At 35.7% G+C, this 72,089-nt stretch overlaps 2 protein-coding genes, 1 long non-coding RNA gene and 1 pseudogene across 6 annotated transcripts; 1 reads left to right on the top strand and 3 right to left on the bottom strand.

The window, feature by feature from the left end:
- Positions 1–31,619: 31,619 nt before the first annotated feature.
- LOC147569468 (uncharacterized) lies at positions 31,620–32,339 on the bottom strand. Its single transcript, XR_015238700.1, has 2 exons — positions 32,222–32,339; positions 31,620–31,995 (listed from the first exon to the last, which is right to left on the bottom strand). It is a non-coding gene; the product is annotated as an uncharacterized LOC147569468 (long non-coding RNA).
- A 12,619-nt stretch (positions 32,340–44,958) lies between these two features.
- Positions 44,959–45,801, top strand: LOC147569467 (uncharacterized). Its single transcript, XM_086662773.1, has one exon. It carries the CDS (start codon positions 44,959–44,961, stop codon positions 45,799–45,801), a length of 843 nt encoding a protein of 280 aa, XP_086518899.1.
- Positions 45,802–46,201: 400 nt separating this feature from the next.
- On the bottom strand, positions 46,202–58,414 carry LOC147569466 (phosphatidylinositol 4-kinase beta 1-like). Of its 3 annotated transcripts, none has more exons than XM_086655953.1 (17): positions 58,096–58,365; positions 56,427–57,943; positions 55,450–55,641; positions 55,301–55,349; positions 54,241–54,373; positions 53,618–54,143; positions 53,099–53,179; positions 52,885–53,007; positions 51,744–51,813; positions 50,635–50,732; positions 50,447–50,551; positions 49,640–49,693; positions 49,157–49,300; positions 48,936–48,989; positions 48,752–48,826; positions 47,199–47,282; positions 46,202–47,025 (listed from the first exon to the last, which is right to left on the bottom strand). In XM_086655953.1, exons 2-17 carry the CDS (start codon positions 57,672–57,674, stop codon positions 46,924–46,926), a joined length of 3,138 nt encoding a protein of 1,045 aa, XP_086512079.1. In that variant the 5' UTR covers positions 57,675–57,943; positions 58,096–58,365; the 3' UTR covers positions 46,202–46,923. The 3 variants fall into 3 exon arrangements, with proteins under 3 accessions (XP_086512079.1, XP_086512080.1, XP_086512078.1); XM_086655954.1 differs by having other exon boundaries at positions 56,427–57,940; XM_086655952.1 differs by having other exon boundaries at positions 56,427–58,414.
- A 3,138-nt stretch (positions 58,415–61,552) lies between these two features.
- On the bottom strand, positions 61,553–67,628 carry LOC147569465 (lysine--tRNA ligase-like; annotated as a pseudogene). The gene is made up of 14 exons (XR_015234842.1): positions 67,584–67,628; positions 67,338–67,422; positions 66,965–67,021; positions 65,886–66,011; positions 65,732–65,794; positions 65,466–65,591; positions 65,099–65,381; positions 64,905–65,001; positions 63,066–63,222; positions 62,623–62,766; positions 62,447–62,515; positions 62,186–62,329; positions 61,965–62,016; positions 61,553–61,791 (listed from the first exon to the last, which is right to left on the bottom strand). The product of XR_015234842.1 is annotated as a lysine--tRNA ligase-like (transcript).
- Positions 67,629–72,089: the final 4,461 nt, after the last annotated feature.

Here is a 72,089-nt window from a genome sequence, read left to right as displayed (position 1 = left end):
GGTATGGACGGATTGGGCCGGGCGGACTATATAAGCGAGCGGTCTCGGTCGGATGACTAGGTAAGGACCTATGCTCGCGTCCGTCCGCTTAAGCCCTTTCGGTCAGGCGGGTATATATCGATTCGGGCATCGGACAATCACATACCCTTCGGACTCGGACGGTCGTGGGTGGATTTCGAGTTTCCAGCCCAAAATCCTACTACTAGACTCTTGCAAGAGAAAAATGCTTAATTCTCCACAAAAAATCACGACTTTTCAAAAGAAAATTTTGGCCGAACACTATTAACCAAAATAAGTTAAAGATACAATTTTTTTTTCAAAATGATCCAAACCAATTATTTTTGTATACGCTATTTTTTGAGATTACTAAATAAATCATTTCTGCATGACATCGTTATTTTATTGCATTAAACAAAATGTAAATAACCTTATGCATTTTACTGTTGAACTTCATGCAATTTGGTTTGTGTTGCGTACAAAACAAACCTATTCATACACATTCACTAAACAATCAACACATTAGTGATACATTTGTGTATTTATACGAAGAAAATAAATATTAAAAAAAGAAGTTTTTTTTATATTAAGTTTGGGCCTTAAACCCAATATAATTTTATTTTGCCCACAAACCCTTTTTTTAATCGAGGACTGGTCATCTGCATCAAGACCATTGACCGTAGTTAAAGATGCTATCGTTTTCTGCCCAACACAGTTACACATATACAAACCTCAAAGAATTTCCTGTCGATAGTACGGCTCACATCGTTACGAGAGAGAGTAAAATTTTTGTAATATGTTGAGTCCCCCCTCCCCTCTGTCATCTCCAATATTAAAAGAAAAAGTGACCGAGCAACTGGATGTATCTTTTGGTTTGTCTCAGTCAGCAATCAAAATTAGATATCCAATGGAAAACATTTAATTTGTAACGGAAACTCTTATCTCTACATCAGATTTCTTACTCAAAATCTTTTGCTTTGGATCGATTGAATGACTCAGATTGGTCAATCTATTTGATTAATGACTTAGACCAATTGAATAATTATAACCAATTAAATATCCAATGTCATTAGCGATAAATTAAAATTACGTAAAGAAGGCCATGGTTTATCATGGTATAAACGAAAAGCCAAGATTTATCATGGATTTGTCCCAGTCAACACTCTTCAACCTGTTTTATTATAATATGGTATATAATAAAACAGGTCAGTCGGTTACGCAAGAGACAAATCTGACGGTCAATTTTTATTGAGAGTTTGACAGAGATCACATCCGACGACGGGTATAAAATCCACTTCATGTAAATTAAATCAAAATAGAAGAGTATTAGTACAAATCGACCAAAATCGGGTCGGATATCCCTACAACTTATTTATGAGTTTGTTAATATCCCTTCCGTATTTATTCTCTCTTATCTTCTTTATTTTCTTTCGAAAAACCGATGTCATTTTTACTACTAATTCCTCTCTGTTTTTCAGTTTTTACCATCTCTTTAGAGCGTTCTTCTTAGAGATTTTGATTTAAATGTCATCTCTGACGTTAGCCAGAGGGATTTGTCATGCCCGTAAAACACGGCGGAAACCTCGTGTGTGTGTGTGTATATAGCTGGCTGCAAGCAGGGGCGGCCCTGACTTTTCGGTGGCCCGAAGCGAGGTCTGAAAATGTGGCCTTTTCTACCAAATTGTAAAACGTCTAAATGTATTTACATGAAAACGATAAGTACCACAAAATATTTTCATCATATTTATATAACAAAATAATTTTTTTGATAATTACAATCACTGAAATTTTGTTCTTAAATTTTTCGATGCAAAGTCACTAATAATCGTCGAATAATCAAGACTGTCAGCTATATCCTTCTCAATAGATATAATAGCTAACCAGTTTAACCTTTCTTCTGACATAGTAGATCGAATATAAGACTTAATCAACTTCAACTTAGAAAAACTTCTTTCTGCAGAGGCAACAATAACTGGTATCGTTTACATAATTCTATAAGAAACTCATGTGTTCGGTTAACAACCTTTCATATCTTTCAAAAAATCTAGTACTTCAGTTGGTCTTTTGATCTCATTTGGTAAAAGACGCTTCAACATTTTCAGTTCAGAAACTAAGTCTAGTCCGTCTATGTTATATGACTCATTATGCTTGAAAAAGGTTTCAAAGCGAACACATTAATATCTCAAATTACCATCATCTTGGGAGTTTAACTTTTTTAACTCAAACAGAAAACTAAATATTTCTTTGTATTTCTAGTTTGCTCGAATATGCTCTAAGTGAAGAAAAAGTCTGATCTAATATGTATATGTAATAATTAACTCTAAATGCTTCTTCAAGTGACATTGATGGATCTTCACACGCATTCTCGTCAAACTGTGTCTTTCTTTGAATAATACGTTTTTCCCAAAATGTTGTTTCAACTCCCATTTTAATGGCAATCTCTTTAGCTTCAACCATGCCTTCTTCAAATCTCACTTCTCTATAATCTTCAAGAGAACGAATGGCTCCATTCAATTTCTCTAATGCAACATCAATATCCATATCTTCAGCTTGAAGTGTTTTGCTAATAGAGTTTACCGCAAACAATATATTATGCCAAATAACTATGTTCAAAAGGAAATTTTCAAAGTCTTATTTTAAAATATTTTTGGCATCATAAACTGTTTTTGAATCATCACTTGTGTCCACCAATTCTTCTAAAGCTTCTCGTAATTGTGGAACTTGAAACCTAATGTCTTGGTGACCCTTTTTACTTAACATTTTTTAAATTGGATAAGCTTCTCGTAATCATAACTTGTCTCTACCAGTTTTTGAATCAACACTTTCTACTCTACTTTCACATAAATCAATTAAACTATTGGGCCCACCATCTATTTAAAGATCATCAAATTTGGTGGCCCTTTTTACTTAACGTTTTTTAAATGGGGCCCATATAATTTTGTTAGAGAGTTAGACTTCTTATATATTTCTTACAGAAATTAATGTCTCGGTGGCCCCTAAAAGTCGGTGGCCCGAAGCGACGCTTTGTTCGCTTTGGCCCAGGGCCACCCCTGGCTGCAAGTTGAAATAATTCATGAATCCGTAAAAATAGGAAATACATGTTTGGAACGTTTGATGTTTTCATTTATTTATTATTATTATTATTATTATTATTATTATTATTTTATCATAACTATTATTATTATAATGTATATAGGACAGTATAAATAAAGGTATTTACTTGACAAATTAAAAGAAGAGTCTAATTAGTTCCACTCTAATTAATCTGCCTCAGAATAATATGGCTAAAGCTTCTTTATGTTTTCTCTTTGTTTTAGTATTTGTCTTTACTGCTTCGGGTAAGTAATATTTCTTGTCACTAAATCATTCATAAAATTTGAGAGAACCAGAGAAGAACTAGGGTTTTACATTTCGAAGAGTAAAGAAGAATTAGGGATTACAAAGTCTTATATGGTCAATCTCAGTCAATGGTCAAGATGGAGTCAACGAATGCAGCCCATTGCAGCCCAGCTCGGTCAAGTCTCAGTTGTGATAAGAGCACTCCCCAACTGTTCAAGAAAAGTTAGTTAAACAAACTAACTTTTCTGTTTTCTGTTTTTAGTAACAAACTCTTGTTTACTTTCCTTTCTCTCTATCTCTATAAATACAATGTTGTAAGACAATAAAAATATAATTGGAAATAAAATTCTAAGAGTTCATTGAAAACTTACATGGTATCAGGTTCAGCTAGATCCATCAAACTAGGGTTTTCATTGTGAACTCAACAGCCAATTGATCATTCTCGTAAAATCACCATCAAAATCAAGAGAAAGGTAGTAAATATTCAGAAAATTTCAATCATTTCAAGATGAAATGATTGTACCACGTATGATAAGAAAATTGGGTTTTCTTGCTCCGATTGCAAAGCTGACTGCAAGAAATCATCAAAGAGTTTTGTGGGAGAGATGTGTCCTCGCGCACTTGATACCCAATTTTGTGTTTGTTGCTTCAACTGATCAACTTCGTATACACCGTGTCCTGCCACCAGATCTCCACTTGACCACAGTCGAGCTACTACTATATATATGCCCACTTAATATTTCCTATTAAAATTTGTGATTTTGTTTTACATTCGTGGGTGTTTGCTGTACAAGTTTGTTTCTTGTTTCTTTTCGATAAATGAAGTGTTTATGTTTAGTTGGAAACTGTAATTTGTTTTGTTGTGTTTTTCGTTCGGATCTTCTAAATCTGACTCATCTTATTGTGTTGTTTATTTGAGTCGTCCTTATGTTCAAATAATTGATCAAGGGGTGCCTCTTTTCATCAGAATAGCCGGTATTTTATGCTGGATATATAGCTGATAATAGATGTATACAAGGGTTTAATTATGAATGCAAACTGAAATCAAGATAAAGATAGGTCTTTGGAATAAGGACCTTGTTTAGGAGTATTGGGACATGAATTGTAAAGGGACTTTGACACTTTTATAGACACTAACTTACAAACAAGGCCATCAAAATATTTCATATTTATTTACAAATTTTTTTTAAATAAAATAAGTCTTTTAGTTAAAAGATTTAGAACCAACAATATCTAAAACCCTAAATCCCTTTCTTCATCTTCTCTCAAACCGAGTTCCCTCTCTCCCCCTTCCCTCCAAATCAAGTGAGAAACCGAGTTCCTTAAAACGAGTTTCTCCTAGTCTTCTCTCACATTTCTTCACCATGGGTTAGTCACTTTAGTTTCAAGTGGACCATCTCCAACAAATATGCAAATCTAAATGAGAAGTTTTTCCCCAATAAATCTTTGCAAAAGAAAAAAAAATCGACCAACTAACAGAATTTCGACCATAGTGGTCGAAATTTGTTACACATTTCAGCACCGTAATTTTGACACTTTTTCGGTAACGAAAATTTTCATTAATTTCGACCATTATAGCCGAAATTTATCATCTTCACCAATTGAAAAAGTGTTTGAAATTATATAACGAAGAGATAACCTAAAAACTCAATCTTCTTCAATTAAATACAATAGGGCGTTTGATTTTTTAGCGCTTAAAAGTGCTAGCACTTACTAAGTGATTATCACTTAGTAAGTGATATCACTTGTAAGTGCTATGGCGTTTGTTTTCCATCATTTTTAAGTGCTTGATTTTTGTTTTTATGTTAATTCTAAATGTTATAAAAATGAGAAATTGTCTATTTTGACCTTAAAGTAGTTACATTTTAGCATTTCATGCTAATTCGTTATGCTCGCGAATTTGAATACAAGATAATTATGGTTTATAAATACTTTGTGTTGAAAATATTAACCTCAAATAATTAAGAATTATGAACGAGAAAAAACTTACGTTGCATCATGGAGTTTGGTGGTTCCGTGATTAATGAAGGAAGATATGCGGAAAAAATTAGGAAAAAAGCTTAGGTGAAGGATGAATGAAGAAGGAAAAGAGTCATCGCTAAAGTCATAAACAGTTTTTTTTACTTATCAATTGTTTAAGATTTTCTTTTTAATTATAATTATATTGGTAAATATTATATTCAGAAAAGGATAAAAATGTTTTTTTTTTAGCACTTAGAAAGTAAGTGCAAAAAAATAAGCTCCAAGTTGGAGCTTATTTTTTTGCACTTACTTTGACCCCACTTACAAGTGATATTCACTTATTAAGTGAAAAATCAAACAACCTAAAATTGCCGGCCCGCATTTATTAAGAGAAAATCACTTAATAAGTGCAAAAATCAAACACCCTCTGTATTTTTCTTACCTTTTGCGACAAGTGTTCACCAACATTGTCACTAATTGATTGTATTAATTTGCTAGATTGAGAAAAACCATCTTGCATTAAAGAAACATCATTCTCCATTAGTGAAGCATTATCTTCCATCCGTGAAACATCATATTTTCACATTTCATTAATAAAACATCATCTATGTCTGGAGACATATTAAACGCCTTAAATACGAATAAACAAAGTTACAGTGTTTATTAGTGGTGATTGTTTGTTGTAGAAAAGATGAAAATAGGATTTTATGGTGTAGTTTGTAGGGTTTAAGAAAGATGAATAGGGAGAATTTTTTTTTAAATATTTCTTATTGTTATATTTTTTAATTTAGTTTTGAATCTCTCTAAATGTATATTTGTTCATTTTAATATTTAAATGCAATGTCTTTTTACCAAATTGGAAAAGGAACAAAAAAAATATGAAAAGGTTGATTTTTGAGAAAGTCCCGGTACTATTTAACCATGTCCCTTTGCCAAAGCCCTAAAGGTAAAGGTTCAAAACCATGTAAACAGATAAAAAAGACATAACCTTGCCCATCTCACTAGTTCTGTTGCTCGCGACGGTCCAGGTTGTGACTTTTCGTCCGCTTCTCACTATTTTTTGAAACTTGTGCTTCTTTTAATGGTTCTTTTATGAGGGGCAATGTCTCGTCGTTTCCCTTGTCGAGATACATCTGTGTATAAAGCGTTCCGACCACGGGTCGGGGGAGGGGGTGTCCTGTATCACCCTTCCTCGTACCTCTTTCCTTATCATGCCGATCATGTCTTCCCTCATTACTCTAGCGATTCGGCCTTTTCTATGATCTTCAAGTTAGTTTTTATGCGACCTTCGTACGCGCGGGCGATTAGGTATTACATCGTTTGTGGGCCAATATGAAGGTGCAGGGGCAAAGCAAGGATTCAAACCTAGGCCTGGCTAGGCTAGAAAACATGGAATAGGTCAGATATCCAAAATGACACGTCCAATCTCTTCTTTCTAAAAGGGGATTAAATGAAACACTATTACTACTTTGTTTGAAGTTCTTGTTGATTTTAGGTTTATCTGTTGCTTCAAAGTAGATTCCATCTTCATTAGAGAGCGTAGAAGAGAGATTAGAATTGAGATCAGCTAAAGGCCTACAACATCAAGGATATGACCGACTTAGTGACACAAGCTTAAAGAGTAAAAGCAGGGAATGAAAAATTGATAAAGGAGGTTTAATTAGCTTTCTCTCTCTAAGATACTAGATGACTCTATGTTTTTTTTTTTAATATCTTCAATCATCCTACTAGTCTAATTGCTTACAGTATTACTACAAAAATGGAGAAAGAAAATAGAAAATGATAGAGAGAAAGTAGATAGAGAGAGAGAGAGAGAGAGTGAGAGAGAGAGAATAGAATTAAAGAGAAAAGGTTTCTATTTTATTGGATTTTTATTCTTTCTACCATTATTGTTTGTTTCTTGATCCTCCCTCTTACTTATTCTTAAATCAACATCAGTGAAAGACAAGATGAAGATGGTAGAGATGATGGTGGTAGTAATTGGTGAATGTGGTGGTCCGTGAAGGTGTTGATGATCAATGAAGGTGGAGTGGTGATGGTGGGGTTTTTGTTGGTGATGGTGATGTAGGTGATTGATGATGATAAGGAAGAAGATGAACTTGAGTTGAAATTTTCATTATAGACAAGGGTAATTTAGTCCAGATTCGCGTGTTCTATTCACACACTTTAAATATAACGGTGTTTTTACGTTTTCCGTCGTTGTGGGGTATAAATCAAAAGTTTTCAAATAACGGGGGTGTAGTTCAAATATCGACTTATTATTGGGGTGTATGTCAAAATCTCTCAAAAAAGAATTTAATGTTGAACTTCATTTCAGAGCAATATTAAGGGGAGGTCTTGGAGCTTGCAGGGGCATGTGCCCCCGCATGCCCTTACTGGCCTCGCCCTTGTGTACAATCTTATTTAATATTTATTCGTGTACAATCTTATATAATATTTATTCGATACTTTTTTATTGATTTATGCTTCTTCACCTCACTAATTAGGAGAAGGCTAAGTTCACCAAAAAAAAAAAAGTAGGAGAAGGCAATTGATATATTTTTTCTTAGACGCAGAATTGTAGTTAATTTCTGTTTCTTCTTTAGTTGTTATTCTTTAATTGTTTTAGTGTATTAATCTTTATTTTTTCGGCTTCTATCGTAGTTTTCATTCTTCAGTTAAATTGTTTCTCCTTTCTTCTATGAAATGTAAATGGTTCGCCATTACTTCGTTCATATGATTTTTCCTTTCTGTTTGAGAAAAAACAACAGATTACTTTCTAAGTTATTGGAAATCACGTGTTCCGTTATTAGTTGTTATGTGGTTCAGTATTTTTATACTGCCATATGTAAATATTTCTTTTGTTTCTACTTTCAGCTCCACTACAAGTTTTGTATGTATTTTTCTGAAACGAAATTATTACTCAACTAGGAGTCCACCGCGTCCTATGTGCGCGATAGATCCATTTAACTAACGCCATTGTAGTAGATTACGCCTGAGTCTTGCACAAGTTACATTTCATCAATCTCCAAATGTGTGCGCACCGCGTCGATATGTCTTGCACAAAGGTGGTACGTATCATCAATCTCCGAATGTGTGCATATCATGGTGTCTCACTCACGTCGTCTAGAGTCGCGTTGGAATGAGCTTACCACTAATTACATGGATTCTGGTGCTCATTTTCACATCAAATGCGGTCACGTGAGTACCTGACATTTGAAATCATGTACACAATCATGAGAGATAGTCACTTTTTGTCAAAAACAAAATACTTCAACTGATACAAACATACAATCTAACACTTCCAATAGCGCTTGCTAACGTGGAAAATTCTCTCTATTTTTGGATTTATTTTGTTACGCACCCTTTCATTAATAGATTATTACTGAGTAGCAATTAAGCAGAAACACTTCACCTCTATTACAAGAAAATTCCTAACAAGCAAACATATAAGAGCTAGTTATGTTTCTTTTTTAAATCTGTTTACATGGTTTATTTGAATCTTCATCATTTATACTATTAGAAGGAAAAAACAACCAAGCAAACTAAAACTTATAAAATTTGAAGAAAAGCAAAAACACTTAATTTAAAGCCACTCTATTGAAAGGAAACAGCCAAAATGGTGCCAATCTTGCAGAGAAAACATGCATAAAAATGAAAGAAAATTACAATAAAATATTAAACGTAACTGAAAAATTCAATCTTGAGAGAGTAGCTGCTGCTGCTTCGTTTTTATTTCATACTACTTTAAATGGTAGAAGCAACAAACACATTGGGAATCAATTGCACTGGGACATATCTGTCCAACATAATTTGGAGACGTCTTCGTCTTGCACTCAGCTATGCAATCTGAGCAAGAATCAATTTTCTTTTCAATGGACAGACATGCTACCTGGTGTGGCCGTGGCTGTGCCTCCGCCATGAATCCCATTTCTACATTTTTAAATTAAGGCTTTGAATCAATAAGTGAAATAATATCACTCAAAGAAAGATGAAAGAAAATACTAATAGTATTGCCAGTTCTCTAAGCTAGTTTTGTGTAAATAATAAATGTCAATATTTTCGGCCACGCAAAGGACCAAAGTGAAAATAAATTATAAGAAAGTACTAACTATAGAGTAACTTATATAAATGATTAATATTGTGAGATGAAATATTACTCACCGGAAACAGTAAAGAGAAACAAAACAAAGAGAATACACAAAGAAGCTTTAGCCATATTACTCTCGCAGATATTAGTGTTCGATTGATACGATTAGACTCTTCCTTTTAATTTGTAATGAAACAAAGTGAGTATTGCTCTCTATTTATAGTATCCTATATTCAATTATTTATAATAATAATTATTAATCATGTTGTAACGGTCACATTTATGAGAATGAAACCATTTTGTAACGGCCACATTCATGGCCACATTCATGGGAATGAAACGGTCGTAATTAACTCGCTATTTAGTATAGCGGTTACAATGGATCAATTGTTGGCTATTAATCTTTGTGATTAATTGTAGCTATGAGAAACTATATAAATAGGTCTCATTTGTGTTCTTGAGAGACACACAAAAACTACACTAATAATCTCATTCAACATACTCTAGTGTTACATGGTCTAACCATCGATAGACAAGGATTTAAGGGGTGGATATTCCGATTGCTCTAGTAGTGATTCGGACACATACATTGTAGCAAGTCGGCGACGATCGTGGGCAGATTAGCGGCAATTGGACGATCAACCGCTTCCGCACAAAGGTATGAATTAACCTATTATGACCAACAGTGGTATCCGAGCCGAAATTGTTCGCTCCTGCCTCTTGTTCGTCGATAATGGAGTTTCCAATTACAATTTCATTTTATTTATATAAAGAAAAATTGAAATTGGAAATCACTTGAAATGTGAATGTAAACTTATGATTAAATCTGTCGGGTAGTGTCATTAGCCAGATAATAATATGATTTGATTGGGACTCAAAGAAAAAAATTATTCGTAGAGTCCATAATCAACTATGTCTCTCTTATTTCCATCCCCATACATGAATACAAAAGATATTAAATTAAGGGTCTCTACTGTTAGGACCTATTATTGTGTATGGACACATTTGTTTTTTGGTTGACATATCAAATAATTCAATTTGGGTAACCAAATTAAATTTTGGCTACTGGGATTAGGTTACTATAGGCATTTTTTTTTAAGAGTAACCCAACCCAAATAATAACAAACGACCAAGATCTATGTGATCCTGTTGTAACTCGTTTCCGAATTTGTTTTGGATTGGATGGGATGTTATTATTTCAAATGAGTTAATACATGTGTGTATTTGTTTAATATGCATATGTAGCATATTTAATCATGATATAACTATGAGAGTTCATGTCTATATGATTTATATATGTCTGTGTGACCTATATAATTTATAAATTATTTTTTTACGAATATGATTTGTGAAATCAAAGGGTCCCATAGATGTGTTCTATGAAGTAATTAAATTATGGAATTTCTAGTTTAAATCATGAATGATGATAATGAGCTTAGCGAAATTTTCGAGTGATTGATACAAATGATGAAATCTCGATAATTTAGTTAGAAATAAAAATAGTGCCTAATTAATATCCATTACATTGTGCATAATTGTAGATGACAACTAAGAGTATGATTGGAGACTTGTCCACGAATGAAAAACTAGATGGTACTAACTATGACATCTGGCATAGGAAGATTCAATATCTCCTTAATGAACGCGAGGTTTTAGACAACTTATCCATTGTTATGGTTGAACCTAAGGATACCGAAAGTGATCGGTATAACCAAGAATTAACAGCATACCAAGAATGGTCCAAAAAGGATCGTTCGGCGCGCTATACTATGTTGTACTGCATGCACAACGATCTGATTGGGGAATTTGAGAATTGTCTCACGGCTAAGGACATGTGGGATAAGCTTAAGGTCAAGTTCGGTCAAACATCTACTACCAGGCTTCGTGCCTTGACTTTGAAATGGATGAGATACACTATGGATACAAGTCATAGTGTGGCTGAACATCTTCGAATCATGAGTGCTATGATTCGTGACCTGAAAGCTGCTGGGCGAGAAGTTGACGATGAGGAGCAGGTTCTCAATGTGATCCGTTCACTTCCTGATGAACCTGTTAGCTGGGCTAATTTTAAACTCCTCATGGCTCATAGTGAGCATGTCAAGACATTTTCTGAGATTGCTAGACACCTTGAGATGGAGGTGGAGCGTCAGAAGGCAATTGCGCCTTCACATGTTGCTTTTGTAGCTCATGGACGCGAGTCGAAAAAAACGAAACATCGATCTAAGCGATCTAAGAAGGCTCGTTTTTCTCAAAACCATGGACCTGAAGGTGGTGTGGCTAAGCAACCAAAGGCAAAAGGCCGTAAAGAGGTTAAAATTGCACTTGTGAAGTGCTTCAACTGTGGAAATAAAGGTCATTTCGCTCGAGACTGCTCGGAGCCGAAAAAGGTACCTTACCATATTGTTACTCATGAAACTTATGTTTGTTCCCACGCATTAGTTGCTAATCACCTTCCTAATTGGATTGTAGATACGGGAGCCAGCAAGCATGTAGTTCATGATCGAGCTGGGTTTGTGGAATACCACCGTGTGCCCGTGGGTTCACAGACTGTTATGTTGGGCAACGGAACCAAAGAAGATGTTCTTGGTATTGGTACATACAAGCTCAAGTTACGAGGAGGCAAAACGTTACTTCTTCATGATACCCTCTACGCACCTGGGGTGCAATGTTGCTTAGTTTCTGTTGTTGCTTTGTTAAAACTTGGTTTTTCTTTTTATTTTCAACTAAACATTTTGGATATTATGTATCATGGCGATTTGTTCGGCCGTGGGTGCATGAAAGACAGTTTCTTTGTACTTGATTTGGATTATGATTCTGATAATAATTCTATGCTTGCGGTTGCTTCTAACTTTGATATTCATTCTGAATCTGTACATGGCATGCTAGACTTGGTCATATTGGGCAAGATAGGATGAGTAGACTTGCAAAAGGTGGTCTCTTAGACCAGCTCACTAAGGTTGAGCTACCTAGGTGTGAGCCTTGCTTAGCTGGTAAAGCTACTAAGAAACCTTTTGGCAAGGCAATGAGGGTGTCGGTTCCTCTTGAGTTAATTCATTCCGATATTTGTGGGCCTGCTAATGTTAAGGCACGTCATGGCGCTGTTTATTTTCTCACTTTTATAGATGACTACTCACGATATGGGTATGTGTACCTATTATCGCATCGCCACGAAGCCCTTAATATGTTTAAGCGTTTTGTAGCGGAAGTAGAGACCAAATTAGATCGAAAAGTAAAGACACTTCGAACTGATCGTGGTCGTGAATACCTTTCTGATATGTTCAAAGGGTTTTGTGAGGAAAAAGGTATTCAAAGACAACTCACGATTCCTTATACTCCGCAACAAAACGGTGTAGTGGAGAGGAGAAATCGTACGTTACTGGATATGGTTAGGTCAATGATGGCGCAAGCCAATCTTCCTATCAGGTTTTGGGGAGATGCTTTGCTTACATCAACTTATATTCTTAACCGTGTGCCAAGTAAGAGTGTGTCTACCACTCCATATGAGTTATGGAATGGAAGAGTGCCTTCCTTGGATCATTTACGACATTGGGGTTCAGCTGGCTATGTGCACAACCAAAACCACAAGTTTGGTAAACTTGGTCCAAGAGCGACTAAGATGGTGTTCATAAGGTATCCTGAGCATTCTAAAGGTTATGTAATGTTCGTTGAACAACCAAACAGTGGCTTGACAGAAGTTGACACCCGCAACGTTGATTTTCTTGAGGATGAGTTCCCAAGTATTGGTGAAATTAAAAACGATCTTGAGTTGTATGAGTTACAAAATGACTTGGAACTATCTCTTGGTGAGTGGGAGAAATTAGGTTCTAACCAAGGCACCAAGGATAGTGATGTTCCACCAAATGACCGAAATATTAGGAGTAGTCCTATAATTTCGGATGAGGGACGTCTGTCTGCTTTAGGTGATCAACCAGAGATCGAGGTAGTCCCCGTATCTCAGGTAGAACAAGAGGTATGTCCTCAAGTTTCTGAACCTACTAATCTTAGTGATAGTGGGAGAGATCAGTCCAGCAGTCAGATAGTCAGTCAAGATCCTATAGTACGAAGAAGTGAGCGTGGAAAAGTACCTCGTCGATATTTTCAGATCGAAGAGGGAGCATTCGTTTGCACTCCGTTGGATGTTGAGGAGCCCACTTCTTTTACTAAGGCTTTAGATTCACCAAATCATAAAGAATGGATGGATGCCATGAGAGAAGAAATGACCTCGATGGAAAAGAACCATGTCTGGGAACTTCTTCAACTCCCTACTCATCGTAAATCTATTGGAAGCAAGTGGGTTTACAAGATCAAGAGAAAAGCTGATGGGTCAGTTGATAAGTTTAAGGCTCGATTAGTGGCGAAAGGTTTTACCCAGATTGCTGGTTTAGACTTTGATGAGACATTTTCTCCTGTGGTGAGATTTGCCTCTATTCGCCTGCTTCTAGCTTTGGTTGCTCACTTGGACTTAGAGTTGGTCCAAATGGACGTAAAAACTGCTTTCCTTAATGGTACACTTGAGGAAGAAATATATATGGATCAACCTATTGGGTTTGTCTCGAAAGGTCAGGAAGACAAAGTGTGTCGACTTAAACGATCTATATATGGTCTTAAGCAGTCATCCAGGCAATGGTACTTCAGATTCCATGAAGCCATTACTTCTTTTGGTTTCACGATGGTTGATGAAGATCATTGTGTGTATGTTCAGAAAACATCAGAAGGAATCACATTTCTTTCTTTGTATGTTGATGACATACTGTTGGCTGGAAATAACATGGAGATGATCAACACCACTAAAGAGTGGTTGTCCTCTGTCTTTGAGATGAAGGACTTGGGTGAAGCAAGATATGTCCTTGGCGTGGAAATTATAAGAAACCGTTCTAAGAGACTTCTTGGGTTATCTCAAAAGTCTTACATTGGGAATGTCTTGGAACGATTTCGAATGCATAACTCCAAACCTGTTGATACTCCTGTCGAGAAGGGTCTAATTTTGAGTCTTGATCAGTGTCCAAAAACAGATGAAGAAAGAAAAGAAATGAGCAAAGTTCCTTATGCTAGTGCAATAGGGAGCTTAATGTATGCCATGTTATGTACAAGGCCAGATATTTGTTTTGCGGTTGGTTTGGTAAGTCGTTACCAAAGTAACCCAAGACCTGCTCATTGGCAAGCAGTCAAGAGAATCTTGCGTTATCTTCGTGGTACAAGTGATCTTGTTTTATGTTTCCAAGGTGGAAATATGAGGTTACAAGGATACACAGATGCGGATTTCAGCGGCGATTTGGATGAGTCTAAATCGACTTCCGGGTATGCTTTTATCCTTGGTGAAGGTGCTATATCCTGGTATAGTAAGAAGCAAGATTGTGTTGCTTTATCTACAATGGAAGCAGAATATGTTGCATGTTGCCTAGCTGTGCAAGAAGCTATTTGGTTGAAGAGTTTTCTACTTGATCTCAACGTCACTCCTAATGTTGATGAACCTGTAGACATGCACTGTGATAATACTGCTGCTATACAGTTCGCTAAAGATCCAAAGTTTCATAAAAAATCCAAACATATTAGGAGACGCTTTCATTTTGTTAGAGAGGCTATCAGAAAGAAAGATGTTGTCATTAATTATATACCCACTAGCATGATGGTTGCGGATCCTTTGACTAAGCCAATTCCTAAGAGTGCTTTTGTAGCCCATGTGAAGAACTTAGGATTGCGTAGGTTGTAGTCGTTGTTTATTAAGGGAATATATTTGTAATGGACATGTGTTGAGCATCAATGAAATAAATTTGTTTGTTTCTTGGAAATGTTCAATTGTTTAATTAGGCACTTGAAAATGTCACCAGGTTTTATGATCGACCTATTCACACAGGTGATCGCCCTGACACTTGTGTAGTGTGCAGGATGAGACTTAGTCGTATTAGCATTGTGTGTGTGCAATATGGACTACCATCATACATGTGTTGTAGAATTGATAGTCGCCTTAGTATGTCTAAGATGAGACTCAGTGGGAGTCGAATGTGAAATTTCCCGCTTTCACATTAAACCTTAAAGCCGAATAATTGAGTGTCAGATCGTACATTGTGTATGTAGATCGAGTGGCTCAGGTTAGACACTTGTGTAGTATCTAGACTTAATATTCGCATAACATAGAAGAGTGACATGCTCATCTAAGTGGGAGCTATGTTATGGCATACATATCATACTGTATGTGCTTTATGACGACCAATAGGGAGTAACAAAAGAATCCCTACTTTGTCACTGTGTGAAACCTATACTGGACGATCCCCGTTGACTTAGAACTATGTTTTGAAGTTAAGGTTCGATGATGCTACTTTAACATGTTTCCAAAGGGTTACGAAGTGTCGATCCAGCGGCACATGTTAGGAAAGCAGTCAAGCTAAGATGGATTAACATGAGTGTCTAAGGGAGAATGATTCCTATATCACCACCATGACCTGGCCAGGGGTTATACTGTGTGTATAACTAAATGAAACAATATTGCGTATAGGGACTGTGTATGCAATCGGTGATGGTCGGATAATTCGGGGTATCAAAAAGCATGAAAGTGTTATGTTAGTTAGATGGTTGCTTAACGTAACATTGCTTGTTACTTTGTGGTCGCACGCCTTATTTCCTGTATGAAATATGTGATACGCTCTTGTATAGATTGAATGAGTACGGTCTTTGTGATCGAGTTAATGTGTATGGCCTGTGTGGCCGAGTGGGAGTTATTAATCATGTTGTAACGGTCACATTTATGAGAATGAAACCGTTTTGTAACGGCCACATTCATGGGAATGAAACGGTCGTAATTAACTCGCTATTTAGTATAGCGGTTACAATGGATTAATTGTTGGCTATTAATCTTTGTGATTAATTGTAGCTATGAGAAACTATATAAATAGGTCTCATTTGTGTTCTTGAGAGACACACAAAAACTACACTAATAATCTCATTCAACATACTCTAGTATTACATGGTCTAACCATCGATAGACAAGGATTTAAGGGGTGGATATTCCGATTGCTCTAGTAGTGATTCGGACACATACATTGTAGCAAGTCGGCGACGATCGTGGGCAGATTAGCGGCAATTGGACGATCAACCGCTTCCGCACAAAGGTATGAATTAACCTATTATGACCAACAGTAATAATAACAAATTGTTATTCATAGATAGAATAAGACATGGGAGTCTTCTTTAAGATTGGTTACATTGGAAAAAATCAGTTTAACCTAAACCACAAAACGATTGAGAATTTAACAATTTTTCTGTAGGATTCCAAATGATTTAAAATGAAGAAAATATTACTTATGTGAAGTCAAGAGAACAATAAAAACAAAGAGAAAGCAAAAAGATGTAGTTTTGCCATATTTTCAGATAAATAAAGATCAATTCAAGTAGATTATTATTTTTTAGGGTTATTTTGCGAAAGGGTCATACATAAGTACCCGGTTTTGCGAAAGGGGCATGACCTTTTATTTTTTTGCAAAAGGGTCGTGGACTAGTATTGACCAGTTAAGTTCTAACACCGTTAATCTAATTCCATTATTTAAAAAATATATTGTTACATTTAAGAAATTTATGCGATTTTGACACTAAATTCGCAAAGGTGAAAAATAAGATATCCACCTTGAAAAACATTATTTTTCTAGATTTTCTAGCATTACACATTTAAATAATGAATTTCATAATCTAATACATGATGAATAAATGATATAATCAAAATATATTTATGTGAAATATAAAAAAGGAAGCAAAATTTCAACTCCGGCATAAACAAGAGAGAAAAATCTAAAAACACATGAATATAAATCTAAACTTTATTCAGTCTACTCAATTTAAAGAGTTACAAAGTAAAAAGAATTTAAGAAGTGTGATGAGGGTTCGTAAAAAAAAAGAATTTAAGAAAAAAGATCAAAAAACTGACAAAGAAAACCCTAAGCTCTTCTCTTGTCGGCGCAATCTCTTTGTAAAACTCAAGCGACAACACCTCTTTCAATTTCCGATGAAAATTGAAGGTGGAAAAAAGAAAAAAAAAAAGATGAATGATGTTAACTATTCATGTAATGTGATGTTAAATTTAACATTTATTTAACGGTCAATGTTAGTCCACGACCCCTTCGCAAATTAACAAATAGTCATGTCCCTTTCGCAAAATAACCCTATTATTTATCTACGCAGATTGCGCGATAATAGAGTTTCAATAACAAATTAAAACGACTGCCAACCTCTATATTTTTTTTTTATCCCTATTTTAATCTTATAGATAATTATTCTGTTTAAATTATTAGTTATCTTGTTGGTGGTTTACATTTTCTGTCTTTACATCATACTCTTCATCCTCTCTGACCTCCCTCTCTGATCTCCTCTTAGGCGAAGGGAGAGAGGTTTTCTTGAGGTGCATGTAGCCTCTACAGCGGGTTCTGACACCTAGAATAGGCTAAAGGGCTGACTTGGGTCGAGGGTGATCGCCTTCAGAAGATAACCTATTGCCTTTATTTTAGAGGCACCCTAGAGGTCGACCTGGACTTTAGATTTTCCCTTGTCATAGGGCCTTACCTTTATAGGTGACTTTTTCCTGTGAGTTCTTTAGGCACTCTCTTTCTCTCCTCTTTTAGATGGCTTTAGAGAATAACAGTCCCTCCATTCTTAGTTGGAACGTGAGGGGGATCTCCTCCTTAAGTACCCGGAAACACTTAATGCATATGATTAACAAATTGAACCCCGATATCGTCTTCCTAGCCGAGACTAAAACTAAATCTATAAACATCAACAAATATATTAAAATTACGAAACATTACAATAACCATTTTGTAGAACCTATTAGGAAAGGAGGAGGATTAGCCATTTATTGGAAACACAGTATTAATCTTAAGGTGATTTATTCGGACTATAATATTATACACATGGAAGTAGTTAATATTAATGACAACTCACATTATATTATTACGGGATTTTATGGTTGCCCTCATCATCACAATAAACTTAAGCCTTGGAAAACCATAGAATCTCTAGTTACTAACAATGACACTCCTTGGATAGTCATAGGTGACCTCAACACCATTTTAGACGACCAAGACAAAGTAGGTGGATCGTTAGCCTCTAACTCTCATACTCCTAAAGTGATGAATTATATCAATAAATTGAGTTTACTGGATATAGGTTTTATAGGTCCCCCGTTCACATGGAATAATAGACAATTTGGTGATAATTTCATTCAAGAAAGGCTAGATAGGGCGCTAGCTAACCTCTCGTGGCTTCGTATCAACAACAAATATAGCGTCAGTCATTTGGACACGGTTGGCTCTGATCATCTCCCCATATTTCTAGCAGAGATAGAAGATAATAATGACAAACCTAAACCCTTTAAATTCCTTCGAACTTGGATGTCTCACCCCGATTGCCATGATTTTATAGCTAATAAATGGACAAATCATAACAATATTCAAGTCAACCTCAAAAAGCTCAGTAGGCACTTAACTAAGTGGAATAAAACAGTGTTTGGCAACATAGAAAACAACATAAAAAATATCATCAGTAAAATTAATGCCACTACTAATAAAGAAGAGTTTAATCAATTAAATTACAACCTTGAAGAATGCCATAAACACCAAGAAATTCTATGGAAAGAAAAATCTAGAAACAATTTCCTCAAAGTAGGAGACAAAAACACTAAATTCTTCCACTCAAGCCATTCAACATAATAGGAATAATAAGATTAAAGCTATTAAAAACACGGATGGGGACTGGCTTGAGGATAGAGATCACATTCAGGCTACTTTCACCCAACACTTGTTGACCATTAGCTCTTCTTCTTATAATAACCCGAGCATAGACAACCTCAACCTTTTTCAACCTACCATTTCAGCAGATCAAAATCTAGAGCTATTTAGTATCCCAGACCAGGAAGAAATAGATAGAGCTATTATACACTTGAAAAGAGAGGCGGCCCCAGGGCCCGATGGTTATCCCCCTTTTTTCTTTCAGTCGAACTGGGATACAGTTAGCCCCAATATTTATAGTTTAGTTCAAAACTTCTTCTCTTCAGCAGAGCTCCCTCCTGAAACTAACCACACCCATATTTGTCTGATCCCCAAAACCACTTCCCTCCAAACGCCAGCGGACTATAGACCTATTAGCCTTCTTAATACCACGTACAAAGTTATAACGAAAATCTTGGCTGATCGTCTTAAACACTCTCTTCAAAACATTATTTCCCCTTACCAAGCTGCTTATATCCCAGGTAGACAAATCACGGATAATGTAATAATAGGACAGGAAATCATACACTCTCTCAAAACCATGAAAGGTTTTACGGGTTACTTTGGACTGAAATTAGACATGTCCAAAGCGTTTGACAGAATAGAGTGGAACTTTCTGACCAACATTATGGCTAAATTAGGTTACTCTGACCACTGGATCAAGATGATTACTCAATGTATTTCTACCCCTCGATGGCGGTTCTCATTAATGGCCGGCCGGGTACCACCTTTTTCCCCACTAGGGGTATTAGGCAAGGTGACCCTCTTTCTCCTTTTCTCTTCACCATTGCCATGGAAGGTCTCAGCCGGCTGATTAATGCTGAACACGAGGGCAATAAGTTCCAAGGGTTCCCTACTAACAACCCTAACCTGGAAATTTCACATCTTCTGTTTGCAGATGATTGTATTATTTTTGGTCGGAATTCTATAGATAACATCCAAACTCTCAAGCATATTCTCAAAACTTTTTGTGAAGCTTCAGGCCAAATGATCAACTATAGCAAATCCAATATTTTCTATTCCAAGAACTCCCATCCGAAATTCAAGCGTCTTATCATGAAAATGCTGAAAGTTAAATATGCATCGGCTTCGGAAAAATACCTAGGCGCCCAGTTATTTATAGGGGCGCATAAGAAGAAGGTCTTTAATGACATTCTTCTAAAGATTAAAAATAAATTAGAGAAATGGAATCACAATTTCCTTTCTCAAGCTGGGCGTACTATTGTCGTTTCGACAATAGCGGCGGCCGTACCCCGATACCAGATGCAATGCTTTACCCTCCCGAAGGGTATTTGCAAGAGCATTTCGACTTTGCAAAAGTCTTTCTGGTGGGGTAAGTCTAAAGGTATTTGCACGAAAAGTTGGTCCTCGTTTTGTCGACCAAAGAAATTAGGGGGGCTTGGTATCCACCCCCCTGAACTCGATAACCAAGCCATGTTAGGTAAGCTTGCTTGGAGGATCAAATCTGAACCTAATGCTCTATGGGTGCAATTCCTTAAAGCAAAATACTTTAGCCACACAGAAAACCCCTTGCCAGCTAAACCTCATCATTCGTGGCATTGGAAAAATATTAGCAAACAGATGAATAACATCGAAAAATATAATGCTTGGGAAGTCCACAATGGCAATAAGATTGATATTTGGAATGATAACTGGATTCCATCATTGCACCATCCTATTATTAATAGTACTAACTCCCATTTATCTAAAGTTTCGCAGCTGATAGAGGAATCCAAGTGGAATGAAGCTCTGCTGAATAGTACATTTGATAGTAACACTGCTAACTTAATTCTTTCTATTCCCTTACCAGATAACGAAGAAGATCAAAGAAAATGGACCCTAACAAAATCAGGTAAATTCTCGGTTAAATCTTTATACCATAATCTATGTACTAGTATAAACTCTCCTATACCCATCTCTCCTAACTGGAACTTCATATGGGCCATTCCGGTCATCCCCAGAATTAAACTTTTCATGTGAAAGATCTGTTCTAAAGCCCTTCCGGTGAGGGTAAGAATAGGTAAATACATTGACAATAATCTGTCTTGTCCAAACTGTTCAGAAACGGAAACTATCGAACACGCGCTCCTTCATTGTCCCTTAGCCAGAAATATCTGGTTTTACTTCAATATTCAGTCAATACAAATACCATCGGTAGCAGATTGGATTTTTTCTTGGGAACAGGAATCTCAAATTAGTACCACGACTGATAACACCCACTTTGCCATTATATTATGGATAATCTGGAAAATTCGGTGTGACCATTGCTTCCAATATGAGATAAACAACCTGGACAAAATTATTAACATGATTTCCACTTTCCCTAAATACACAGAAGTTATTCCGAAAAAAACCAAAATAGAAACAGGAAAATGGAACCCCCCTGACAGTTCCTCGTTAAAAATCAACGTAGATGCTTCATTTCTAGACATTCATAATGTTATAGGAACGAGCTTGGTTGTACATAACAATGAATCCAAATTTATTGAAGCTAGTGCTACCTTTTCTAGAAGCAGAAACGCAGAAGAGAGCGAAGCTATTGCTATTTTAAATGGCATGATCTGGACTGAATCCCACAAATATAAAAATATTATCATTGAAAGTGACAATAAAAATATCATACAACATTTAAAAAATCAAAGTTATGAAATTCAATGGCAATCCAAAATTCATATAAAGAAAATTCAGGACATCAAGCGATGACTGGATAAAGTTAAATTCTCCTACACAAACAGGAAGTTCAATCAAGTGGCAGACAAGTTGGCGAAGTGGGCAAGAAAGAGGAACAGGAACCAATCATGGAATAATGTACCTTTTATGATTTCTAAATTGTATTGTAATAAGACTCTTTTATGTTAGTTAATATAATCTACCCTTTCAACAAAAAAAAACCTCTATATTTATGGTGAGTTGGTGACAAATCGTTTTTATTCAAATAATCGAAATAAATTATCTTAAAAAATTTAAACGTGATAACATGCATTTACATTATTTCCTGGTCTATAGATCCATGTATATCGGTAGTATTATTAAAAGAAATTGTGCCAACGTGTATTTTTTATTTCTTATATATATTATAATAAACCAACTCACTGATATTGAGTTTCAACAAAAAAAAAAACTCATTGATATTGAGAGTCGTTGGATCAATAGCAACAATTCTCTAATTATTTAAAAAGAAAATGTGATTTGCATTTCTGTTAATTTAAGAGTGATCAATACACATGCAAGAAGAGAAGATTTGTAATATTAAAAAGTTATTGGACCTTCAAGATGGTCTGTGTCCTCTTCCTAAGGACATTTATAACATGCATAGTGTAAATAGAAGTAGACAAGAGAAGAAGGAGATGACTAAAACTCTTTACTCTATTAACTTTCTTTCTTACTTCTTGTTTGAAACAAATTACAAGTTTGGGTATTTATAAATTCCCAAATTAATTCTAAATTACTTCTAAGTAAATGTAAAAGACTCTTGACTTTCTAAATACCCTAACATAAGTAACTACTAATATATTCATACTACCATTTAAATATTTTAATTTAGTGCAAAATAAAAATATAAAACTTCTCTGGTTTCATCTTCCACCATTACTTCACCTAAAAGCAATTGATTCCAATTTAATTTGGTTTAATATCCATCAATGTCTCCCATAAACTAAATTTTCTTGTAACTCCCATACTTGCAATATTTCTATTTTGAAAGCTTCTCCACTCAAAGGCTTTGTGAACACCATGCAATATTCAGATCGGTTGTAGGCAGAGAAACAACGGGTTGTTTCTTTAAACACCATGAAATTGGTCCACTACCAAGACTAAAAACATAACCTGAAGTACTTTTGCTATCATCCAAGCTTCCTGCCAAATCACTGTCTGTATAGCCAACAAGATTAACGGAAATATTTGCCTCATAAAAAATGCCATAGTCAATTGCACCTTTCACATATCGTGAATAGAATATGGTTTTTTCACAAATCTACTTACTAAACTTACCGCGAACATAATATCTGGTCTTGTAGCAGTCAAATAAATCAAATTTTCAGCCAAACTTCGGAACATGGTGGAATGAACAATTTTTCCTTCCCCATATTTGCTTAACTTCAAACCTATAACACACGGACTTGAAACTGGATAGATTGACATCTTCCATTCTGAATTTTTGTAATATTTGTTTTGCATACCTTTCTTGAGAAATAAAAAATCCTTTGTCAGATTAATGAACTTCTATACCAAGAAAGTGATGCATTTTTCCCAAATTTGTCATCTCAAACTCATTTATCATAGACAATTTCAAATCATCTAACATCTTCAAGCTATTTCCAGTAAATATTAGATCATCAACATAAAGACTTACAGTGAGAAAATTTTGTGAATTAATTTGATGTAGAGAGTGTGTTCATATGGATATTTTTTTAAACCCATTTTTTTCAAAGTAAGAACTAATTCGATGCTACCAAACTCTAGGTGACTGCTTCAACCCATAAAGAGTCTTCTTCAACTTGTATACTTTCTCTTCTTTTCCATTCTTTATAAAATCAAGAGGTTGTTCAACATAGACATCTTCATTAAGCACACCATTCAAAAATACATATTCTACATCCATTTGGAAGAGATATAATTAGACGTACTATATCATGTCTAGAAACGGGAGAAAATACTTTGGTATAATCTTCTCCTTTTTTTTGTTTATAGCCTTTTGTTTCAAGCCTAGCTTTGTACATATTGATACAGACATCCGGATTAATCTTTGTTTGACAGACAAATTCCACACAAATTAAATTCTTGTTTGGAGGCAAATTAGTAAGCTCCCATGTTTCATTTTTTCAATTGATTTTATTTCTCCATCCATAGCTATTTGCCACTTTTCTTCTTTAATAAATCATCATAGGAAATTGGATCTTTACCTGCAAAGAAAGCAAAACATATAGCATAATCTGGATCGATAGGATTAGTTGAGTCACAAATTTTCCTCAAACTCCTTGACTACCTTGGTGGTGTACTTTGAGATGAATCATCATTTGATTGAATATTAGAAGATGAAGGAATTTCACTACCATTTTCATCTTCAATTATAGACCAATTAGGACCCTCACTTTTTGATTCAAAAGTACCACTTTCATCAAATCAAACATCTCGCATAATCACTATTTTGTTTGTTTTCGGATTGTACAATTTATAGGCTTTGCTCCTGTCACTATAGCCTACAAAAATACATTTTTCTGATTTATCATCCAACTTTTTTCTTAGTGCATCTATGTTTGCATAAGCAACAGAACCAAACGTTCTCAAATGACCAACATTCGGCTTAACATCGTACCATGCTTCATAAGGTGTGCAATTTTTCAAACTTTTAGTAGGAGGTTTGTTAATCAAATAAACTGCACAAGAAACTACTTTAACCCATAAACCTTGTCGCAAATATTTTTCTTAAGCATATATCTTATTATTTTCATGATTGTACGATTTTTTTCTTTTCACTCACACCATTTTGTTGTGGTGTGTACCGTACAGTCAACTCGTGCCTTATATCATATTCTTTGTAATATTTTTCAATACGAAGATAATAGCGTCTCCTATCAGTTCTTAAAATTTTAAGTTGTAAACCAGAAATTTTTTCTACCTCCGATTTAAATTCTTTAAAAGCTTGAAATGACTCAGATTTTTCATTCAACAAATACACCCAAACTTTTCTTGAAAAATTCATCAACAAAAGTAAGAAAATATTTGTTACCTCCATTAGACTCAGGAAATGGACCACATAAATCTGAATGTACCAATTCCAATGGCCTTTTTGCTCTCCAAGTATTTTTTTTGGAAATGGTTCTCTATGTTGCTTACTGAGTTGGCATTCCTCATAAACTTCTTTTGTTTTATAAATCGAAGGCAACCCATCAACCATATGCTTCACTTTTAGCAATTTCAAGCTTCCGTAGTATAAGTGTCCATACCTATCATGTTACAACTTATAAATTTCATTGTTATGAACAACTGAAAAACAAGACTTGTTAGCAATTTGAAGTTCAAGAGGAAACATATTATTTGGTGTTACTCCAATTTTTGCAACAAGTTGATATTTGCCATAAAAATGTATATCTTATCATTTCCTTAACAAATGACCAATACTAAGCAAATTATTTTTAGCCAGAAACATAATAAACTTCAGACATTTTTTCAATATTGTCAGATTTTGTGTGAAAAGAAATTTCACCAATACCTCTTATTTTACAGGTTCTAGCATCTCCAATTTTCACCTGTCCACTGTTTGACTCAATTAATTTTGAGAATAAATTTTTGTTACCTGTCATATGCTTGCTAGCTCCACTGTCTAAATACCAAACATTATAAGTTATCAGTATCATGATAACATGCAAGTAACAAAGTTTCTGGATGATCTTTTTCATTTGCATCATCATTGTTTTCATGCATAAAACCAGATTCATCATAGTTATTTTGTTTATACCGGCATCCTTTAGCAGTATGACCAGGTTTACGACAGTTATAACATTCAAAATATCCTTTACCTCTTCCTCTTTGATAACCACGACATCAACCTCTATTACAGTACCGATTTTCAGTAACTTCTTTAGCATCAATGTTGTTTGAGTAAAAACTACCTCTTTCTTTACAACGAAAACCTCTTCCTCGAAATTTTTTACCACGACCACGGTGAGAACCACGGTCTTTCATATTTCTAATTTGGGTTTTAAGAGTTTGATCGGGAAGAGTATGATTTCTTTGGTTAATTCTAAACTCATGAACTCTTAGAGTTTCTTGTAAATCTTCTAAAGAAAGTGAAGAGAGGCTTCTTGATTCTTCAATAGCCACCACTACAAAATCAAATTTTTGTGGTAAACTACGAATATTTTTTTCAACAATTCTTTCATTTTCCACAATTTCTCCATTAGATGTCATTTGATTAACGACATAATTTACTCTTGTAAACTAATCAGAAACAATTTTATTTTCCTTCATTTCCAATTTTTCAAATTCCGATCTCAATTTTTAGGGTCGCGGCTTTGGGGAATAAAGAAAAATCTCCGAGGCATAAAGACTTAGTTAGTCAAGATTTACTAAGGGGGCATATTTATTTTTAACCCAAAAATTCACATGATTGAATTTTGCCCCTTAATCTTCATCCTCTCTCCAGCTCAGCCTCTCTCTCTTATTCTCTCCTCCCTCTCTCAGAAAAACAGAAAGATAGAGAAAAGAAAATTGATATTTAACTCTAATTAGAAGAATATGTGAGTGTGGTTCAACAACAAACCCCTATTATGATTTGGTAAACATTAACAATGGTTGCTTTTCTCTACTATGAAGATCATTCTAGGGTTTTTCATGTTTCCCCAACCCTCAAATCAGCTTTTTAGTGCTCAGGTTTTAGTTTTTCCATGATATATATGTTAAGATGAAAAACAATAATCATAGAGAAGAAGGAAGAGGAGAAACATTGTGGAGGCTATGAATCTCATTCAATTATTAAACTAGGGTTACAACTTAACAAATATATACTAATGATAAAATACCAAAAAGCCCTTAAAGGACAAATTACTAAACAACCCCTAACTATTACTTATTTTATTCTAACACCCTCCCTCAAACTTACGATGCGATTTTGAAAAGTATCGAGAGTTTGCTAACTAAGCAACGAAAGCGTGGAAACGAGTGTGACTTGGTGAACAAGTCACTGTTAAACCAAATACTGCAAAACTGCTAAACCAAAATCCAATATCCGATACTGCCAACCAAAGTCCAATATTTCCCACCAAAATCCAATATCCGATACTGCCAACCAAAATCCAAAATCCAATACTGCAAACCAAAATCCAATACTGCAAATTAATGCCAAACTACAAACAGAGAAGATGCGATCGTTGGAGAGAAGAAGTTGCAAATGCAATATTGCCCAAAGGAGGAGGAAGAAGATGCAAATGCAATATTGCTCAAAGGAAGAAGAAGATGCAAATACAATATTACCCAAAGAAGGAAGAAGATTCAAATGCAATATTGCCCAAAGGAGGAAGAAGATGCAAATGCAATATTGCCCAAAGAAGGAAGAAGATGCAAATGCAATATTGCCCAAAGGAGGAAGAAGATGCAAATGCAATATTGCAAACACTCAAATGCAATACTGCCCACAATCCAAATGCAATACTGCCAACAAATACACTGCCAACCAATTCAATATCAAATCCAAAACCCCTTTCATATATTTCAGTAACACCACCTCCTACAAATTCCAAAACCAACTTACCCAAAAACCACTCAAATCAAATCTAAGCCAAAACTACCATTCAATACCTCCTACACCATTCAATACCATTCAATGTCATTCAAAACTACCAATCAAATCAAAACTGCCAAATTAAACCATTTTTTTTACCCCCAAAAATCAAAACAAAACCAACTAGACTAGCTACAGAAATATGAAGAGGAAGTGCGAAGTAACAATACTAGATCTGCAACGAGAAAATAATTTTCCTGCAGCAGCCAAACGGTCCCTCGAAGAAAATGATTTTCTCGCGGAAGCCAAACGATCCTTTAAAGAAAATGAATTTCTCATCACGAACTCCCAAAGCCAATCGAACCCTACTGCTCAAACCACAATCCAAACCTCTTCTTCCTGGTTTTTCAAAAACCACTTTCAAATCACAAAACCGTCTTTTTAATTTCAACCAAAACCACCCATCAAATAACAAAACCAGCTTTTCAATCCACCAAACCGCCTCCACAAAAACAAAAAACACCCTTTAAAATCTCCTCAATAAAACCATATTTCGAAACTGCCAAGTCCAAACTGGCAACAGTGAAACCATGAGAGCAAAACCGCCAACAGTGAACCACCGTTTTTTTTTTAACTTTCTAGTCTAAACCAAAACCGGCCTTCATCAAAACAGCCAAACAAATTTTCAAAACCCCCAAATCAAAACCCTTCTTCTCCAAACAGCTAACAAATCCAAAACTAAAAACTGCCTACTCCAAATTCAAAATCGCCCAAATCAAAACCGTCTTGCTGTTCCAAACGGGTGTCAAAACCGTCAATGAACCCTCCAAAACCACCAATCAGTCCCTCCAAAAAAAACACCTCTTGATTCCCATACCAAACTACCTTTGATTCCCTCTTAAACCACTAAAACCACTTCTTTTAAATCCTAAATATACCACCCTTATTTCTTCTCACCAAAACCGCTTTTGTTTAAAACCATATTCATCTAATACTACCTCTTTTCAAAAGTAAACCCAAGAAAACCGTCCTCTTCTCCAACAGCAACTACGCCATAACAGAAAACAACCCTTCTCCAAAACTGCCAACTCGTCCAAAACTACTTTTTAAACAAAACTACCTTGATAAACAGTACCTTGGTAAACAGTACTTTAATTCTAAAACCGCCAACAGAAATTGATCCAAACCGCCTAACTCTTTTCCAAAACAGACCAACAAACTCGCCAAGCAAAAGTTCTCTAAAACCTTATTAAAACAGACGCCTCATTTCTAAAACTACCTATTCCAAATCCACCACAAACTCCCCTCTTCTAGCTCCGTGGAAAAACTTCATGAACCATGCTCTGATGCCATGATAAGATGAAAAACAATAATCATAGAGAAGAAGGAAGAGGAGAAACATTGTGGAGGCTATGAATCTCATTCAATTATTAAACTAGGGTTACAACTTAACAAATATATACTAATGATAAAATACCAAAAAGCCCTTAAAGGACAAATTACTAAACAACCCCTAACTATTACTTATTTTATTCTAACAATATAAATCCCGGCATCAAAGTCTTCCAGAGGTCCTACATCACTGAAATTGCTATCACCAATTATTAGGGTTGGGAGGCAGTAGAAACTAAAACCTTTGAAAATCCCCACATCAAACTACATGTCTTTGCTTCCATAATATATAAAAACCTTTGAGACAATGGGAAACTAAAATTTCAGTGATACGATTCATGATGTTTTCATATAAATCCCCACATCAAACCATGTGGTTGCTTTGTTGCAACATTTGAATATTTATGATATGTTTTATTAATCTTTTCACTATTTTGAGGCGGTTCATTTTGAATTATGACGATGAAGTGAAGAACCCTCATCTAATTGCTGGTTCAGATTTGGTTGGTAAATTGGTTGACTAAAATCCTAAGGATTAAGTATCTAACTATATGATTGTTGTTTTTTGGGTTAAAAATGAGTGATATATATATATATATATATATATATATATATATATATATATAGAGAGAGAGAGAGAGAGAGAGAGAAAGAGAAAGAGGGAGAAAACGAGTAGGAGAGATGGAGAAAATGAGCGAGAAGAAGATAGGAGAAAAGATGTGAAGATTAGGAAGCAAAATTCAATCATGTGATTTTTTGGGTTAAAAAATAAATATGCCCCCTTAGTCAATCTTGACTAACAAAGTCTTTATGCCCCGGAGATTTTTCTTTATTCCCTAAAGTCGTGGCCATTTTTAGAGACATACCTTTTTTACCTTTTCTTCACCTTTATATGCAATTTGAATAATCTCCCACGCTTGCTTTGAAGTTTCAGCTTGTATAGTGACCCTCTCTAGACTCTACATCTTATTAAATGCAAGCAACTCAAATGACCATTAACTATGACTCTTTAGATTAGTAACTTACAACTCTCTAAATTATTACAGAATGACTAATAATTCCAATAACTCTTTACTCAACTAGGAATCCACCGTGTCCTATGAGTGCGGTAGATCCCTTTTGGCTAACGTCGTTGTGGTAGATCATGTCTAAGTCTTGCACAAGTTACATTTCATCAATCTCCGAATGTGTGCATACCGCGTCGATATGTCTTGCACAGAGGTGGTGCACATCATCAATCTCCGAACGTGTGCGTGTCATGGTGTCTTACTCACGTCGTCTAGAGTCACGTTTTATCGAACTTACAAACTACATGGACTGTGGTGCTCATTTTCACATCAAGTGGGACCACGCGAGTGTTGGAATCGGTCCCTAGCTCAAAAGTAGCTGGACCGGTTTTTGGTTAATTTGATGTACCTATTTAGAATCTCGAGCAAGACGTCTCGTCGGATTCGTCTCGTCGAGCTCTTGAATTTAGACTCAAATTTTGTCCAAATCCGATTCCGTATGAGTGAGTTATTACAAAATTCGTTTGGTATGGGAACCATTAACTCAAAACCGGGATTTTGAGTTAGTACCACATTTATGAAAGAGGAAATGGTTTATTTCCTTTTATAGAACCTTCCATATATATATGGTATGTTCTTTAGAATAGAAAGGTGACTCACGTGGTTTGCACCACGCAAACCATGCACGCGCACGCGCACGCGCGGCGTGGGCGAATGGGCCTTTAGGGCGCATTGGGAGCTTTTGAGGCACCCGCACGCACTTTGCACTTCGCATCGTCGCGAGGAGCCATTGGAGCCTTGGATTTTACGATCATAGATATGATCTGACGGTTAGGATATTTGGCGCTCTTTAAGATAGATCCGTTGATGATCTAACGGTGGGCGTTCAATGCGCAAGATCTTAATAGATCCGTTAAGATCTGACGGTCAACATGGCACCCGAAAACCAACAGACAAATATGACTGTTGGGAAGCATCCATTCTTTTCTAAGGCACCTGTCTGAAGTGTCACCAATACTTCTATAAATACCAAACAGAATCCAGCAAACAAAACACGAAATTTTTTAGCATTCAAAGTTAAGAGCATTTAGAGTTTAAGAAGTCAATTCATCTGTCGTTCTTACTGCTTGTTCTAAGTTCGCACGCTTTCAAAGAAACGAAGTACTCTCGTCGTCATACTGAAAGGTACAGCCGTTGTATCCTGGGAGACAAACATCTCACTGGTTTTAGTACTAATACCAGGGTGTTCACTGTCTTAAGGAAAGAGACAACTCGACTCGGCTTTCTCTCTCTAATTTTTATTTAAATCCTTGTTTTTAAAAAAAATATTGTTTTCCTTTTAATCTGTTTAAGATACAATATCAATTTTTTTTTTTTTTAAATAAAATTATCTCTGAATCTATTTCAGAAAGACACTCTAAAGTGTATCCCTGTTTTTGGAAAAAAGACAGGAAGATCAGATTCTTGGTTTTTCATAATACTAGAAGAACAAGAGCGAGTACTTGACATCCGAAATCATGTACACAATCATGAGAGAGTCACTTTTTCTTAAAAACTAAATACTTCAACTGCTACAAACATACAATCTAACACTTCCAATAGTGCTTGCTAACGTGGCAAATTCTCTCTATATTTTGGATTTATTTTGTTACGCACCCTTTCATTAATAGATTATTACTGATTAGCAAGTCTAAACACTTCCCCTCTACTACAAGAAAAATTCCTAACAAGCAAACATAAGAGCTAGTTATGTTTCTTTTTCAAATCTGGTTACATAGTTTATTTGAATCTTCATCTTGATTTGAATTACATCATTTATACTATTAGAAGGAAAAAACAACCAACCAAACTAAAACTTATAAAATTTGAAGAAAAAACATAAGCACTTAATTTAAAGCCACTTTATTGAAAGGAAACATCCAAACAGGTTCCAATCTTGTAGAAAACACGCATAAAAATGAAAGAAAATTACTACAAAAATATTAAACGGAAAAATGCAATCTTGAGAGAGTAGCTGCTGCTTCGGTTTTTATTTCATACTGCTAGTTTGATGGTGCTCAGTGAAGAGGTAAGTTGATCAGTAGTAGAAGCAACAAACACAAACTTGGGGATTAAGTGCAGTGGGACATATCTGTCCGACATAATTTGGAGACGTCTTGCACTCAGCTATGCAATCGGAGCAAGAACCAATTTTCTTTTCAACGGATAGACATGTTATTATTTTTTGTACCTGTGTCTGTGCCTCCGCCATGAATCCCATCTCTACATTTGTAAATTAAGGCTTTGAATCAATAAGTGAAATAATATCGACCAAAGAAAGATAAAAACAAAATAGTATTATCGCCAGTTCTCTAAATTAGTTTTGTGTAAGTAATAAATGTCAAATTTTCGGCCACGCAAAGGACCAGACTGAAAATAAATTATAAGAAAGTACTAATTATAGAGGAACTTATAAATAATTTATATTGTGAGATGAAATATTACTAACCGGAAACAGTAAAGAGAAACAAAACAAAGAGAATACACAAAGAAGCTTTAGCCATATTACTCTCGTATTAGAGTTCGATTGGTACAATTAGACTCTTCTTTTAATTTTGTTATGAAACAAAGTGAGTATTGCTCTCTACTTATAGTATATATATTCATTAGAATATGATAATAAATAATAATAGTAATAATAATGTTGACAAACCGAAACACCAAACGTGCTAAACATGTATTTTTTCGTGTTCGTGGTTTGACGAAATTTGGCATTAACTTCTTTTCATTTATGTCTAATTAGAGATGTTATCTTTTTTAATGGGAAGTTAATAAAGTTTTTTCTTTTCTTTTTTCTTTTTGCATTTCAAAGTACCAAAATTAGTCTAAATTTATTATATCGTCTTTCTGCTTCTTCTCATATCCCTCTTACCGACATGACGCCACAATTTCGTTCAGTTCATCATTTTAGTTTACATTTGCATTTTTTGAAGGTACACGAATTGTTAGTCATAGATAGAATAACAAAGACCTGGAAGTCTTCTTCAAGAATCAAGATTGATTATACTAGAAAACATCAGTTTAACCTAAACCACCGAGAACGTTGAGAATTTAACAATTTTTCATTAGGATTCCAAATGATGTAAAAATGAGGAAAATATTACCTACCTGAAGTGGAAAGAACTATCAAAACAAAGCAAAGAGATGTAGTTTTGCCATATTTTGAGATAAATATATAAATATTAATTCGAGTAGATTTTTTTTTATCTTTGCAGATTGGGAGATAATAAAGAGTTTCAATAACAAATTAAAATGCCTACCAACCTCTATATTTATGGTGATGAGCTAGTTTTTATTCAAATAATCAAAATAAATTATCTTTAAAATCTTAAACGTGATAACATGTATTTACGATATTTCATCCATAGATCCGTGTATATCGGTAGTATTATTAAAAGAAATGTGCCAACATGTACTTTTTATTTCTTATATATACATAGGTATATATTATATTATATAAACCAACTCATTAATATTGAGAGTTGTTGGATTAATAGCAACAATTCTCTAATTATATTATATTATATAAACCAACTCATTAATATTGAGAGTTGTTGGATTAATAGCAACAATTCTCTAATTTATTATATTATATAAACCAACTCATTAATATTGAGAGTTGTTGGATTAATAGCAACAATTCTCTAATTATATTATATTATATAAACCAACTCATTAATATTGAGAGTTGTTGGATTAATAGCAACAATTCTCTAATTATTTAAAAAAAATGTGATTTACATGTATGTTAACTTAATAGTGATCAATACCATCCTTCCTCGGAAATTTGGTTAAAATTCTTTAAAAAATTCGGACTTCGATTAAAAAGAACCAGTCTATTTTTTTCACTCTTCAGCTCTCTAGGTACTTTTTTAATTTACAAAATCTTGCGACAGCTTTAGAGCGCCTTGCAATGCCTTACAAGGTCTTGCAACCTTTCGTGAAAAATATTAATTCTTAACCAAACAAAATACAAATATTTGAGTTTTTAACAAAAGAAAAAAAAATGAGTTTTAACAAAAAAAAATATAACTTGTCTTTTTAACTAAAAAAAAAATTAAGATTCGGTCTTCAATCCAATTTCCTATTCCTATAATTATGTGGAAATATGTTGAATATAATTTTAGACATCTAATATCAATCAAAAGAATAGGATTTTTGATATCCTGTTGATGATGATTAGAGGAAAAAAACACATGATAAAGGCAGGGACGGATCCAGAATTTTCACTTAGGGGGTGCGGATTTATATACTTAAATAATTTTTTTTTGCAAATACAATAATTAAAAAAATATTTATATTCATTAATTATTAATACATCAACAATTACAAACGCATTGACCTCTCCGAGAGTTCATATTTTGAAATGTTCGCATAATCGACTCATTGTCAATTTCTACAAAAATTTCTTTTTCAATAAAGACTAATAAACTATCATTCAACTACGGATCACTCATGTTGTTTCTTATGCGCGTTTTAACTAGCTTAATAGCTGAAAAAATTCTTTCAACGGGGCAGTTGCAACCGGCAAAGTTAGTGCTAAAGTGATAAGCAAATAAACAAAATAATATGTTTTATCTCTCTTAGTTTCCATCAATGCTCTAGCAAGAGCTCCAATCCCATTTAAATTTGAGAAATCATCATTCTGCCTCATATCAGATTCATAACATGAAATTGGTAGTCTAAGTTTCGGATCAATTGACAAGGATGACAAATTAAATCTGAGACAATTTACCAATGTCGGAATCGATTCCGGTGTCTGAGTCGGTCCCGATATTGGAATGGAAAATAACGTTGTAGTCGAGTCTGGAACTTCTGGTGTTTAACTTGATGAATTCGAGAAAACATTCTTTTAAAATATATTTCCCTCGTTGCTAGTTGAGACTTGATTAGAGGAAGAAGTAGTAGGATCTAGTAATAAGAATTGAGTTATAGTAGATGAATTGAAGTTTATAAGATTTAGGGTAGATGCTAAATTTTACAGAATTTCAGAATAATTGAAATATTAAAAGTTAAAAATTCTTCGAACAATTTATACTGGAATTCGAACCCAGTACCTCACACTCCTACTCACCCAGTACCTCACACTCCTACTCACCCAGTAATCAACGCCTCAACCATTTGGCCGGGTTCCGATTGATGGTACCTATACACTATTCTTTATATATAGGTTCAAACACACTAATGCAAAAAAATAAGTCAAAATGCTTATGGTTGGACTCGAAATCATGTCCACTTGACCTCTACAACAATGCATCCGGCTATTTAACCACTGAGCCAAATACTTGCTTTCTGTCAACTTATTCCATCACAGCATATATATTTAGATACACCTATGTATATATTAAAATGAAAAACTACTACTATTATTCTTTTTTTTTTTGGGAGGATCCTGGGGGTGCGGCCGCACCCCCTCGCACCCCATGGATCCGCCCCTGGATAAAGGAATTTAAGATTATAAAGATGAAGAAAATTTTGAAAATGGTGAAAAGTTGAAGTAGAAGAAACGGGCTAATGTCAATGCTGATCCTAATAAAATTCAGGTGATAATGGATGCATTTTTTTTAGCGTTTGGGAACTTTATGACACCTAGTTGTCCAAGCTAATAATACCGATGTGATTAATTCTTAAGAAAACAACTTATTGTTTGCGGCATTTGTTAAAAATGCTGAATTTTAACAAAAAAATGTGACGTTATATGAAGTCGCTAAAGATTAAACTCTTGTGACGAAAATTTTAGTCGTAAATATAATATGTTTTTGCAACTTTATGTAAAACTAGCAAATTTTTTTGCCACAAATGGATGTCCTAATACAAAAAATTAGATATTAAACAATTTAACTTGTTTATGTCGGTAATTTATTTTCTGAAACGATATTTGATTTTCGAGTTATAGACGTCCCATAAATGCAACACATTATGGTCAGCGTGTTCCTTAGTTGCATCATATAGGAGACACTCAACTTTACATAGCGAGGACACTTCAATCGATACTGGCAGTGTTGCAAAAACCTTATTTTTTTGCAGTGAGATTAGCATGACAATTCATTGGATATAATAATGAGCCTACTAATTTTTTTCTTAACAAAAATATTCAAGTGGACATAAGAACTAAGGTTACGTTTTTATTGGATTAAATTTAGTTTCTTTTTCTTTTGGAGATTCGTTAAGATAAGTTTCTTTTACACGGTTTTTTCATGCTTTTAATTTTTAGCTCGTATTTTGGAGAAATAAGAAAAAATTTCTACATAGATTGATTATGAATTGCGTATGTTAGAGTCAACTGGAATTTCTTGGGTGAGGTTCTCATCAGATTCGGAATTAACGGTAAGATACATAGATTGATTATGAATTGCGTATGTTCCACCTCGTATTCAATACTTATAAACGGGAGACCAAAAGGAAATTTTCGAAGTGAAAGAGGACTGAGACAAGGTTGTCCGTTAAGTCCGTACCTATTCATCCTATGCTCAGAAACACTAACCCAATTAGTAACTTACTATGAAACGACAGGGTTGTATGAAGGATTGAAGATAAATAGATATGCACCATCAGTCAATCATCTTATGTTTGCCGATGACTTACTGTTTTTTGGTCAAGCTTCAGACAACAATATCAATCAACTAAAGGAAATTCTGAACCAATATGCAAGAATCTCGGGTCAACAAATAAATTATCATAAGTCATCCATACATTTTAATAAAAATTGTGCATCTCATAGGAGAAGTGAGGTGATGAATTTGTTGGGAGTGAAAGAAATGGAGTACAACGACAAGTATCTGGGTAATTTCTTACTCAAACCCAAACATAAGAGTACTTCATATGACTTCATCTTACACAAATTGTCCTCCAAATTATCTGGTTGGAAAAGAAATTCTTTATCCTATGCAGGTAGAACTGTTTTGCTAAAGAATGAACTGTTGGGGTCCCTCCTTATAATTAAAGGACTCCTAGTTGGAATAGGATTTCCCTTATTCCTTGTTTGGGGAAAAAATAGAAACTTCTATTTTTTCAAGCCTAAAAAGGAATTCCTATTTCTATTGGTAAACCTCCTTATTTATTATTATAAATAGGGAATGAAAGGGAAGAGATTATACACAACAACTTCCAGAACAAAGAGAAGTCAGAGAAAGAGAGATTTCTGAAGTGGTTCTTTCAAGAGAGATTGAAAGAGCAGAATATTGGTTTGAAGAAAAGAAGATTATTAATCTTGTGAAGCAATTTAGTTTGTGGTTATCTTCTTCAACCTTTAGTAATCTAGGATTTGTTCAAATCCTAAGGAGTAAGAGATTTTATTTCTTTGTTTCTTTGTTCAGTTTATCCACCATAGGTTTGGTGAAGAGTTGTCCAAGAGTGTTTCTACACATCTTGAAGAATTGTGTAACCCATTATTTAATTATAGTGGAAGATTTCTGGACTAGGTCCCGTGGTTTTTTACCTTCTAGTTTGGAGGGGTTTTTTGCCACGTTAAATAATCTTGGTGTCTCTACTTTTACTTTCGCATCGTTTATCTTCATATTCTTGAACAAGTTAATTAGGTTATTTTTCCTAACAAGTGGTACCAGAGCTAAGGTTGAATTTATTGTTCAGAAATATGGAAGTGAATACTAATCGCATGATTAGTTTAGATGGAGAAAACTACTTGATGTGGAAAGCAAAAATGGAAGATTTGTTATACTGCAAAGACCTAGCTGCACCCATTGAAAATCACGGTACAAAACCGATGAAGATAGATGAAGAAGACTGGAAGGTATTAGATCGTAAGGTTGTTGGATTTATTCGACAATGGGTAGAACCCAGTGTTTTTCATCATGTATCGACGGAGACTTCCGCTTATAGTCTATGGAGGAAATTAGAAGAATTGTATGATCAGAAGACAGCTGCCAAAAAGGCTTACTTGTTCAGAAAGCTAGGAAAATTACAATATAAAGAAGGAACCTCAATTGCTCAACACTTGAATGAGATGAAAAGTCTAGTAAACCAGCTTTCTGCAATGAAGTTAGTTTTGGATGATGAGTTGCATGCCTTACTTCTTCTAAATTCTTTACCAGATAGTTGGGAGACATTGGTGGTGTCTCTTAGCAATTCTGCTCCTGATGGCATAATGCGTATGAATCACGTAACAGGTAGTTTGTTGAATGAAGAAACAAGAAGGAAATCATCGTCAGACGAGTCTCATTCAGAGGCACTTGTTACAGAAAGACGGGGGAGAGGTAAAAGTAGAAAACCTCATAACCGTGATAAGTCAAGGGGGAGATCAAAACCAAAGAAAGAAGTTAGATGTTTTGGTTGTGGAAAAATGGGTCATTACAAGAGTGATTGCAGGAAACCAAAGAAGGAAAATAAAAAGGATGATGAAAAACAAGATAATGTTGCGGCAGTTGCCTCAGGTGATGACATTATCTTACTCTCAGGTTGTGGAGACACTTGCTTAAGTATGACTGAGTCAGAACCAGAAACAACATGGTTGGTTGACTCAGGTGCTTCGTATCATGCTATTCCATGTAAGGATTTCTTTAACTCTTACAGAACTGGTGACCTTGGCAAAGTCAGGATGGGAAACTTAGGTTTCTCAAAAATCGTAGGAATTGGAGAAGTGAAAATTGAGACGAGCACAGGGAGTACATTAATTCTTAAGAATGTGAGGCATATACCAGATCTTCGATATAACCTAATCTCTACCGGAGTATTAGATGATGAAGGGTACCACAGTCACTTTGGTGATGGAAAGTGGAAGCTCACAAAAGGGTCAATGGTGATAGCAAGAGGGAAGAAGTGTTGTACTTTATACAGAACTCAAGTAAAACTGTGTAAAGGAGAATTGAATGCAGTTGAAAAAGATTCTTCCACTGATCTTTGGCATAGAAGACTCGGGCACATGAGCGAGAAAGGACTTCAAATCCTTGTTAAACGACAAGACTTACCGAACGTAAAAGGTATAAATTTAAACACTTGTTCTCATTGTTTAGTAGGAAAGCAACATAGAGTATCCTTTCAAAGGAATGCATCTGAAAGAAAATCCAGTGTTTTGGAGCTTGTTTATTCTGACGTTTGTGGACCTTTAAAGGTCAAAACACTTGGTGGTGCTTTGTATTTTGTTACTTTTATAGATGATGCTTCCAGGAAAGTTTGGGCATATGCCATAAAGACCAAAGATCAGGTACTTGCAGTTTTCAAGAATTTCCACAACATGGTAGAACGGGAGACAGGAAAATCATTGAAGTGCATTCGCACTGACAATGGAGGAGAATACATCGGGTCGTTTGAAGAGTATTGCAAAACCCATGGTATTCGACATGAACAGACAGTTCCCAAAACTCCACAACAAAATGGTGTAGCAGAACGCATGAACCGCACTATTGTGGAGAGGATCAGATGTATGCTCTCAGAAGCAAAGCTGCCTAAAAGCTTCTGGGGTGAAGCAATGCGTACTGCATGTTATCTGATTAATTTATCACCTTCAGCACCATTAGATGGAGATGTAGCTGAGAGAGTGTGGGCTGGGAAAGAAGTCAGTTATGAACACTTAAGGGTGTTTGGTTGTAGGGCTTTTGTGCATATACCTAAAGATCAAAGAGCAAAGCTTGATGATAAAGCCAAGCAATGCATCTTTTTAGGGTATGCAGATGAGAAGTTCGGATACAGGTTATGGGATCCAGTCGATAAGAAGATTATTAGAAGTAGAGATGTGGTCTTTCTTGAAAATCAAACTATTGAGGACTTTGGGAAAGTTGAGAAGCATGAGAATCATAGTAATGATCTCATTGATCTAGATCCACATATCTCTTCTAAGGTTATGCATGATAATGCAGGTGAAGAACAAAATCATGAAGATGAAGCTCATGAAGATGTTCCTATGGGTGATGATGTTGAGCAGGAAATGGAAGTTCAACATGAACCACCAGCTGAATTGAGAAGATCGACTAGAGATAGAGCACCATCTACCAAGTATCCTCCACACGAGTATGTGATGGTTACAGATAGTGGAGAACCACAGTGTTATGAAGAAGCTATAGATGATGAACACAAGAAGGAGTGGTTGAAAGCTATGCAAGATGAGATTGAATCATTGCATAAGAACAACACTTTTAAGTTGGTTGAAAAACCTAAGAATAAGAAAATTCTTAAAAATAAGTGGGTTTTCAAAATCAAAACCGAAGAAAGAAATTCACAACCACGGTATAAGGCACGCCTAGTGGTGAAAGGATTTGGGCAGAAGAAGGGTATTGATTTTGATGAGATTTTCTCTCCGGTGGTGAAGATGTCCTCGATACGGTTAGTATTGGGATTGGCTGCAAGTATGAACCTAGAAATTGAACAACTAGATGTCAAGACCGCTTTCCTTCATGGTGACTTGGAGGAAGATGTGTATATGGAACAACCAACTGGGTTTGAAGTTAAAGGTAAGGAACACTTGGTTTGTAAGTTAGAGAAGAGTTTATATGGGCTGAAACAAGCACCAAGACAGTGGTACAAAAAGTTTGAATCATTCATGAAGGATCAAGGGTATCACAGGACGGCTTCAGATCATTGTGTTTTCGTTCATAAATTTCCTGATGGAGATTTGATTATACTTCTACTTTATGTTGATGATATGTTAATTGTTAGTCAGGATGCTAATAAAATTAGCAGGTTAAAGAAGGAACTAAACAAGTATTTCGATATGAAAGACTTGGGTCCAGCAAAACAAATTCTTGGCATGCATATCTCTCGTGATAGGAAAGCTGGAAAACTTTGGCTATCACAAGAAAGATACATTGAGAAGGTTCTAGAAAGGTTCAATATGGACAAGACAAAACCAGTGAGTTGTCCATTAGCCAGTCACTTCAAGTTGACTCGTGATCAGTGTCCATCAACTAGAAGTGAGAAAGAAGAAATGGAGAAAATTCCTTATGCTTCAGCTGTAGGAAGCTTGATGTATGCAATGGTGTGTACAAGACCGGACATTGCATTTGCAGTTGGAGTAGTAAGCAGATTTCTTGCTAATCCAGGCAAAGAGCATTGGTTAGCAGTGAAGTGGATTCTGAAGTATCTTAGAGGTACGTCTAAAGCTCGTATATGTTTTGGTAATGATAAGCCAGTATTAGTCGGTTACACAGATGCAGACATGGCAGGAGATGTAGACTCTAAAAGGTCCACATCAGGCTACTGATGTGACATGAAGATGTCACATTTGGAGAGCATAACTTAGACTAATTATTCCTTTTCGAGTGTTATCAATAATATTTTATGTGTTTTTCATGTTAGGTGCCATATTTGGAATAAAGAACTTAATTCGGAATAAAAGGAGCGAATTATCACTATCATTTCATGTGTCGAAAATGAGAGAAAAAGATTTCAAGCAAATCAAATGACAAGTATAGTCAATGACGAGTCCGACGGTGAAAACGGTATTCAATTTGGAGTTCGGACGGGGAAGATATGAAAGAAAGAAGTCCGAGGGTATTCTAGTCCTTTGTGAGAATTTGAAGATGTAGAGACAAGGATAGAGGCACTCTCTTGGTTTCTAAATCAAAGCCCAAAACCAAGTCCAAGCCCAAGATATATTAAGAGAAGAAGAATTGTGTGGATACTTTATGGGCACCCATTTGTGGTCTAAAGACTTAGTCAAGTTTGACTAAGTCTAGGGTTTGACTCAAGTTAGAGAAAGGGGGGTCAAAAAAAGACTATTCATCTTCTTCTTCAATCATCTTCTAGCTTGGACAAGTTGGAAGGAAGAGAGAGAGGCAAAAGGTGCTAGGGTTTGTGAGTGTTCTTGAGTTAGAGTTTAAAGGTTTAAGAGCTTGCGAGAGAGAGAAAAAGAGAGGAAGGTGAAGGAGGCCGGCCAAGCTAGGCCGGCCAGCACTAAGGCCGGCCTAAGCTTGGCCGGAACAGCAGCAAGCACGGGCTGGCACGCGAGGAGGAGCAGCTCGGGCTGCACATCTCACGGGAACAGCAGCTGCAGCCCGAGCAGCTGCACCCGAGCAGCACCATTAAAGCACGGGACAGAAGCTCCTCATATGCTCGGAGCTGCTGTTCGTTTCACGGGAAGCTTGGTCGGAGCATGGAGGACGCGACCGCAGGGACGTGCTCGGCATGGAGGACGCGGCTGCAGAGCTAGGGACCCGGATTTGGCCGGATACCATGGTTCTTGACCGGACTTCTTCCCTTTCTTTGGCCGGATTATTCTAGGTTTTCCGGCCATCTTCTTGGACGGAAAACTTAGGGTTTTTACTCCCCATCATCTTGGCTTGCTTCTCATATGAATTGATTTGATTTTGGACAAGAAATTTCTAGAGAGAGAAAGCTAGGTTTAGCTTTAATGGAGGTTGTGTTCTAAATGGAGAAGATGATGGTGGTCGCTATGGGGAACCCAGAAATTTGCTAAGGGGAGATCGGCTGAAATTAAAGACTAATATTTTCCGACGAACTTAGCCTCGAACCATCATCGAAAAAGGGGGATTCTTTCACCATTTCCTTTCCATTTCTTATTCAATCACCATAATAGCTAACTTTAGTGTGTCGATTATATGAGATGAAATGTGATGAATTCGTGATTATGTTTAATATGATTTGACGTTTTGATTATAATTGATGTTCATTCATTTCGATTATCGTTTTGATCGTATTTTCATGTGTCTTGTCAAGCACTTCGCATAGTTAATAGACGAAACGAAGTATTCGATATCGATCGTAGTCTAAGTCATAATTTCATGTGTCTTGTCATGCACTTCACATAGTTAGGCGACTAGACGACACTTTCGATGACTCGGGATTAACCGATTTAGACGTTTGTTTGACTAAGTATGATCTCCGGATATACGTAGTACTTAGAGACATCTACTTTAGGAGTCGAATATCGATTGTACCTCGACACATTAAATCGGACTACACATAGTCGAAGGTTTATCATTATGGATTCCCGGACTTCGACACCTCTCTCACTTATTTGTTGCCCGAATCGAGTCTTACCGCCTCCCGGCTCTTGTTCCTCCGACACTTCTCTCGAATCTCTCTCACCCGTTTACTTTTGATTTTTAGTTAGTTTATTTGCTTTATTCTTTTGTTTCTCAATCAATCATCAAAACCCCCCATGTTATCTTGTTTCTTTTCCGTTTTTGTCTAAGTTAGCTTTTAATATCTAGACCGAGGGATAAGACCCTTCGTTATCCAAACTACCAACTTATCCTTGGATCGACTCCGGTTTTTACCGGTTACTACTAGATACCTCCGCTTGGGTGTGCAACCTTTTCGGGTGCATCAGCTACTTATTTACACTTTCAGGGGGAGCAGTGTCATGGCAATCTAAATTACAAAAGTGTGTAGCTTTATCTACTACAGAGGCAGAATATATTGCCATTACAGAATGTTGCAAGGAGATGTTATGGATGAAGAGACTGTTAGAAGAACTTGGTATGAAACAAGATAATTATGTTATTCATTGCGACAGTCAGAGTGCCATCCACCTCAGTAAGAATTCTAGTTTCCATTCCAAGTCCAAGCATATAAATGTGAGATACCAGTGGATCCAAGATGTTCTTGAAGAAAAGGTGTTGAAGATCGAGAAAATCCATACTGAAGACAATGGTTCAGATATGATGACAAAACCATTACCCAAAGGCAAACATGAGCTATGTAGCAGTGTTGCAGGTTTGGGGATGGTAGGTCCCTCTTCATAAGTCGGGAAGGGGAGTTTGTTGGGGTCCCTCCTTATAATTAAAGGACTCCTAGTTGGAATAGGGTTTCCCTTATTCCTTGTTTGGGGAAAAAATAGAAACTTCTATTTTTTCAAGCCTAAAAAGGAATTCCTATTTCTATTGGTAAACCTCCTTATTTATTATTATAAATAGGGAATGAAAGGGAAGAGATTATACACAACAACTTCCAGAACAAAGAGAAGTCAGAGAAAGAGAGATTTCTGAAGTGGTTCTTTCAAAAGAGATTGAAAGAGCAGAATATTGGTTTGAAGAAAAGAAGATTATTAATCTTGTGAAGCAATTTAGTTTGTGGTTATCTTCTTCAACCTTTAGTAATCTAGGATTTGTTCAAATCCTAAGGAGTAAGAGATTTTATTTCTTTGTTTCTTTGTTCAGTTTATCCACCATAGGTTTGGTGAAGAGTTGTCCAAGAGTGTTTCTACATATCTTGAAGAATTGTGTAACCCATTATTTAATTATAGTGGAAGATTTCTGGACTAGGTCCCGTGGTTTTTTACCTTCTAGTTTGGAGGGGTTTTTTGCCACGTTAAATAATCTTGGTGTCTCTACTTTTACTTTCGCATCGTTTATCTTCATATTCTTGAACAAGTTAATTAGGTTATTTTTCCTAACATGAACTAGCAACAATTCCAGTATATTTTCTGTTTACAAATTTAGTCCCAAAGAAGGTACTTGATGAAATTGAAAAACATCAAAGAAATTTTTGGTGGGGACATGAGGTAGGACAGAAAAAAATGCATTTTATGAGTTGGCAGAGATTACAATCCGATCAAAAAAAGGGAGGTCTTGGTATTCGGAACATCGGCATAGTAAACAAATCGTTAGTCGGCAAATTAGTGTGGAGGTTTCAGAATGAAAAGGAGGCTTTATGGGTTCGTTTATTGACAGCAAAATATCTCAAACATGAAGATTTCTGGTCTCATACATGTAAATCCAATGTTACCAATACTTGGAAAAGTATGATGGACATGAGGAAGGAATTAGAAACAGGTAGGTGCATGAGTATAGACAATGGAGCAAGCACCCGAATATGGGAAGACCCTTGGGTTCCTTCGCTCAATGGGTTTAGACCAGGGAAAAATGAAGAGAATGAGGAAATACCGAATTTATATATGGTGAAAGAGTTAATCGACCAACACACGAAGAGGTGGAATCAAACACTAATTGATCAAGTATTTGATAGTGTTTCGGCTCGGGAAATTATGAAGATTCAATTAGGAAATTCAGCAAGTGAAGACAAACTTATATGGGTATTCACTGGAAAAGGACAATTCACTGCAAAATCCTTATATAAATCCATTTTGTCAAATCAACCGTCAAGTTCGAATAACACTACTGGTAGTACATCAGATTTTAAATGGCAAAACTATGGAAGAAGTTCGAGGTCATTCCACAAGTACAAATGTTTATATGGAGAGTGTTGAACGATGCAATACCCACCAAACTCAAAGTCCTTCGATTCAATAATATAGAACCTAAACTATGTCCGATGTGTGAAGAATATGAAGAAGACATTAACCATCTCTTTAAAGAGTGTAAGTTTGCAAAGGAAATCTGGTTTCGATCTCCTTTAGGCTATCGATTTGAGGATAATAACACCATCCAAGAGAAAATTAAAGAATGGATTGAAATCAGAGTAGAAGATGAAGGTGTGAGAATAAGTGCTTACTTAATTTGGACAATCTGGAAGGCAAGAAACAGAAAGATATTTGATGGTAAAACTCCTGATGTGTTGAAAACCATTAAAGAGGCAATTGATTTGTTTATGGCCTATGAAACAAACTTAAAGGAAAATGGGGACAGCAACTATACAAATTTAGAAAATAATTCACAAAGAGCAACAAGGGGTGTGTTAATGGAAGATGAAGTAAGACTAAATGTGGATGGATCATACAAAAATGGAGAAGGGGCATCAGCTGTGGTTATGAGAAACTATAACAATTCATTCATAGCTGCTGAAACGGAGTACTATATTGCAGGAAGTGCGCTTGAGGCGGAAGCAAAAGCGGTTTTAATGGGACTGAGGTTAGCTAAGAACCATTCACACAGAAGAGTGGTGATAGAAGGAGATTCGAAATCGATTATAACAGCTTGTGAATCGAAGAATACTAGTATTCCTTGGCAAATTCGAAATATAATCAATGATATACATGATGAAGTACAATTGTTTGATGAGGTGAAATTTTATGCCATCCCTAGAGAACACAATGAGATTGCTCATTATCTAGCAAAAGAGGCTTTCATGCTTAAACTATGTAAACAGTGGGAGGAATTCAATCCCCCACAATGCATTGTAAGAGTGTTAGAATTGGAGCTACTCTCATGTAGCTGAATATTTGAATGAATAAATAAGGCCAACGCCAAATTTTATCAAAAAAAAGAAAAAAATTTCTACAGTACAAAATTTTGGAGAAAATTTGCAAGTGTTTTCAAAATTTTGAGGACAACAAAACTTCTTGGTCTTCTTCCTCATCTCCACTCGCTAACTCCGGTTACCACATCTGACCACCACCATCTCTCTTCTCTTTTCTTCCTATTATTCTACCACCTCCATTTATCTTTTTTTTCGCTCCTCCCTCTCCCCCTCTATCTATTATGACGAAGAGGAACCCTTCTTGTTTGGGGAAAATCCCTAAAACCAGTACACTAATAGGGAATCCCTGGCTCCTCTGCCTCAAATCAATTGTAAATTAAACAGGAAAATATCACAAAGAGCTAAGGCTACTACCAAGTGGCAAAATGAGATGGAGAGAAATTGAAATCAATGAAAACATAATACAACCATAATACAAACACAAAACCTAGCTAGTTTCATACAAGCATTTCTTCCTTTTTCTGTGTCAAGACGATACAAGAAGATAAGAACTAACTTCCCTCACAAACGTATGTAGGTAGAATCATACCAAAAACCAAAAGAACGTTACAAACCCTCTAATATTTTTTTACTCATGTTCTTCAAAAGAACTAACCCCCAATTTGCAAGGCAAGCAAATGACTGCATAATTTTCGTCATCCAATCACCGCCCACATTCAGAGAAGCTCAACCTGAGATAATAATACTCCGACCAATTGCAAATGTATCCTTCTGTGCAGTCTGAGATGCCGATTTCAGATGGTTTCACTATTCTTGCTGTAGTTTACCCTAAATTTATCAACCAACAATTGCTTGGTTCTTCTTTTTTCTATCAGTTTACTTGAGGAAAAGGGAATGAAAGAGGAAACCATTTACAATAATATCTCTGCCGATACAATTAGACCTTTCTCTCAGTAAAAGAACATACCAGAAAGTGACGATCGCCTTCCTCTTCAACCTCACTCCTTCAAGCAGGAATTCCATGAAAGTTCAGTATGGCTAATTACAGCTCTCTAACAAGATTGTTACATTGAACTAGCATGCCCAGAGGAAAGTGCGATACTGCAGGGGGTGGGAGTCATCGAATTGGTATGAACTTATTCACAATATCCCATTCAAAACTCGCTGGTAGTAATCATACTGCCGCGTTCTCCACGCATCTAAGCTGCTGCTAATCAGGGATAGCACCAACGACACACATTGCTGCTTCAAGTCATTGAACATGATTGTTAGATTATACACATAACATGCTATAAAAAAACAAGAAAACTGTAATTCAACAATTTGCGGGTTTTGAGATCCTGAGAGTATAACAATGTTGATGAAATACGATCTGCAGCAGGTAACTTGAGAAACAAAAGAATGAAAAAACTGACCTCTTCTGTTAAACTTAGATGAAATCTTTTCCTGAGGTTTTGTATAGTCCGAGGACCACCCCTGAAGCATGGGTAACCAGAATCCTGGAGGTAAAATTTAGTGTTATGACAAAGAAAAAGGAAACCACCAATGGCATTTTGATTTCACTATGGTCTATGTATAAAGAACAAGGTTACAAAGTTTTCTCGAATCTTCTGAATATAAACAAACCAAAAACCTTAGCACACTCACTAACTCTCCCTAAAGCCGAATAACATAGCCATACATCGATAACCGCCCTTTTGATAGACTAGGGCAATGAAAGGTTAACAGGTCAAATAAGGGTCACCACTCAACGCACTTTTCAACACTTACAAAAAAATTTATATAACAATGTTTGTGAAGTGTGATAATTCCAACTTCCCAGACTACTATGGTTTCCAACTGCAATCTGATTTGCAGTGGATTTAGTGGCAGAAAACTACGCCCCTAATAATGCAAAGATGTTGGAACGGCCACCTTCATGATGTAACCTATATTTCCTGCACTGTTTCCTGGTTTCATTATTGTGACTATTTCCTTTTTAAAACAAGTAAAGCTTATTTGTCTCTGTTTCCTGTATCTTTTTTTTTTTTGTTTCGCTTTCCAGCAAATAATTCAAATCTGCCTGTATGCCTATCCCACTTATAATACTTCTCTTATGGGTTTCCATTCAGTAGAACAAAAGGTTTTTTTTTTGAATCCAAGGGAAACCTATCCATTAAAAAGTGATAAAATCACAATGATACAAGGATGATAATTGTTATTTCTCTCCTCTGAAGACTTATGAGAGTTACATACCTTTAAATACAAAGTGCCTAGGGAAAGAAATCGGACTAGACACAGACACAAGGGATCCTAAAGATCCGAGAAAAGAGACCCTAAAGGTCTGACAAAAGGATCCTAAAGATCCGTGAAAGGAGACCCTAAAGGTCTGACAATAACGGAATTATTATACTAATAATACAACTAAACTTAAAGGTATTATTCATCCTTCAATGTAAGGTTTTATTCATCCTTCACAACAAGTACATATAGTGAAATTTTTATAAATTTAAGCCGAACACATGACATAACTTGGGTCGGGAACATTCAAAATTTGTAAGACATCAAGCAGTTAAACCGGTGTAAGCTCATCTAGTATGAAGTGAAATCCATCTTGCCACAGACGACATATACATGTACACAAATGTTTCTTGTAGATAATAAATACTTGGCCAAAAAATATGGTCATTATGAGTTTATTTACTAGTACTTGGTGTTGTATACATTATCTCTGGCCGAGAGAACCATTTCAGGTTAAAGGAACCAAGATCCCAAGGTGAGCGTTCTAATGGCATAGCTTGTTAAAGAGGGCCACATTTCTGGAAAGAAATAGGTGCTGCTCATACATCATTTTCTTGACCATGTCCTAATCACGAGAAGGCCTGTAGTTGTCTGTTGTCTCCTCTTCGATTTTATCATGGTGTCTAACTTGGTGTGTGAGTAGTTCAAAATTTCTACTTAAATGTATTGCAGGATGTAGTTAATTTACCTGCATCATTTCAACTAGAAGTATGATCCTTTCTGCATGTTTACGGCACGTCAAGAACCCTTGTATGCATAAAACCTGAGCAGATAAAGAAAAAGAACAAAAGATACTTCAAATTTCTGTGAACAGTTACCCATAGGACTTCAAATTTAGAAAATGGAATTAATATAAGAATGTAACAATGTACTTTAAAATAGTCAAAGAACTCGCTTGGAACTCCCTCTGCGTCAGAATCCATGACCTGTAAGAAACGCAATTAATTAGTGAATTGAGTAAAAAAAAACGTAGATAGCTTTTGGATGGGAATATAAAACTCTAATGCAACTCTCAACACTCAAGTACCAACACAGGAATCACTAATCTATAATATAAACATAAAAGTATAAGTTCTGTTAGGTAGAATATAACCTCAAGTAGTTCACGAGTTAATTTAAATGGCGCACTCTCAAAATTTACGCCCCCTGGTGAGTTTGATAGCATAAAGCCAAAATCAATATGTATAATATGACCTTCTTCATCCATCAAGAGATTTCCATTGTGCCTATCTTTAACCTGAACATCAATAAACAGGCTAATGAGAAGCAAAAAACCGAAGTTACAAAAATTATGGGATGCTCAAACAGACTAAATGTGCACTCATAGATTTTGCTACATAAATAAATGTCAAGTAGATGTAGAAGAGGAGATTTATGGTACTTGTAGTTGCATTGAATTTTACTATATAATTGAGCTAACTCAACTATCCGGTTAAAGACACTATAAAAGTACATATAAGCATCTGCTACTTTGACCTGCAGTATGTGCATGAGTGCATCTACAAGTATACAATATATATATATATATATATATATAGAGAGAGAGAGAGAGAGAGAGAGAGAGAGAGATATATACCTGTAATAGGTAACACAATATAGAATACCCAGCCATGCTCTCGACAAAATTTCTCTGCAACAATGTAAAGATTACTAAAAAATCAAGGCTAACACATATATCAACAGTTAGAAGTGCAAAACTGAAATTTAGGAATACTTCCTAAAACAAAAAAGAAACAAATGAAGTGAATAAGTAACACGCTTTCATTCCTCAGTAGTATCTCCCTCATAATACGCATGTACATATGAAGGAAACACGAGGAAACTTTATTATAAACTAAACGTGTGAGCTGAATTCAAGAATTCTAGTTCAATGAAGAGCGGCTATCAAAGATACCAACGAATATGAATGTATACATTTGATATAGATATTTATAGAAGTTACTGAAGTACTACATGGAAATTATGCCATAACAGTATCCAATATTAAGTCTATTAGCCTTTGGGATCTTTCTCCATTACATACTTCAAACTTTTACACATTAATGTATACCTTTCTTCCACAGTTCCACTTGTTCAAATTAAAAAGAATTACTAATCCATGATTCCTAGAAAAAGGCCTTTCCTTAAATAGTGAATTTATACAAATAAAACAGAAAGCTCATACGCCTGAGTAGAGTCTGCAGATAAACGCCAAATTTAAATATTCACTTGTCTATTTATATGTCCTCGTATACTTGAAACTTGACAAAACAGTGTCCCAGAAAGTGATCTACCAATAAGAATATAGAAAGTACAAGAAAACTTCAAAACGTAATTAAAGTGTAGAGCTTAAATCTTATAGTTCAAGTATTACAAAATCAGCAACTTTCTTGACAAGTAATACCTGTGCAAGCTTAAAGGATGGAGAATTTTCTTCATACTTGGCAATAAAAAAATCACGCAAGCTTGTGATGCTGGGAAACCGACTTTTGATTGAGTGAATTGAGGCCTAGATTACAGAAAGACAGTGCAAGAGCAATAGTGAGAACTCTTTTACTTTAAGTAGAATAAGAACACAAAGTGGAAAATTACCGTATCTGGGATTGTTTCAATAAGAGCAGTATACGAGGAAGTAACCAAAACTTCATAAGGACGCAACCACAAAGGAAGACCAGCTTCTTGGAATATATCTTGAATCAAGAACCAAGGGATTTTAATCAATAAGTACAGTGGAAGAATTATTAAACTGATTGCTTATTCTATTTTTAGATTTCTAATGAATACCTTATCAAAACACAAAAAGAATCAACATTTCACTTCAACTTTATACATTAGTACATTACTTTACTGTGTATGGAATTAAGAATCATGGTTGTGCTTCTACATCAAAAGGAAACTGGTTTGACATACTCTACAAGACTACAACTCAGAATCACATGTTTTACCTCCATATGCTCGCATCAAGGATATGGAATTTCTTTCAAATAAAGAATAGATTGATTTGAATTGTTTACAAGAGCGTCTAAGATATGTTGAACTTCTGGGGAAAAGCTTATGTTCTAAGGATAGTAAAAAGTTTTTAATTTTAAATCCTTGTGCTTTGATATGGTGATTATGAAGATCTAGGAACATGGTTCTATTCAAGACAGAACCGGTGGTTTTGATGATCTTAAGGTGGCAAACTGGCAATGTCACACTACTTTATTGTCGAGCGAAGAGAATAAATTAGGAGACTACCTTTGCAACATTGTAATATTTGGCCTTCTTTGGTTTGGGACACTACGCCTATAAACCTGTTACATCTAACCTTATTAATATACTAGAGTATTACCCATGTCCGGTGAGCACGAGCAGTACTCTCAGCCCTGGGAAATAAATTTGGGAGGTGTAATCTTAGCCATTAGAGATGAGTTTGGAGGTGTAATCTTAGTCATTGAAGATGAGTTTGGAGGTATAATCTCAACGCTTGAAGATAAGTTTGGGAGATGTAATCGCAACCCTTGGATATAAGTTTGGGAGGTGTAATCTTAGATATTGGAGAGGAGGGTATATTCAAAATAGATATAACTCCTTTCTTATTATATAGATAATCTTTCCTTCGTTAAGAAATTTTTACTAATACATTAATACTACAATGAGCTTCATAAGAAGAAAAAACTCAGATATTAGATTCCATAAACAACTGAGATACAGATACTTACCATAAAAATGAGACACGAGTTGGACAGCAAGATGTTCTTGTCTACAGTCGTCACCACTCTTTACAATGACCTAAAGAGCAAAAAAAAAATAGTTTAATTCTTCTTTAACTACTTTTTTTTTATGAGATCTTCTTTAACTACTTGTACACACATATAATAGAAACACAAGAACAAATTAGACTGCATCACGAAAACCACGAGTTGTAAAGAACCAAAGCCCATCGTGCAGTTTAGCTACAAACCTGGCATATTTGTGTTACATGTACTTGGATTCCATTTTTATAACATACTAACATCAAGTGGCACTGAATTTGGAGAGAGTTTTATATTACCCTTATTTACTTTCCCTCGTCTACTAATATAGTAACTTTCTCAACTACTCAAGTAAGGAAGCATGGTCCACAGTACATGCTAACTGCTAATGCCTCCTATTGATTGAAGTATGAATCAAAGGGCTGAGTGAAGCAAGATGCAATATCGCATACTGACCAAATACTAAAGGAACAGAAAGCAGTTTCACTCCCAAGACAGTCTACGCAAGTTGATGAAAATCAAAATGTAACACATCAACTTTTACATCCATAAGCATCAATCAACCAGTACAAGTGAAATCTACTTAATGCTGTAAAGCAATACTGACAACGTTAATAGTAACCTGTAAAGTGTCAACTTGTAGACAGAAGCATCTATAGACGCTTCACACCTACCATTGACTAAGACAAGAGGATCATAATTCTCACACATTACTTTTTCACTGAAATATCAACTCCTTAATAAGTAACACTGTAGTGATCTTCCAAACCCAAAAACAAAGGTTCTTTCATGAGGGTAGCGGCCCCTTAATATAGGAGAACAACCCTTTCCTCCTTCGGAAACAAAAAACATGTATCTCATCCTTCATTATGAGAAGGAATAGCACCTCAAATTCAAACTGGAAATTCTGAAGCCTTAACTACTTGTGATTTCCTAAAATGGATCTCCAGCTGATTATTTATTATCTGAAAACTGGAGTTTTTCCCAATCCTTACTAAACCTATCGCTTCAAATCGTTGCACCAAATACTCGTACCTCAATTTTATGTGCAGAACCAATGATGTAATAAAAGGTAAGCTAACAAACAAAAAGACACCGATAGACTTACAGAACGCAAATCCCAACCAGGTAATTTCCCATAGACTGAAGCTCTCTGTATCCTCTCTTTCTTGAGCTCCCAAAGTTCACCAGATAAGGCATCTGTAGCCTTAAGGGCACCACCATTTGAAGCCTGTTTTAATGCAATAATAAAGCTGCCCTTAGTTTACTCCTTAATCGGTTTAAGCATAAAGCAAGGTATAAAGATTCAGCTCGCGTTTCACCTTTGATCTTGCATCGGATGAATCTTGACCTGCTCCTTTTAGAGGCATTCCAAGAGGTGCGTCTCCCTTTGCTGCAGCAGCCTACAGATAGCAATACAGTAACCTTAAAACGAAACTATTCCTCGATGAATCTTATTTACAAATAAAGTGGAGCTTCCCAAACAATCAGAATAACAAACGTTTCAGGGTCTAAACAGAAATCATGAAATAAGCATGAACATTCTTATTATGAAATAAGAAGGTATGAAACAAAGGTAATTTTACGCTGAATACTCCAAAGAGTAACAGCTCAAGTGAAGAGTATATATTATGCAAGTTCTCGAACTATATTCACATTTTAAAGAGGTACTGATTATTTCCTGTTAAGAAATGTATTGTGGAAGATCTACAGTACGATCTGGATAAAAAGAAAATAGAACACTATGTGACGTGGTGAAAGAAGAAAATTGTGACTCCGGCTCGATTTTAATCAATCCTAGGCAATTATATTTACTAAGTACTACCCACTTACAGGCCCACCTTTACTTCCTCTATAGCAATGGTACTTGGAACACGGCGGTGTTCCTTCTTACGAGGCGGCTCTTGAGCTTCTATGTCTTCCATTTTAACCCCGGGATCAGCTGTCAACACGACTCTTACCCATTCCAAATCATGACTATTCTGTGATTTTAATACTGAACTGGAATCCTTCAAGCCTTCACAATTATCAACTGAGGTTCCCATAGAAACTGAACTAATCGTACTTTGTTCACTTCTGCACTCTGTGGCGAGTAAGTCAGTCTCTTTCAACAGGTTCGGCGATGAATTTTCTATGGAGAGACTCACATCGACAAATTTCACTTTGTCCTCCCACAGTCGAGTCATTGCTTGGTCAATAGCTTGGGACGTCGATCTCAGCATCCTATCAGCACCATTTTGGTGTACATCCTGTGGACTCCATAGAGGATATGCCCATGGAGGAGGTTTTGGCAACTGAGCATCTCCGTTAGCTAAGGGAATCCCTCCTCTTGAAAGTTTTTGAGCATTGGCTGTATCTTTTGTATGGCTTAGAAAAGATAGAGATATGTGTTAGCAGAGTAACAGTTGAAGAGGAGGAGTTCTCTATTGCAATACAAATTCCATATTTCAATTTTATAAATTACCTTGGAGCTTCACCGTTCAAAACTTCAACGCATATCAAGTAAGGTGCTTTTTCCCTAGAATTCAGAAGGACCGCTTCATCCTCAGGTATATGAACAACTCGGTAACTTCCCTTCCCCATTGGACAGCACACCCCTACAATTACATATGATAAATTTGAAAGATGCAATAATATTATCCCATAAAGGATTGAAGTAGCTAACAGAAACAAATGGTAAACAGAAGTACTCTGACGTGAATGATGAACTCTATAAAGAATTGCATTCAATTAATTGAGTAGGACCCGTCTCCAGAAACGTTAAATGAGACAGGATTGCGATACAAGATCTTAGCGAAATCCTTTTACCATTGATGCAATCACCTGTATGGAGTTGCATAACCATCCCGAGATCGAAATCAAGGATTTGAGATCCTTAATCCTTTGACAAAAAAAGGTGTGCCAAGATCCTGACCCTTTTCAAATATGGCCCGTTGTAACTCATAACATGGAGGTTACCTCATAAATAAATCGAAAGTGCAAGTTGAGAATGTACATGCGCACCATACAATCATTGGCTCACATAAGTTAAGCATGCATCTGGTTAACTACACGTTAAACAAGAATCACACGGACACGAGTGAAAGATATATGCTCTCAATCGCTTCAAAGCCAGCTGCATTGATTGGCAAAAACTCAAGGGGTACGGTTAAATTTGTCAAAGCTGTTTTTTTTTCATATCTCTACATCCCTCTTGATCGTTAACAACAAGAGAAAGAACAATCAACCGTTAGGAGTAACACTTTATTGGTAAGAAACCTCAAACATATTCAACTTTGTTACTACATCATCTGCAAGACTCCAAAGATGCTTCCTACTTGCCCTTACCCACCCTATTTTTTACAACTTAATATCTTCTAGTTAACTAGCATAGCAACACGAAGCTATCAACTGAATGAACACCATTCCTTTCAAATAGTAAAGCAAATTTCAATGAACCGTAAATATTAGCTTCCTTAACAAGAAAAATCTTGGTTGAATATCAAAAAATGATAATCAGATAAGTGAACATCAAGCTAAAATACCTCCATTTTCTTGAGCATTGCCTACTTGGGAATTGATTTCAGTGAGTGACTAGCAAAACAGAAATCAAAATATCAGGCAATCAGCAACATGAAAACCCCCAGTGGTATGAGTTCAGTAAACGGTAAAGTGAAAAACAAGTAGAGGCAACCTCACAAAGAGCACTTTTGCGATCTTCAATTGGAAATATATTAACCAAGCCATATGACGTATCACACAAAGCTTGAACAAAGTCCAATGAAGCATGATAAGCCCCTTTCCGAATCTGGGACATTATATTATTCGGCAACGGAGGTTTGGCATGTGTCTTTTCGTTTCGTTGCCTTGGAGACCCTGGACGCTTCTGCCAAACAAAAGTAAAATAGGAATAAGAATCACATTGTACGACGTAGAAATTCCTAACCCCTACTGCTGCAGCCCAATCTTACTATACTAAGATTATCAAAAACAAAATGACAGTAATATGAGTAGCCTTCTGTTTCAAAATGTTGAAGCCATTTGGTCCTGTAGCATTAACTACCATTCGCAACTTATTTATTATCTAATTATTAAGAGAAATGCCACTGTTCCTTAAAGTAAAAGAATGTATCAAGAAGTTCAAAGACAGGCAACAGGATACATAAAAATAATAATAAGGAGCTCAATTAAGATTTGCAAAATTCAATAAATAAGAAGCTAGGAACTCTTATCCATACGCCAATAACTCATTTTTTTTAAAGTTATCAATAACTCATTATTGTCTCCTAAAATAACTATGATCACCTTCCTGCTTAAAATCATTATTAAAATCAAGGCAAGTCAAACTGAAAGTAACATGATATGATACATATTACAACAGAATACATACATATATGTTGTACAATACATAAGATACTAAAACAGTGAAGATAAGTCCAAAAGAAGCATGAAATCATGGTCTTTTATAAAAGGCAAAATTGTACAATGTACATTAAAGACAACATCAATTACAACTTCCTATCCAATTCAAGATCATGATGTTCATCAAGATTCAATAACTCGTAGAATAGCAGTAAAAAAGAAGAAAGTACCAAATGACTGAAAATGCTAACTACAAAACCACGAACCAAACAACACAACACATAAAAGTTAAACCCATATTTTACTAACCTCTTTATTCTTCTTTGAACCAAACAATTCTGAATCTTCAACTGAACGATCTCTATCTCTAAACAGCTTCCGGAAAAAATTCTCTGTCCCAGGGCTACTTTCAAATGAAGCATCTGAGACAACACCATTTTCCTGTGAAACTGCAGATTTGGTATCTTCAGGATGCACACGAAACAACTTACGAAACAAAGGAAGCTCAGAAGGCTCTTCTTCACCGTTTGAGTTCCTTTTATCTTCGTCAATGCTTTTGTCAATCCCATCTTTCTTGTCCTCAAATTTTTCCTTGAAAAACTTACGAAAGAAGCCATCCTTTTCTTCTTCTTCCGCTGATTTTGCACCTATTTTCTCTTCAGAATCATTTTTATCACGGAACAACCGCTTGAAAAAACCCTCTGAGCTAGACATCAAATCCTCATCCTCCTCCTTACTGTCTCTGAGAAGCCTCCGAAAGAAGCCATCCTTCTCCGAGTCATCGTCATCTTTACTGTCTCTAAGAAGCCTCTTAAAGAACCCATCCTTTTCTGAATCATCCTCATCCTTATCCTTATCCACTGATTTTCGAAATAGCAATGCATCTCTAACTTTCGGTCCTGGCATGAACTTTTTAAAAATCGTGTTCTCATCAGGGGACTTCACACCTTCTTCCTGCAAGGAATTGCTTCCTGAAGAGGGAGAAAAGGATAGAGATCTCTGGGTTGGTGGAGACGAAGTCAGTGATAACAACCGCTGCTTTGATGATAATAGTTTGTTAAGCACCTGATTCCTGCTCACGGGGCTTGATGGTGCATTCTGCGGCCGGACTAAAGGTGGCCACTCACCCATCAAAGTTGCTGCTATTTGGCACTTTTCCTGAATTCTACTAATCCCCTCATTATCATCAAAATCCTCAAGCTCTGCCATCAAAAACCAATGCACCTTCAACGCAATCTGTAATGACTTCGAGCATATGTCAATGACAAATTTATCCAACGAAGGGCTCGGCTTGTGAACCAACATATAGCAAACCTGGAAGAGGTAACTCTCAATGCCCGAGAGTGGAAGAGTGTACATTCTGTTACATAGATAGTCTCTAACACCGGGATGATCATGCTTGTAAAGGTAACTAACAGCAATCCACTCACAAAAAAATGCAGAGTCAAAGAACCGGATAAGCCAGCCACTCTCCCCACTGTCAGTATTTAGATTCGGACGAACAATCTCCCGAGGTGAATCAGATTCACCACGGTTCAATCCTAGAAGTCGTACCATTATCAATCAACCATCATATGCTACAGTCAAAACCTAAAATCATATCCAGAAACCCTAGTTTATGCTGAAACCCAAACTAATCCACTTCAAAAATCAATCAAATATCTTCTCCTTCGAAATTTTCTCCAAGCCCTAAACCTTTTCACCTCCCAACACTATTTAACTTCGATAAAATAAACCCAATCACGACAATCAAAAGTTTTCAGAAGTTCAATTTGATCTTACTTACCAAACCCCTGGAAACCCTAGTTTCCAGCCTGAATACCCTACTATAAAATCAATATATCAATACCAGAACTTCGATTCCTCAGAAACTTAACCAAAATTGAAACAAAGATAGACACTTAGATTGAAAAAAAATTAAAAAAATCGAACCCACATCTGAAGAAAATCAGATTAAGTAAGAGAGAATTTTGCTTACAGAGTTGAATGAAACAAAATGAAATGGTGATTGGCGATGAGATATAGAGAGAGAGAGAGAGAGAGAGAAAGGTTCATCAGCGAATCCCTCTTTCGGGTTTCCTTGCTCTTCTGTCGTCGTTTGTCTTTCTTTCTCCTCGTTTGGTAGAGAGAGAGAGAGAGAAAGTAACAGAGGGGTATTTTAGAGAGACCAAATTAAGAAAGAACATTATGCTAACTTGCGCCGTAAAGGTAATTACGCATCCTAAGAACATTTTCACATTTTGAAACCCAAGTATTTAAGTCAAAGTACATGTAAACTTAAGTTCAAAAAAAAAAAAGAGTACGATGGAGCATTTAAAGACAACAAGGCAGCCATAGGTGTGGTGGTAAGGAATCACAACGAGGAAATCATCATCAGTGAAGGCAAGAGAATAGCTCAGTCAGCCATGGAGAGTGAGATTCAGGCAAGCTTACTAGCTTTAGAACTGGGACACTCGTTATGACATCAACATCTTATATATGAAGGAGACTGGCAACTGGTCGTTCGCTTGTTAACCGACGATCAAGAGGACCCCCCCTGGAGAATCAGAAGGAGTGTTCTTAGAGCCAGAGGGTACCTTGAAGCTCAACCCAACAACGAATTTAAGCATTGCCGAAGAGAAGCTAACGGGGTGGCCCACTCGAAAGCCCAACAGTTTATGCATGATTGATTTTCGGCACCTCTGGTTGGAATGTAATCTTTGTTTTTTAACTTCTTGAGTATGTAATTCACTTGTTGTCTCATCAGCCTCATCAATGAAGTTAATCTTCCAAAAAAAAACCAAAAAAAGTACATGTAAACTTACACCAAGTACAATTACGCTAACACTGCAAGCTAATTACTGTGGGAGGTTGAAATCGCGGGTCAAAAAGTCAGGAGGACTGGGTCGTTGATCGAAAGTCAGACCTTCACCTATTAATATTTTTCATAGGCACCGACGACGTCTTTGGATTTATTATGTGACGAGAAACGAAACACACGTGACCGTAAGATCTTTGGGAACACCGGGATGGTGCAGGCCAAAGGGACTCTGACAGTCAAGTCAATAAGCTTGAAAGAGAAATAATAAACACATGAATGATATTCTTGGAGTACTACCTTCGAGGAGGATGGTCAGAGTATGGCACGACTCGTAGAGTGGTCAGAACTCAATCCCTACGGGTAGACTGACTTGCTTGAAGAGAGATAATATGATAGCGTACGAGGTTTGTCCTTGAATAAGACAACTTTGTTGAGGTTTGTCTTGTTCAGAGGTAAATACCGTAAATAAAGTGGAAAGCTTTAAGGGTCTGACCTGTAGATAATCACGTTGGTGATGTAAAAAATGTCTGACCTTTAGAAGAGATAAAGTAAGCAAGCCCTTGATAAAGCAGACCCTTGATAAGGTCATGTACTTGTACTTTCTGGAGAAAGTATATGTCTGTTTCCTCAGAGGTCTTGTACTTGATAAGGTCATGTACCTGTTGAGATCTTGCACCTTTGTGAATAGTATAAAGTCCCGTACTGTGAACAGTATTTGATAAGGTCATGTATCTGGATGTAAGATCGTAACAATACTTGTATGTGAGAGAGAAGCGGGATTATGTCAGAGAGTCGCATTCTATGAAAGAGCAAGACTATGTGAGAGAGAAAGTAAGTTGTGAGTTGGTTGCTAGGGAATTCGATGATCGCTCTGTATGAGAGGGAAGTGGTTTGAATGTTTAGATATCGGGATCTTAGGTGTTGTTGTCGATCATTATTTGATCTGTATCATTCTCTTCTCGGTCATTTCGTAGTGTCCTGACCGACTTTCATCTGGCAGTGAGCTGGCTCTTTAATGCGGTAACGCATAAAGCTATCATCACACGGATATCATAACCTCTAACGGGTATATTCGGGATATTGTCATCTTGAATGACTGTAACGTCTCACCAACGGATATATGGAGGGAGGTCTGCTGGGAAGGTGAGGACTGACCTCTTTATCCAGGGTTGGATGTGTTAGCGTATTTTAACGTTCCTTCGGGGGTGTCTGAAGATAAATGGATCAGACCCATTAGCATTAATTCATTGACTTGGTCATTGCATAAGCCCATTAATAGTGGATTTTGGGACGCTCCTGGTGATGTGTTCTTGGCAGTGTCTGATTGTTCATTATTGATTACCTCGTAGAAATTTGTTTGATTAAAATTTAAAATGTAGCTTCTTGACGTAACTCGAGCTAAGATATAGTCTAAGTTTTATGGTATTTCTATTGTTTCCAAAGGAAAATCGCATTCATTGCAATGGAAGAGAGACTTGGGCATTGAACAAACTTGTCAGAAAGTTCAAGTAAGTGAGCTCTCAAAATCTTAATCTCTTAAAAAAGATGAATAGAGGGTGAGTTGAAGTTTTCAATTGTCCACTGTCTATTACTTTCCGAGAATTTGTTTGATGAGACTTGGAAAGAAGATTCCTTAACATGTACCCTAAGCATGTGGCTCATGATATATGGCATTTCTATGCTTAAAAAACATATATATGTGGTATCTGCAATTGGAGAATTGCCCATTTAACTTGGTAAAACTTCAAATTTTATCATGAGGACTTATAAGTATAGGAGGCAGTCAAATAAATTGCATATGATAAACTTCATCTATTTTATATTAACATGTACATATCTACTTTTTTTTTTTTGTTGAAAATGTACATATCTACTTGTTCATCAAAAAAAAAAAAAGTACATATACTACTTTTATTGTTCCCATATACTGGATTTATGCTCTGGTAGAAAAGAAAGTACAAATTACAACTATCAACTCGACCTAACTTTCTTCATCAAAAAAAAAAAAAAAAAAAACTCGACCTAACTTAAGGCCGATATATTTGAAGGTTTTTGGTTAAATGAATTGGACTAAATACACAATTATTATTTATTTTTGGTAAGTAATGGGTCAAATTGGAATCACATTAAAACTAACACCATTTCTACTGGATTGTGTGGAGTCCAGATACAATTTTTTCGGACACAAATGTCAAAGCTTTTTGTATTAGAAATATAATGAAAGTCAGAAGCATGAAATGAAAAAACTTTCATGTTGATGGAAGCCAAGATTATTAATCAACATAGTATAACTTTCAAATAGTTTTTGCCTCAGTTCAGAGAATGGCTAATGGTTTCTTATATTCCACTCAGGATGAAAATCCAAAATAACTCAAAAATGCTTATTTCTTTCACCATTTATTATATTTTTTTTTCCATCTATTCTCAGGTAATTCTCAACGAATTTTGACATCAAATGAAGACACATTTCGCCAAAATAGGAGAAAATTTTCCTGGCTAATATCGATAGGAAACAATATTATAAGAACTCAAACTTAGAATATTTCTCTGAAGAAGACATTAATTCAGCTCAATCCCATATACAAAATGGGGGAAAAAACATGCCAATTCTTTAGTTTTCAAAATTGTGTAAGTACATACTAAGGTTTGAAATATCAATAACAATAGTAACTTACAGGTTTAAGAATGGTAAAATTTGTTTACTACCGTAAAATCTAGGAAGGAGTAATCCTATAATACCCAAACAAGCTTAAAATGAAATCCATTACAGAAGTGAAAGACTGTTCCTAGCGAGCCTGAACCTTTCTTATATAACCTGAGTAGTCTCACGAAAAAATGTATATCGATCTTAAATCATACTCCTAGCTGTTGCTGCTGCAATAGAACAAAAAAAAAACTAGTTAAGCCGAGTATTCCGGTTATTGGCATACGGAAAAGGAATAACATAATCCAGCTACTTTTGCTGACAGAAGTTTTAGAAATGGGTGACATATCCCTTGACACAATTAGGTTGAATATGTAATGAAGTTAGAATGTTAAAGGCATACCTTTAACAGAAGGTTCATCTTGTGGTTTCATGGCAGGAAATAGAAGAACTTCCTGCACCATATAAAATTGATCGTGCATTAGTTAATCAGTTCCAATTGATACTTTTGAGTTTATTATAATATACAATATAGTAAGAAATATCAACATAATAGAAATAATTGGACAGACGTGACAGATTATGGTAGGTTTTTGTTTTACGTCGGAGTATCCAAATACAAACCTTGATGTTCTGGGAATCAGTGAACAACATGGTAAGACGATCGATCCCCAAACCCCAACCACCGGTTGGGGCTAATCCATATTCTAAAGCTGTGCAAAATGTTTCATCTAAAGCCATTGCTTCATCATCTCCTGATTGTCGATCCTGAAATTACATTTACAATTTAGTTGTGAAGGAAGTTTACAATAGGGTAGTTAACAAGAAGTCTTAGAACAAATAATTACTATGGTAGCTACTATTATTATTATTATCATTATATACCTTTAGTTCTTCAGCAAATCGTTCACGCTGTACAATAGGATCATTCAACTCTGTATATGCATTGGCAACCTATGGGAAAAAGGAAAGAAATTTGAATTCAGATAATAACCAGAATTGAAAAGGAGAATTTACAGATGAAATATTCATAATAGGATGAATAAATGTCATTAACATACTTCGTGTTTGTTGATAAACAATTCAAAACGTTCAGTTAGCCCTGGTCTTGATCTGTGCCACTTTGCTAACGGGCTCATTATTTCCGGATGGTTAATGATGAACGATGGGCTTACACAAGTTTCCTCCAAGAAATGCCCAACAAGCTGCACGCAAGTAAAACAAATAATCATTCTATTGTTGACATACTAAATTTAAAACCATAACAACCTACTGGAATTTCAATTCCTAATTGGGCTTTAAAATATACTTTTAGTACAAGCATATGATCAAAATTTCTATTTACTGTTGCAGAATTTTGGAAGGCATATCAAAATCTTCAAGCAATTTTCAGCAATAAAGACACCAAGATCATGCAGACAAACAACTCTAGTTCCTTATTGGATAACTATTACTAATCAACAGATAACTATACAAAATGATCCTAATTGGGATCAAATTTTACCTAGTCCAAAAGCCGAGTTGTTGTTTGAGGAGGTGGGCACTTAACATCATATTTGGCACATGCATCCACCAAATACTTGTTGGTAATGTCACTTGATAGATCCTTTGGTATGTCAAGGTTTGCCATCTTTTCCAACTCTTCTATCATGTCGATCCGTCTGCAACATTTTCAAGATTAAACAAGTTAACTTTCACCAGATGAACACATACATGAATTATATATACGTGTATACAACTATATTATATATATATATATATATATATATATATATATATATATATATATATATATATATATATATATATATATATATATATATATATATACTAGGGTATAGCCCGTGCCTGTAGGGCATGGAAATTTCTATATTTATGTTATACAAAATTATCAAATATTTTGGTCTTATACAAATGTTGAAATAATAAAAATATATTTAAAATAGTAACCGAGGTTATATTGAGTTGTTTGAAGGGAGAAAAGAGGAAAGTGAGAAAAAGAGTTAGAGAGTTTTTAAAGAGTGGGTAGTTATTTTCACATTTACACCCTTATCTTTTAAAGACTCTTTACAAAAGAAAGATTGTAAAGAGTCTTTACAAAAGAAAATTCGATGACAGAGATTTATAAACTAAAGTTATGACATGACACCAAAACCTATGTCATTTGTTATATAGATATATAAAATAGAAGATCTTTTGAAGTGTGACAACTGATCAATCTCTGGATATTCACAACCACCCGATTTACATCTTTGATCTCTTCACCCAACAGTTGAAGTTACAAAAAAACAACAATAGAATAACTGCTCCTAAAATCTCCCAATGATTCTTAAATCTCTCCCACAATCACCATAACTACTCTTGCTAACCAAAAATTCTAAGATAATGTCCTACTATCTATTATATTAAAACAGGTCAGTCGGTTATCCAGAGATAAAAGTACGACTGATATAAAATCTTCTTACTGTAATTTGACTTAAACCATAAGGGTATTAGTGTAAACAATTAATTATTTTTAGTTATTTGGTTACAATCTCCCACTTTTATCTCTCACGATTGCACAATTAATTGTTTTTCTCCCACTTTTGATTATTCGGTTACAATATCCAAAAGAAAACTACCTAATACCTGTGGCCAAAACTACCCACCTTTGCACATTTCTAATTTCAAGTTAAAAAGTTTCTTAATTTTCTCATGAAATCAAAACCTCCAAATTTGTTTTTAACTCTGCCTAACAAATTCTCCTTAATTATAGCTACCATAATACTCTCCACCTTCTTTCACTTTTAAATCCAAAATATCATAACTCATTTAATTATCTCAGAGAAATGTTCAGAGAAATCGTGTCTTCTCGGTTTAACCTACAATTTATTTTTGTTCTCCTCGAAGGCGTTAGCCAAGAGGGATCTTCCCCGTCCGTAGGATGGGGAGGGAACCTAGTCCCAATAAACCATCATCATATCTCACTCTCTAAATGGGGATTTTAACCTCCCACTCCAGTCTCCCACTCCCACATATCTCTCTCTCTCTCTCTGTATCTATATATTATGTAGGCTTTCACTCATATCTGATTCACAAAAATCTCTCTCCTTCCCCCCTCTCTCTATTATGTAACCCTTTATTGACTATCAATTTCACTTCACACTGATGAAGTACTCTTGAGCAGTAACATTCATGTTTAATTACTTTCTTGAGAATTTGTTGCAAGTTCCATTTTAATGCAAATTCTGTAAAACAAGATCATTTTTAGTCACTCACTGTGCCAAAGGCACGGACTGTACGTAGAATATATATAAAAAAGATCCAGCTAACCAGACTAGTTACAGAAATAGAAAACACACACCTGAAAGGTGGAGTAAAGTCTATCTCAATTGGGTCCTTGTCTAATCCATTAGCATGGTACTTGATTTTATATCCTCCTGTGAGCTCCTTGACCATACCTGTTTGAATTGAATTAAATTGCAAGTATCTATTAGAATCGGCTTTAAGTTGTACAAACATCCAACCATTTTCCAAGAAGAGAAATGAAATCCTTACCACTTATCATTTTCTCAGTAAGCTCCATCAAGTCATTGTAATCAGCATAAGCCATATAAAACTCACACGTAGTGAACTCTGGATTATGAGTCAAATCAATCCCCTCGTTCCTAAATTGCTTTCCTATCTCATAAGCGCGATTCAATCCACCAACAACTAGCTGCTTAAGATAAAGCTCATGAGCAATACGCATGAAAAGTCTCATGTTCAGGTCGTTGTGATGAGTTACAAATGGGCGTGCCGCTGCTCCACCAGCAATCATGTTCATCATTGGTGTTTCAACCTAGTGGGAAAGAGTAAAAGTGTTGAATGGATAAGCCTTTCGAAAAACTGATACCTTCAAAGTAGAAGTGGAGTAGGGTCAAACCTCCAAGAAATCACGATTGTCGAGGAAACTTCTTATATAGGAGACAACCTTAGCTCTTGTTTTGAATATTTGGCGTACCTCCATGTTCACCATCAAGTCTAGATAACGTTGGCGGTATCTTGTTTCCTATTTCCAAAAGAAGCGTGGGGTTATAAGTTTTAAGAACAGGGATTACTTCTTAATAGTTTTGCCAATCTTTCTCTGGGAGATAAAAGCGAAATAAAACATAAATCAGTTCTCAAATGCAAGAAGGTAGTCTTGAATACCTGATCCTTTAAGATGTATGCTTCAGGATTCCTGGTATTTCCTGGTACCCATATATCGGTTTTCTGCATACAACAACAATTCACCCATCGTCTATCTAGTGAGAAAAGGTAATAGATTGCGAAGGTACAAAAATCGTCTAAAATGTATGTGCACCTTAGCATTGGCACTATCTGCACCCGGCCCTGCCTTCTGCCTTCTGCCTTGGCAGCATGTGAAGACAATGAGACAGGACAGTAAATGATACGGGGAAAATACTCAACTCCCCCTTTTTGCTCTTTCCTGTTCACAAAATGACATAATACTGTAATCATCTGAAGAAATCTTCTGCTCATGTCAAGACTCAACAACAATGTTTAAAAAAGCGTTTTACATCTCAATACGGTTTTCTTTGACAATGTGTGGCGTTGCCTCGGGGCAGTGAAGAGGCGTAGCTTCAATCTCATATATTTTAACATAGTTATAGTATTTTATTCTATTAATAGTATATTTTGTTGAATCTTTTTGTAGTACTACAGTAATTAATTTTTTAACAAAAAAGTTAAAGGATATGAATGTTGTGCGTCACTTCTGTCCTTTTCACAACTTCTAGAAGTTAAAGAAAAACAAAGATAATTACAACACAGAGGCGTAAATTCTGATGTGGTACACCTATATTTTGTGTAGAGGCATACGCCTCGACACACATCTTATGCGCCTTTTTGAACATTGCTCAAGAACATATCAAGTCCGGGAAAACAAAGAGTCAAAGCAAATCCTGATATTTTTTGAGATGCTCGTTATGATCTTATACATGTCATACATATTATGTTATGGGGTGGTTGCGAATAGAATTAAGGAGAAAGGTTTCGGAGGAACAGGTATAGATTGCCCTTTAAGTTCCCTCACGATTTTGGTTGCCATAAATTCTGGAATTGTGGAATGCAAGTATGTGAAGTCCTGCCACCGAAGAGTTGGTAGGATTTACTGGAAATTTTTCATTTTAGTACACAAGTTGCATGTTATAAGAAAATTAATAGAACTCCAGATTCTGGAGCAATAAATAACATGATGAATTCCAGTTAGAAAATCTACATTATGACAGGATCCTCACTAGTTGAAAACACGTCACTGAGTGGGAAGAATCCTAGCATTTTCTTCCTAATAAATATTCAAATTCCTTGAGACTCACGAATCCCATGATTGAACACACCATGTATCACCGATACCAAAAAGCAGTAAAGAAAAAGAGCTACCTGGGGAAAACGAATATGTGGTCACGTCCACCTGATAATCGAAAATATGGCATTTGACTTAGAACCTGATATCAATGAAATTAACAGTTAAAAGTTGCGTAATTTTTTTCATGCAACTCAGAATTGAGAAAACACTTTACACTCGGAAAAGAACACTACTACTCGTATTTCACAAATGAAGATTCCCCTTACAATATGATCAACTAATATTATCGAGTAATTCAGAATACTAGTCAGATGGTGAATTGTCACTGCTTCACAATATTACATAATAATGTTACAACAATATTTAATCAAAAAGATCTTAACGTCAAATGACACAGATACATCACTTGAATGTGATAAATGATAATTACATGTACCCATAAACTACCCCATGATGAGAGCCATGAGAACTGTGACACAAGGCCATGAAAATGATTTCTAAGGTAACCCCTATTACTATCTGATTGAACTACCTAGAGAATTAGGTCAGTTCTTTCAATGACGAATATAAGAGCTAGCTCGAATAGAACCCATACTATGAGGGGAAGCCTCAGAACTTTATCTACGAGTTATCACAAATAAAAGTTGGTTAGTGAAATCTACATAAGGATTAAAGAAATAAAAGACATAATACCTTCACATATGTTGCATTTATCTCCTCATCACTCAAACCACCCATCATCCTTACACATTTAACATAAGTTGGAACGAAGAACAGATCTGCTTCCTCCTTCCTTGAGGTGCGAAACCTCGACTCAAGAAGCATTCTATGAATTTTAACCTAATAGCAACATAACAAAATACTTGAACGGATTAGAAAATTAGTCAGAAACTTCAGTGAATGGTAGAACTGTAGAACTTGAGCCACATACAAAATTTTCATTTCCAATCCTTCTTTCAAAAATTAGTATTAGAACATAAGAACTAAAACCCTAGAAATCCATTTTTACTCCAGGGAATAGCTAAAGAGAGTTATTATAAAAATAAAAATTTGAAAACTTGTACAAATGCAGAACAAGAAACATCAGATTCATATGGAAATTAAGCACATAGATGTTTAACAGTAAACTAGTTAGCTATCAAAAAGCTCACTCAACTCAGGAACAATGTATACTCAAACTCAAATCAAGGAGAAGTTTTCCTGTTATTCTTAGAAAGCAAAGGTGGGCTTTTATAGAGCCATTACAACGGTTCAATAGTAAAGGACTGAATCAACTTCCTAACTTATTGGGATTCACCTAATGAATTATTCAAACATGAAGACTTAAACAAAAACTTCCTGGTTTCTAGCATGACCAGTTATTTGACCAAAACAGAATTGATAACTACTTAAATTAAATATCTTCACATCCTCCCTTAAACTGAACATGATAAAGTGTTCAGTTTATACTGGAACCTGAAAGAACTCCAAGCAAATTCCGTAACTTCATAAATGCCTCGACTTTTAATGGTTTTGTAAAAATGTCGGCTATTTGTTCTTCACTGCGACAATGATTCAGTTTCACCACTCCTTCCTTTGTGAGGTCACGAAGAAAATGAAATCGGACATCGATATGTTTGCTTCTTCCGTGCATAACTGGATTTTGAGATAACTTAATAGTTGAATTGTTATCACAGAATATTTCAGTAGCCCCACTTTGTGAACAACATAAATCTTCAAGTAATCTTCTCATCCAAAGTGCTTGGCATGCACAAGTGGCTGCCGCAATATACTCAGCTTCAGTTGTTGATAGTGTAACAACAGGTTGTTTTTTTGACGACCAAGCCACAGCAGCAGAACTGTATATAAATACATATCCTGACGTACTTTTCCGATCCTCCAAATCACCAGCATAATCACTATCACTAAACCCAACCAATTTTGCTTTAGATTTTCTTTTATAAAATAAACCAAAATCGATCGTCCCGTTTAGATACCGCAAAATTCTTTTTGCTGTTTGGAGATGTAGCTCTGTAGGAGATTCCATGAATCTACTAATAAGATTCACTACAAACACCAGATCAGGTCTTGTGGCAGTAAGATACATTAAACTGCCCACAATTTGCTTGAAGTAGGTGCTGTCAACTTTAACTCCATCAACATCTTTAGTAAGCTTTGTTCCAGGCACAATCGGATTTTGTACAGCATTGCAATTGCTCATCTGAAATCTTTTAAGAACTTCTTGAGCATACTTCTTTTGCCCAATGAAAATCCCACTAGCAACTTGTTTCACTTCAATGCCTAGAAAGTAATGCATTTTTCCCAAATCTGTCATTTCAAACTCCATCATCATCGATGACTTAAATTCATCACACATAGCTTGATCATTTCCTGTATATATAAGATCATCCACATATAGACATATTATCAATATTTTACCTTCTTTTCCAGTCTTGATGAACAATGTATGTTCATATGAACATTTTTCGAAGCCTTCCTGCAAAAAGTAGGATTCAATGCGACTGTACCAAGCTCTAGGGGCTTGTTTCAGTCCATATAAGGCTCTTTTTAGTCTATAAACCTTATGTTCTTCTCCCTTTTGTATGTAACCTGGAGGTTGATCGATGAATACTTGTTCATTCAATTCTCCGTAGAGAAAAGCTGATTTCACATCAAGTTGGCGAATTAACCAATCGTTTTCAGCAGCCATGGATATTACCAATCGAATCGTATCGTGTCTTACAACTGGTGCAAAAACCTCTGAATAGTCAACTCCATATTCTTGTTTGTAACCCTTTGCCACTAGCCTGGCTTTATGCTTATCGATCTCACCGTTTTCTTTGATCTTTGTCTTATATATCCACTTTACACCAATGGTATTTACTCCTAATGGCAGCTCTGTGAGTTCCCATGTATTGTTTTTTTGAATTGCTTCAATTTCCAAGTCCATAGCCTTCCTCCATTTCAAGCATTTTACAGCTTCATCAAATGTAATTGGATCACTCTCAACAAGTAAGGCTAGTTGAGCATTATTTTCAAAATTTGATAACTCATCACCACACAAATAATCTCTAAACCACGCAGGATTTGTCCTCGTTCTTTGCTCTCGGATATTCTGTCTGATTGGACTTTCTTCGGCTGACTCATTTTCAGATAACTCATTATCAGATTTTGACGAATCTGAAATAGCATCTTGTATTGCTTCTTTTTTGTTAGTTTCAGCTTCTAGAAAATCTTTTCCTGTTTCATTTGTCCAATCCCAGCTTTTTGTTTCATCGAAAATTACATCTCTACTGGTTATGATCTTCTTCGTAGCTGGATTGAATAATTTGTAAGCCTTTGACTCATCGCTGATTCCGATCATTACACATTTTATACTCTTGTCATCCAACTTGCTCCTTAGCTGATCATTGACAGGAACATAAGCTAGACACCCAAATACCTTAAAATGTGTCACCGTTGGTTTCTTCCCACTCCAAGCCTCTTCAGGCGTGATATTCTTCACAGCCGTTGTTGGACATCTATTTAGAATGTGAACACTCCATTTTGCAGCTTCAGGCCAGAATTCTTTAGGTACCTTCGTCCTTGCAAGCATACACCGTACCATATTCATAATGGTGCGATTTTTTCTCTCAGATACACCATTTTGTTGTGGTGTATAAGCTGCTGTTAGTTGTCTTCGTATACCATTTACTTCACAAAAACTAATTAATTCTTGTGAATTAAACTCTCCTCCACGATCAGTGCGAAGTGCTTTAATAAACATCCCTGTTTCTTTCTCAACAATAGCTTTAAACTTCTTGAAAATGGTCATAGCTTCAGATTTTTCAGATAAAAAGTAAATCCATGTTTTTCGACTAAAGTCGTCAGTAAGAGTCATAAAATACCTTTTGCCATTGTTTGAGCTTGGTGTGATCGGTCCGCAAATGTCTGAGTGGATCAGTTGAAGTATTTGTGAGGCCCTCCAAGTGCTCTTTTCAGGAAATCTATTACGGTGTTGCTTTCCAACCATACACTCTTCACAAGTATTCGAGGGAACATTCATCTGAGGCAGTCCAGTCACCATGTGTTTTTGCTGCAATGTCTTTAGATCATTGAAATTGAGATGTCCATACCTGTAGTGCCACAACCAACTATCATTTTGAGTGTTAGACTTGAGACATTTCTTATCACCATAACAGGGATTTGCTTGCAGTGGAAACATACGATTGGATGCCATCTTCACTTGTATTATTAGGCCCTTCTTAGGATGAAAAATCTTGCACATGTTATTTTTCATGAGAATAACAAATCCTTTTTGCAGAAGTTGTCTGAGGCTAATGAGATTACTCTTTAATTCAGGTACGTAAAACACTCCAGTGATACAATGTGTACTCCCTGTTACTTTGATTTTTATGTCTCCTTTTCCTTTGACAAGTAGACTTGAGTTATTTCCTAGTTTTACGTTTTCTCTAAATGTTTCATCTAGACTGAAAAATAACTCTTTGTCTCCACTCATATGGTTACTGCAACCAGAATCGAGATACCATGTATTGCTGCAGTGGTCTTCTTTTAAATCCACATGAGCCATAAGCAACATTTCTTCTTCACCTTCAATAAAATTTACTTTGGTGTCCACTTCTCTTTGAGGACATTCATATGAGAAATGACCCAACTCGTGGCAGGTATAGCACTCAACAGTTGATTTGTCATATGAACCTTGTCTGCCTCTTCCTCTTCCTCTGTAACCTCCTCTTCCTCTGTAACCTCCTCGGCCTCTTCCTCTCATTGGAGATTTGTACTCCTGACTGACCTTCAAAGCTTGTTCTTCTTCTACTACATGACCAACAATTCTTTGTTCATGGACAAGCAAACTGCTCTGCAGTTCATCAATTGAGATATCATCAATCTCATTTGATTCTTCAATGGAGCACACCACATAATCATACTTAGGTGTCATTGATCTCAAAATCTTTTCAATGATCACCACGTCTCCCATCTTTTCTCCATGAATCCTCATCTTATTGGCTACTGTTAGTGTTCTTGCAAAATAATCATTGACAAATTCTCCTTCCTTCATGTGAAGCATCTCAAACTCTTTGCGAAGAGCCTGGAGCTGTGCACGCTTAACTCTAGCTGTACCTTGATATTTTTTCTTCATCGAATCCCAAATATCTTTTGATGTATCCTTCTTTAAGATAGTTTCCAGTATGGATCTATCTATGGCTTGAAATAGATAGT

Source organism: Eschscholzia californica, unplaced genomic scaffold, assembly GCF_041429995.1.
Source record: "Eschscholzia californica isolate CP2 unplaced genomic scaffold, dmEscCali1.0.p SCAF_1, whole genome shotgun sequence".
In the NCBI taxonomy this organism is placed as follows: Eukaryota; Viridiplantae; Streptophyta; class Magnoliopsida; order Ranunculales; family Papaveraceae; genus Eschscholzia; species Eschscholzia californica.
Note: the sequence above shows the minus strand (reverse complement) of the source record. Positions and strands in the feature narration are given on the sequence as shown.

Excerpts from the sequence above, each read along its gene's own strand:
- LOC147569467 (XM_086662773.1), top strand. The coding sequence starts at position 44,959 with ATGTGTGAAGAATATGAAGAAGACATTAACCATCTCTTTAAAGAGTGT.
- LOC147569466 (XM_086655952.1), bottom strand. The coding sequence starts at position 57,674 with ATGGTACGACTTCTAGGATTGAACCGTGGTGAATCTGATTCACCTCGG. Across the intron at positions 55,642-56,426 it reads GTTCAAAGAAGAATAAAGAG|AAGCGTCCAGGGTCTCCAAG; the intron begins GTTAGTAAAATA and ends TTTGTTTGGCAG. Across the intron at positions 48,827-48,935 it reads AGTTCTTTGACTATTTTAAA|GTTTTATGCATACAAGGGTT; the intron begins GTACATTGTTAC and ends TTATCTGCTCAG.